The sequence below is a fragment of the Phyllobates terribilis genome, unplaced genomic scaffold, assembly GCF_046119375.1.
Source record: "Phyllobates terribilis strain yellow unplaced genomic scaffold, ASM4611937v1 Scaffold_182__1_contigs__length_3807330, whole genome shotgun sequence".
In the NCBI taxonomy this organism is placed as follows: Eukaryota; Metazoa; Chordata; class Amphibia; order Anura; family Dendrobatidae; genus Phyllobates; species Phyllobates terribilis.
In genome coordinates, this window is record NW_027362942.1 from 1,669,859 (window position 1) to 1,741,947 (window position 72,089).

Below are 72,089 nucleotides of genomic sequence, written 5' to 3' on the forward strand. Positions count from 1 at the left end.
CACACAGGATAGGATTAGATACACAACTCTTCAGGCAGTATCACACAGGATAGGATTAGATACACAACTCGTCAGGCAGTATCACACAGGATAGGATTACATACACAACTCGTCAGGCAGTATCACACAGGATAGGATTAGATACACAACTCGTCAGGCAGTATCACACAGGATAGGATTACATACACAACTCTTCAGGCAGTATCACACAGGATAGGATTACATACAAAACTCTTCAGGCAGTATCACACAGGATAGGATTAGATACACAACTCGTCAGGCAGTATCACACAGGATAGGATTACATACACAACTCGTCAGGCAGTATCACACAGGATAGGATTAGATACACAACTCTTCAGGCACTATCACACAGGATAGGATTAGATACACAACTCTTCAGGCAGTATCACACAGGATAGGATTAGATACACAACTCTTCAGGCAGTATCACACAGGATAGGATTAGATACACAACTCTTCAGGCAGTATCACACAGGATAGGATTAGATACACAACTCATCAGGCAGTATCACACAGGATAGGATTAGATACACAACTCATCAGGCAGTATCACACAGGATAGGATTAGATACACAACTCGTCAGGCAGTATCACACAGGATAGGATTAGATACACAACTCGTCAGGCAGTATCACACAGGATAGGATTAGATACACAACTCGTCAGGCAGTATCACACAGGATAGGATTACATACACAACTCTTCAGGCAGTATCACACAGGATAGGATTACATACACAACTCTTCAGGCAGTATCACACAGGATAGGATTACATACACAACTCTTCAGGCAGTATCACACAGGATAGGATTAGATACACAACTCGTCAGGTAGTATCACACAGGATAGGATTACATACACAACTCTTCAGGCAGTATCACACAGGATAGGATTAGATACACAACTCTTCAGGCAGTATCACACAGGATAGGATTAGATACACAACTCGTCAGGCAGTATCACACAGGATAGGATTAGATACACAACTCTTCAGGCAGTATCACACAGGATAGGATTAGATACACAACTCTTCAGGCAGTATCACACAGGATAGGATTAGATACACAACTCATCAGGCAGTATCACACAGGATAGGATTAGATACACAACTCATCAGGCAGTATCACACAGGATACGATTAGATACACAACTCGTCAGGCAGTATCACACAGGATAGGATTACATACACAACTCTTCAGGCAGTATCACACAGGATAGGATTACATACACAACTCTTCAGGCAGTATCACACAGGATAGGATTACATACACAACTCTTCAGGCAGTATCACACAGGATAGGATTAGATACACAACTCGTCAGGCAGTATCACACAGGATAGGATTACATACACAACTCTTCAGGCAGTATCACACAGGATAGGATTAGATACACAACTCGTCAGGCAGTATCACACAGGATAGGATTAGATACACAACTCTTCAGGCAGTATCATACAGGATAGGATTACATACACAACTCTTCAGGCAGTATCACACAGGATAGGATTAGATACACAACTCGTCAGGCAGTATCACACAGGATAGGATTACATACACAACTCTTCAGGCAGTATCACACAGGATAGGATTAGATACACAACTCGTCAGGCAGTATCACACAGGATAGGATTAGATACACAACAAAGTGTAGACAATAGTGGATATAAACTTTAACTTTTTTTTATAAAAATATAAAAAATATAACCAACCAAATAATATCAACTACATAACAAAAAAAAATTTATTGTCTGCCGTGACGCTCATGGGCTGCCACAAATCTTGCCAGCATCACTCCGTGCTGGTGGATCTCTTCACTCAGTCTCCGTTGTGACGCCAGGAGATCTTGTAGTGTTGGGATTTCTACGGAGGTAATAGTTAAACTTAAGTCCAATAATTCTGTACATTCATCAAATTAAGGCTATGTGCCCACGATGCACCACTCCCGGGTACCATCCGCACATTAGAACACGCTAATTACGCAAGTACAGATGCAGTATTGCGGAATTGGCGCATTATAATGCAAGTCAATGGCGGTGCAAAAAAAACCCCTTCTGCAAAATAATTGGTAGTGCTGCGTTTTTTTCCGCAATGATAATCTGCAGGGGAAATTTCTGCAGCATGTGCACAGCACATGCGGATTATCATTGGGGAACATGGCAGACCTTCTACCATGCGCTTTTAATGCGTTTCCACAGCAGCAAAAACGCTGCAGAAACGCCTTAAAAAACGCATCGTGGGCACACAGCCTATCAGGTACATGTTTGGTATTTAACACTTACGGTTTTCGGTTTGCTCGGATGATGACGAGCTAATGGACCACCCGGATCCCCTGGCATCACCGGCTAGAGAAAGACACAACACTTCATAGTACATGACAGCCCTATACTTTCCAAGTTGTATGGACTGTATTTCATGTGAAAGCATTACCGTAAGATGAAGCTGCACCTATATCACGGAGTGATGCTGGCGAGCCGGTAGATGAATGCTGCTGGGGCTCCAGGGCTGGAGATGACTCCCTTGGGGGCTCTGGGGCTGCAGGTGCTGGAAAACAAATAACATTAGATACCTAAGGTAATTGCAGTTGTAACTAATGTGGTGCCATATATTGTGCTAACATATTTTAAAACCACTCACCACGACGGGGCAGGGTCTGTGACCGGATGCTGACGATACGGTCGGCAGACCTATATTTCAGGTCCACCAGCTTTTTCCTGATTTGGGTAGCAGAGCGCTGCACCCCAAATCTCTGGACCAGGCCCCGACCGATCCTCTGCAGCACCGCCCGCTTATGGAGCACTGGATGCTCAGAGTGCACATGGCACTCATAATCCACTGCATCCAGCTGCTCCACAAGGTAGCGCACCTCAGCATCACCCCAAGGAGATGCTCTCACCCTGGATGCCATGATGTTGCTAATAGGCTAGGCCGCAACTACGTCGTTAGACCCGCCCACGACGCATCAACGTCGGTAACCACGCCCACGACGCATCAACGTCGCCCATAAACCCTGCCGGATTATTACAGAACGCTACTGCGACTTGAATTATTATTTATATAGGTATGCTTACTTCTGTGTCTGTGAGTATGTGTGTGTATATCTAGTTATCTGTATATAAGTGTGGATATGGGTGTAGATTTTTATGTATCTGAATATGTATGTGTATACGGATGTATATGTATACATATGAGTATACATATGAGTACAACAGTGCCGTACCGCCATTGGTGGCAGGCCACATAACTGCTATGGGGCCCGTGGCCGTAGGGGGCCCGTGAGCCAGCGGACCCCATAGCAGTCTCCCCCATTCTGTACCCCATGCTCCGCTGTTTGATTGCCGCCGCCGCCCACTGCCACTGTGTTCAGACATGGCCACGCCTTTAATTGTGCTTGAGTCGGCCCTGCTGCGGCATTACTACAAGACACAGCCGCACAACACACTACACGCAGCCATTACTGAGTACAGTGCCGGTGGGTGGCGGTTAATCAAACAGCGGCAACGCTGCTAATATGCACCACGCTGTGTCAGACAGTGGAGCTGCCAGCTGCTGTCGTGATGAGAGAGACGCGCTGCAGAGACTGAAGCAGCGGGGAATAAGGAGTGGTTAAGTATGTATTTATATATTTTTGTAAATCAGTCAGTACTGATAATACTGGAGGACTGGGGCTGCCTTTTACCCTATGGGGGCTGCATTATACTGTGTGCTCTCCCATCCTGGTATACAGGGCTGCGGAGTCGGTAAGCCAAACCGACTCCTCAATTTCCAGGACTCCGACTCCACGACTCCAACTCCCTCATACATGGCACATGTGATACATTAGGGTCATTACACTGTGCATGTGGAGGCTAAAAAGGAGGAATTCACCATCGGGGTATCATGCTGTGTTAAGGGGGAGACTTTTGTTGGCATCAAATTTTTATGGGGCTATGGAAGAGGAATCTAGGAGTTCAGAAAGTAAGAAAGGCTGGAAGGTTGTGAGATCTGCTCTTGTGTGTCCCCAACAGTTATTTACTTTTTTATTTTTTTTGTGGGGGGGTCCCAATTATAACTTCTGCTATGAGCTCTCATGATTCCTATGTCCGCCCCTGGAGTAGTACACGTATGTATATACGGGCCCTTACTACTGAAACAATGATAAACAAATCTTTTGCAAAGTTTAAACACAGTTTATTAAACACAGTTTATTACACAAATCAATACAAAACTGAAAGTAGTGTATAATTGTCAGTAGTTGCCCACTATAAGTTCTGATGTTGCCAAGTAACAGCACCAGGACCGTTAAAATACTGGCAGTAGTTGTCGCGGCTCGTCTTCGCATCATGGGTGTTTCTGCCATATCCCACTGGTTGAAGGCCTGCAATTGCAGGATCGTTTGAACGCCATTCTCCGAGCTCCACTTCCCCATTGGCTAGGTCCACAGAGTCCACGAAGCCAGGCGGACAGTACGTAATTGCATCACGTCGACGAAGAAAGTTGTGAAGTGTGCAACAGGCCAAATCAACAGAGTCTATTGATGTAAGCTTCATGTTAATTGGCGTGTGAAAAACTCTGAAGCGGTTGGCCATGATACCGAAGGCATTTTCGACAACACGACGTGCCCTTGACAAACGATAATTGAAAATTCTTCTTTCCTAGGTAAGACTTTTTTGGGGGAACGGTTTAATAAGATTGGGATGAAGTGGGAAGGCTTCATCGCCGACAAAAACAAAATTAAGGTTACCTGTAGTCTCTGAGTTGGGAGGCAAGTGTAGGTCACAGTTGTCCAATCGCTCTCCAAAAAGTGTGTGCTCTAAAACACCACCATCAGAAACCCTGCCGTTCATGCCAACATCTACATTTATAAATTTGTAATTGGCGTTAACAAGGGCCATCATGATGATGCTGAAATAGCCCTTATAATTATAAAAATAGGATCCGCTATTTGGTGGCTGAATGATTCGGACATGTTTCCCGTCCAAAGCCCCACCACAGTTAGGGAACTGCCACAGCTGCTCAAAATCAGAGGCAATCTTTTTCCATTCCTCCTCCGTGTTGGGAAACTGTATGTAACTACGTAGACTGTGGTAAATTGCATTACATGTCTCCGGGATTAGAACACTGAGCATGGGCCTTGAAATGGCTGCAGAAAAATGCAAGTCTTGGAGTGAGCGTCCGGTGGCCAGGAATCTCAGTGTGACTGCCAATCTTTCATCTGCCGGAATGGCAACACGCATCGCTGTATCCTTCCGTTGAATACGTGGCGTAACTCGTTCCAGTAACTCTTTAAAAGATTCCTCTGACATCCTCAGATAGTTAGTTTCCAACAAAAAGGTCATAAACATAAACTACCTCAATAAAGATTTCCAATCACCATAAAAAACTGCGTTTACGTAAACCAGATTTTTTTGGAAAAGAGGATGTGAAACGAATGAAGTTAAAAAATTATTTATTTTTATTACATCATTTTAAAACCTTCAATATAAAATCATAAAAAAGCAGTGGCCTATCGATCCCATACAAGGAGTCTTCCAATTGATAGATCGTAATAATAGTATATCATATATTGTATTATTGCACAAAAAGGAGGGGGGAAATTGATGTAAACATAAGACCCATAAATATGATGTTTATAATGTCAAATCCAATTGTAGAAAAGTCAAATATTGATCAAAAATTATTATAATGTATTATATTACCCTATTGCACAAGAAAACAAGAAGAAAGGGGAAGTAGTATTATATATCACAATTATGGGAGTATATGTATAAGTGCATGTATCTCCTGAAAGAAAGTTGTTTTTCCCCAAACCGTATTCTATCAATTATATAAATCTAGTATTAATTGCAAGTGTAGGAGTAGCCTTCCATTCAACAATGTGTTATTAATTGCATAGCTCTCAAAGGATTCACAATGGTGTGACTGGTGGAAGTATAAGTCTATTAGTTACAAGTGTAATGATAAACTTCCATCAGTCTCCCCATTCTAGTTATCAGAACAGTGCCCTGGAATAATCATGCACAATAATCAACATACAGGAGGTTCAAATAATACACTTACTGAGTGTTTCTAAGACATGGAGACAATCTCATTTGCGGATCCCTGTGAGATTTTGTGTTTTGTTTTTTTAAACTCTTTCTAGGTTAATAATGGGTGCGTCTTATAGACACCCTTCATTACTAACCTGGGCTTCATACCAGCTGCAGCTGACATGAACCCCAACCCCATTACACCACTGCCACCGCTACAGGGCAATGGGAAGAGTGAGGCTATGCGCCAGATTTGGCGCACAAAATTGAAGCGCCAAATCTGGGGCAGCTGAGAGCTGATATTATAGCCTGGGAGGGGGCCAATATCCATAGCCCCTTTATAGGCTATACCGGAGATTCTGACGTGTGAAAGAGACCTTAATGTGTGTGGGGGTGTGGGGGTGTGTGTATGTGCGCATCTACACACATGCCTATATATTTGCATAGCTTTTGGGGAACACTTAAACAACAGAATATAACTCTAAGTAAATCAAACTTCTGTGAAATCAATCTGTCCACTTAGGAAGCAACACTGATTGACAATCAATTTCACATGCTGTTGTGCAAATGGAATAGACAATAAATGGAAATCATTGGCAATTATCAAGACACACTCAATAAAGGAGTGGTTCTGCAGGTGGGGACCACAGACCACATCTCAGTACCAATGCTTTCTGGCTGATGTTTTGGTGACTTTTGAATGTTGGTTGTGTTTTCACACTTGTAGTAGCATGAGACGGACTCTACAGCCCACAGAAGTTGCTCAGGTAGTGCAGCTCATCCAGGATGGCACATCAATGCAAGCTGTGGCAAGAAGGTTTGCTGTGTCTGTCAGCGTAGTGTCCAGAGGTTGGAGGCGCTACCAGGAGACAGGCTAGTACACTAGGAGATGTGGAAGGGGCCGTAGGAGGGCAACAACCCAGCAGCAAGACCGCTACCTCCGCCTTTGTGCAAGGAGGAACAGGAAGAGCACTGCCAGAGCCCTGCAAAATTACCTCCAGCAGGCCACAAATGTGCATGAGTCTGCACAAACGGTTAGAAACCGACTCCATGAGGGTGGTATGAGGGCCCGACGTCCACAGATGAGGATTGTGCTCACAGCCCAACACCGTACAGGACGCTTGGCATTTGCTACAGAACACCAGGATTGGCAAAGTCGCCACTGGCGCCCTGTGCTCTTCACAGATGAAAGCAGGTTCACACTGAGCACATGTGACAGACGTGACAGAGTCTGGAGATGCCGTGGAGAGCGATCTGCTGCCTGCAACATCCTTCAGCATGACCGGTTTGGCAGTGGGTCAGTAATGTTGTGGGGTGGCATTTCTTTGGAGGGCCGCGCAGCCCTCCATGTGCTCGCCAGAGGAAGCCTGACTGCCATTAGGTACCAAGATGAGATCCTCCGACCCCTTGTGAGACCATATGCTGGTGCGGTTGGCCCTAGGTTCCTCCTAATGCAGGACAATGCCAGGCCTCATGTGGCTGGAGTGTGTCAGCAGTTCCTGCAAGATGAAGGCATTGAAGCTATGGACTGGCCCGCTCGTTCCCCAGACCTGAATCCGATTGAGCACATCTGGGACATCATGTCAGATATATAGATATATACAGTATATACATACACACGTGTATATATAATGTACGCACATTTTAGTAAAAATTATTTCAATGACGTTACGTTATACATTTTAGGTGGAGAAATATCCTGAGCTGTGGGATCGCGCTAGTCCCACATATAAGGACAAGCTTCGGCGTCATGATGCGTGGATTGCCGCTGTGAAAGAATTGTATCCGCTATGGGAGGACGCTGACAAACCAGCCAAGGAAGAAATTTGTAATTTTTTTTTTATTTAGTATATTTTTTTTATGTACTAAATGCAGTAAATAAACATTGTTTTTTTTGTATTGCAGTAACAGAAGGCAAAAAACGGTGGCAGTCAGTTACCAACCACTTAATGAAGACTAAGTCATGGAAAAGAGGCGCATCGCCATCCAAACGAAAAGTGCCGTTTGCTGACCTGCTGGGCTTTATTCTCACCAGCCGGACTTTAGGAGGTAATTTATCAATTTGGTATTTAACAATTTTTTTTAATGAATTTTTTTATTAACATGCCTTCTTTTTTTCACAGTACCGAAGGAAATATTCCTGCCACTGGTCCAGCTGAGAAAGAGGAGGGGACTATGGAGCAATGAGCAGCAAAGGAATCGGAGGACTTTTTTATTACTTCATCTCCGGATCCTGACTCAACTGGTTATACTTCAGCCGCTGCTGCTTCGACCACAGCTCCATATTTTGCCACTGCTTCTGACGCTGCTGGTACAGCTGCTGGTGTTGTGTCAAAGGCCACTGTGATGGGCACTGGCACTGCCTGTCCCGTGGCACAAAGAAGGGCCGCAATGAAACAATTATTTCAAAAATCAAAAGGACAACAGGGTGTGAGTGAGGTTCAAGCCCTCACGACTCGCACCCTGAGCCTTATCGACAGGGTAAACCGCGAGGATGATTTTGATAAATTTGCCTCAGTGGTTGCAGGGCGCCTTCGCACAATGCCATGGGACAGGCAGAACATCTACATGGCAGTGGCGACCACGATGCGAATGGCTCTGGCCAGTCCATGGCCTGCGGCCCAGGGACAGACTATAACAAATGGTCTGTTGAATGTAATTAATCAAAGTGGACCACCACCTGCAACACAGCATCATGGACAAGCTGCAGCATATCGGCCAGAAGCGAGCGAGGCGTCTGGCATTTATGGGCATCCGCCACGCCATGGAGTAGCAGTGTATCGTCCTGGCCCCCTCACCTAATGTGAGTTACTCCTAGGACATGTTCCCCCCGGTATGGGTATGACCCAGAATATCACCACTGTTAACAGTATTCCACTTGTCACCAGTTTTGGCCCATAAAAACTACGGCCAGCACCTGTAGGTCGTTATATCCACCATTTTTCATACTTGTAAAGACTGCGTAAAAAAACACCTTTTATAATAGTCACCTACACCAGGCAGATGTGTGTCACAGCTCTTGATCCGGCACCTCCCCTCTGCTTGTCATGTCCGTTTTCCATGTGGATGAGGCTTCTCAGTGCTGAGGAGGGTCGAAAGTGCGTCATATTTGAGAGGCATACAAGAAGCATCATCCACATGAAGAAGGACAGCCTCTGCGGGCCTGGAGGAGGTGTCAGACCAAGACTGGCGACACTCAAACTGGATTATGGCGTAGATGATTATAATAAAAGGTGTTTCGTTTTATATCCTATAAGCTGAAAGTGCCTACAGATGCTGCCCATACTTTTATGGACCAAAACTGTTGCCCAAAAATTGTTTTTCATGTTTGAAAAGATCAATGTGTTTATGACAATGTTTGTCATTACAAGTTTACATGAGTGCTTTATGTTTCATGACAATGTTTGTCAATTGTTTATTATGTTTTTACTAGTTCACGACAATGTTTGTATACTCCCGTTGTTTTATTTATTATAAAATAAATTTTTATCTAAAAATTTGTTTGGATTTTTCATAAAGAAATAAAAAGGGTATATGCTTGGCATGTATTCTCCAGTATAATAGATAAATTGGTCCCAACTACAGCTATTTCATGTTCTATGTGTTTGGTTGGTGGTATAAAAAATATAAAAAAAAAAAAAACAGTGGGCCCCTGACCTGCACTGACCTCAGCGTTGGTCAGGGGACCGCTACGTTTAGCAAGTGACTTACTCTGCTACTGTACGTGTGTGGTTGCCTCTATCCAGGTGATTGGAATTTAAGTCTTTTTTGGTCATTTTCACACTGTTTAAACAAAATGAGATGAATACTACTCTCAACATTGTTTCTTGCTAGTTCTGCTCATATTGCAAGCAAGTGACAATTGTTAGTGATGCCTTCAGCACCCAGTACTTGGGAAGAGCGCTATTGTACCGCCGATTCCCAGGCACCGGTACGTGTGAATGGTGATGCACACGTATGCAAAACAGTTCCACACAAGCACGGACATCTCAGGTACGTTTTTTGTGACGCACTGCAAAGCCATCTTGTGACCACTACTTCTGACTGAGCATAATCAGAGGTAGACATGGAGACAGGATTGAAAGTCAAAATTTTTTTTTTTATTATGGAAATAGTCATAAGTTACTTACCGGTATCGGGATTTTTCGGAGACAATGACAGCACCACGAGAGAGGGGATCTGCCCATCAAGGACAAGAAACCTACAGGATTAAAAGGGGCGGCCCTCTCTTCTCGCATCAGTTTGGATTACAGAGCATTGAGAGGACCACCAGGTTAGTAAACATAACAAAACATGATAAACCAACATTTTTATAAATCACCAACTTAAGAGTGAAAATTAATAAACAAGGAGTGCTCCCACCAATGTGAACTGATGGAATATAAGGGTGCTGTCATGGCCTCCGAAAAATCCTGTTACCGGTAAGTAACTTATGACTATCGAAAATGACAGCACCACAAGAGAATTACAGAGATGAAGAAGTTTAGGGAGAGACTACAGCTTGGAGCAGCCTTCTCCCGAAAGTAAGATCAGACAAAGCACCCGAATCCAGTCTATAGTTCCTATAGAAAGTAGACGGAGAAGACCAGGTAGCAGCCTTACATATGTCTTCTATCGAGACACTCGTCTTCTCCGCCCAGGAGTTCGCCACTGTCCGGGTGGAGTGAGCCTTCAACTCTTGGGGATTTCCTCACTGCTGGATGTATAAACTAGGATAATAGCTTCCTTGATCCATCTAGCTATTGTGGACTTTATGACCTTAGAGACTTTCCTAACACCTTGGTATGATATAAATAACGAACTATCCTTTCTAAATTCTTTGGTGACCAAGAGGTACCTAATTACACATCTCCTTACGTCTAGCAAATGAAACTCTTCTTTTTCCTGTTACCCGGATTAGGGCAGAAGGAGGGTAGGACTACTTCTTGGAGTCTGTAAAAATGGGAAGCTACTTTAGGGAGATAAGCGGGATCAGGTTTAAGAATTATTCTATCATCCAGGATCTGAGTGAAGGACAAGGCTGAAGACAGGGCATGAATATTACTAATTCTCCTAGCAGATGTTAAAGCTATCAGAAGTGCTGTTTTAAGGGAGAGGGACTTAAGAGTGGCTAACTCTATTGGTTCAAAGGGTGGACCAGTTAAGGCTTTAAGAACCAAATTTAGATCCCAGGGTACCAATTTGCTTTTGACAATGAGCCTAGACCTAAAGGCGGCTTTAATGAAACGAGAAATCCAATAATTACTCGCCAGATCACAGCTATATAAGGCGCCTAAGGTGGACACCTGAACCTTCAGGGTGCTAGTGGCTAACCCTAACTCAAGACCTTTTAGCAGAAATTCTAGAATTTTACCTATTGGAGCCTCCTCACTTACTCTGGAACCGGAAAAAGATAAAAACTTCTTCCAGGTCCTCACATAAATCCTGGTTGTAATTGGTTTATGGCTATGCATTAAGGTAGCTACTAGGCCTTGGGAGAACCCCTTTTTTCTTAATAGCTCCCACTCAAGTTTCATACCGTCAAGTGGAGGCCAGACACTTGAGGATGGACTATTGGATCCTGGAAGAGGAGATCCGGAACCTCTGGTAGAACCCAAGGATCTGACACAGACATGCTCCTGAGGCATGAGAACCAGGGCCTCCTGGGCCAAAAGGGTGCGATCAGCAGAACTTTCACCTTGTCCTCACTGATCTTCCTGATAATCATAGGAAGAAGTGTTAATGGAGGAAAGGCATAGCCGAGGCTGAACCCCCAAGGTATTTGGAGAGCGTCTACTGCCAGGGGTTTTTCTTCGGGATTCAGGGAACAGAAGAGCCAAGTTTTCCGATTTGACCTTGTAACAAACAAGTCCACTACTGGAGGCCCCCCTCTTTGGACAATTTGGGAGAAAATGCCCTGATTTAGTTCCCATTCCCCCTGTCTCAGGGTATAGCGGCTTAAGTAGTCTGCCCTTGAATTTTCTTTTCCCTTTATATGAAGGGCTGTTAGGCAACGAAGATTGCATTCCGAGACCTGAAAGAGATGATCCGCCACTCTCATCAGAGATCTTGATTGTGTACCCCCTTGGTGGTTCACGTAAGCTACTGAGATTCTATTATCAGAGAAAACCTTTACGTCACGTTTTTGAAGGAAGACTAGAAAATAATTGACTGCCCTGTCTATCGCTAGCAACTCTGGAACTGGCATTGGTAGTAATTGTTCTGTTTGTTCTAAAAACCCAGGGGACCCCTCTGGATAGTTCACTTCATTATCCCATCACTGTAAGGATTCAACTGACCGGGGGGACAAGGAAAACCGCCCCTTCAACATAACTTCATTATGCAGTACATCCCATTGTAAAACCCTGGAGTGATATTGTGCCCACAGAACCCCAGGAAGGCAAGATGTCAGGGTACCTAACAGGGACATCGCAGCTCTAAGGGACATGACTGGGTTTGACACTGCCTTTCTCACTTGATCCCTGATCTTTAGTTTTTTGGTTTCAGGGAGGTAACATGTCTGAAAATCTGAATCCAGCATAACTCCTAAGAATTGCTGAACGTTTGTGGCCGTTAACCTAGCTTTATTCAAATTGAGCACCCAGCCCAGAATCTCTAAGATGGAGATCACTATTTTTAGATGCTTACTACATTGAAGGGCCGAATTACCAACTATCAGGAAATTATCCAGATAATGGATAATTAATATGTCATGTTCTCTCACATGAGCCATTACTTCTGCCACAATTTTGGTAAATACCTGGGGGGCTATGGCTAAATCGAACGGCAGGGGCCTACATTGAAAATGCTTGATGACCCCATCTATAACCACGGCCACTAAGATATTTCTGGTAATCTGAATGGATACGTACATGGTAATAGGCGTCTTTCCAAAACTAATATGTAACAATCTGGAAACAGCAACTTTATTGCTGACTTTATCGATTCCATTTTGAAGGTGGGGATTATCAGGAATTTGTTCAGTGCTTTTAAATTTATAATACACCTGAAAGAACCATCCGGCTTAGAGACCACAAAGAGAGGGGAGTAAAATCCCAACCCTCTTTCGGACGCCGGGGCCTTCACCAGGACGGCATTATGAACAAGGTCCAGTACTTCTTTCTGAAGAGCGAACTGTTCTGATATAGAGGAAGGGTCCGGGGTCAAGATAAACCTTCCACGAGGAACTGCTTGGAACTGGAATCTCAGACCCGAACCTGGGCTACGAGTCATTGACTCGATTACCGGGGCTCCCGAGTGGAAGAAGACGTGCTGAACAAAAGACCTCTACCTTTTGGTTTTACAGTCATCCCATTTATCCTGGTCTCTCTGTGGCCTTTTACGTACAAATCTTCTCCTTCGAAAAGACCGCTTATAGGCAGGCATGGACAGGCTAGGGAAACCTTTCTTCCTGTCGCTTGTTTTGTCTAGGATTTCATCCAGAACTGGACCAAAGAGATGTTCCCCTTCGCAAGGTATAGAACAGAGTCTAGTTCTAGCCTGGATGTCACCTACCCAACACTTGATCCACAGAGCCCAACGGGGTGCATTAGACATGGCGGCCGATCTAGGAGCTAACTTAACAGAGTCCGCGGAAGCATCCGCTAGGAAGGCTGCTGCCCCCTGCATGAGTGGGATACTAGACAAGATCTCTTTCCTGGATGTATTGTTTTCTAAATGCGATTCCAGCTGATCTAGCCACATCATTAAAGACCTTGCAGTACAAGTCGCGGCAATTGCCGGCTTTAAAGACCCAGCAGTTGTCTCCCAGGTGCCTTTGAGAAACACATCCGCTTTTCTGTCCAGAGGATCTTTAAGGGCCCCCATATCATCAAAGGGGACAGATGACCTTTTAGAAGCTTTAGTTATAACTGTGTCTAGTTTGGAAGCCTTCTCCTAGAAGGAGGAGGCCGAGTCCACAAAGGGACCACCATCTGAAGATGACGATAGGGAATAATCAGGAGCTGGGGAGACCTCATAGTTAGCTTCCTTCCTCTTGGACTTTTTAGAGAGGACTTTGCTCACCTCTGACTTAACTAGGGATTTTAACCCTGAGGTGAAACTAGGGGTCTCATCCGTCAAAGTTTGGTTTATGCAGGACTAGCACAGCCTTTTGGAATATGAGTCCACCAATACGGCCTCGCATAATGCACCTTGCTTGTGTTTGGCTTTGGAGGTACACTTCTTCTCCTAAACGGATAATAAGAAGGGACACCTTATTACCTAAGTGAACTTTCTCGAAGATCACTTACCCAGAGCTCAAAAAGCCAGAGGACCTTTCTGAGCCGGGGGATCGTCCCTAGGGGCTGCAGATTCGTCCGTCCTGTTAGAGTCACGATGGCCGGACCGGGTTCGCCTACCCGAAGTCCGAGAATTACTGGTGACTCGAGGGGGGTCGTATCTCCTGGGGCTCCCCAGGCAACCACTGAGATGCAGAAAGCGGCGGCCGCTGGATTTGCTGCTGCTGCTGCTCTTCTTCAGAATCCATTAATAGAGACCTGGAGTAGCTGGGAAGGCTAGAGCAGCGATATCTGGACGCTTAAATAGGAGCGTCTACTTCCCCTTAATTCTCTTTTTTTTTGGTCACCATCTGCTGGTTGGAGGGAAGATTGCAGCGTTCACCCGGCGTCTGCATGCACGTGGACCGGACTTCCTGTCTGGACATCATCATGCCCCGCCCCCAGCCTAGAAAAAGACCGGAAGCATGTGGCGCCGCCGCATTCTGCGGCGCTGAACATAGAGGCGCCGCTCCAGAAATCGGCGACTCCTCTCTCCAGCTGCCTGCTCTAGACAGGGCCACAGCACCAGCGTTCACCTGCTACTAGGGGAGGCCCTACCCGGCCGGGGCGCCGCTCCCTCCAGCGTCCTGCGCGCAAGTTCGGGGCAGCCAACCCCAGACAGGGGTGCAGCCCCCTAATGCTGTACCCACCTCAAATTGGGGCTGCCGTCCCCCGATAGGAGCGCAGCCTCCGTCATCACGCTTCATCTGGCTGGAGCTGCCACCCCAGACAGGGGCGCAGCTCCCACAGCCCAGGGCACAGGACAGTACCGGAGTTGCTGATCCCAGACAGGGGCGCAGCTCGACAGCACGCTTCTTCCGGCAGTCTTCACTGGTAAGTCTGTCAGAGGTTCCCTCCATCAAGGACAGGAAACCAAACTGAGGGGAGAAGAGAGGGCCGCCCTTTTTAAGCCTGTAGGTTTCCTGTCCTTGGTGGGCGGATCCCCTCTCTTGTGGTGCTGTCATTGTCGACCGATAAAAACAATTTTTTTTTTCAAAAAATATTATAAACAATTTTCTTGCTGTTCTTTTTTCATTGGGCATCAGATCTTCTCTGCTGGTCAGGCTGCACACCACTGACATAGGAGTATTGCCATTGCACGGCATCTTCAGGACTCAAAGTAGTCAGCAAAGGTTTCTCGCACCCTGGCACCAGAGTTGGATTGCCTTCCCAGAGCCAAGTTGTCCACTGGAATTAATTCTGACAGCTGTGACTACTCATCTAGCTCAGTGCTGTATTCATGAGCATAGTTGTGGAGTACACAGCATGCCTTAATTACAGTGTCAACGGTCTCCGTAGCCAATGGGATGGCTGTGTGAAAGATCCTCTACTGACCACACTTGATTCTGAAGGTGTATTCCACATATCTGCGTGGACGACTCAGCCGAAAATTAAAAATCCTTCACCGGGCATTCAGTGCCCTTCGGGGGTATGGGCACAGCAGGTTGGTCATTAAGGGAAATGCCTCATCTGATACCATCACAAAGGGAACTGGATGTGAGGAACCCGGCAAAGATCTTGGGGCTGGGAGTGGTCCGACATCTCCAAGAATTTGCAGCTCAATCTGTGATGATCGCAACACCCGAGAGTCCCCAGTACTGCCATAAGCACCAACGTCAGTGGCAACAAATTTGTAATGTGCATTAGCTACCGCCATCAGGACCACAGAAAAATAATTCTTATAATTAAAGAAGCGTGATCCTGATCGTGGTGACTGCTGAACCCTCACATGTTTGCCATCAACAGCACCTATGCAGTTGTTGAAATTGGCCACAGTTTGAAAGCCTGCTACAACCTGCAGACAAGTCTCCTCGGTTGGGGAAGGCATCACGATGGGCTGCAACTTCTGCCAGGTGAAGGTACATGTGCACCTCACAATTTTGGAAATGGCGGATTTACCAACCCTAAATTGGAGGTGCAGTGATGTACAGCTCTCTCCTGTGGCCAGAAATCTGCAAAGGGAAATAAGATAATTAGAAAAGCAAGAAAAAAAAGGAATACAAGACAACATTATAAGGCCCCACTATCAGTATTTGCTAAGGAAACACCTGTCCACTTACTAAATGCTTTTCCAGCACTGAGCGCCCATTTTCGTCAGGCTATGTGCCCACGATGCAGAAATGCTGCATATTTTTTATGCTTCTCCCTGGCAGGAAAAACGCATGCGGATTTTACATGCATTTTTCCTGCCAGGTAGAAGCGTTTGTCAAGCATTTTTGCATGCATTTCTGCATGCGGGTTAGGAAGCGCTTTAACAAGCGATTTTAGAATCATGCAACCGGCATGGATTTATATAGTGTGACCAAGTTAGTAAAAAAAAAAAAAAAGAATAAGAATGGTAAAAAAAAAAAAAAAAAATTATACTTACCTTCCGGTGTTATCTCCGCCGCGTCCGGTGTCTTGCACTGCTCGCAGTGGTGTGAAGGACCTGCGGTGACGTCATTCAGTCATGTGTCAGGTCACATGACTCAGTGACGTCATGGCAGGTCCTTCACAACAGTGTAGGCAGTGCAAGAGACTGGACAAAACACCGGGAGGACATCGGAAGGGGAGTATAATCTTTATTTTTTATTTTAAATTCTTTTTTTTTACAGTTTCTATGGTACCCAGGTCTGGATGAGAGTCTCCTCTCCTCCAGACCTGGGTACCAAAAGCACATTGAACTGTGTGATATCCGCTTATCCACATGTAGTGATGCGGATGTCACGCGGTCCAATGCAAGTCAATGGCAGCGATTACGCTGCGTGTCCGCAAAATTAATGGACATGCTGCGGATTTTTGAGCGCAGCATAGATGCTGCGGAAAAATCCGCAGCATTGACATTGCGGCTTGTCATTGGGGACGGATTACCAAGCGTTTCCCAAGCGTTTACATTGCGTAAATTCCGCAGCATAAACGCTTGGAAAATGCTTCGTGGGCACGCAGCCTCAATCTTATTTTTTTGTTTGGTTTGAAAATTTCTAGCTGTGTTTTGTTACTCATTTGTTTGCTCTTCAGTCCAACAACAGATATCAATTCTATTCAGTGACCTTATCTCAGGTGCCTTGGCCCATTGTTAGATAATGCCCAAGGAACCCATATGTAGAAAGAGTAGACACAGAGGAGTCGTCACAACAGGGAGTCTGACATACAATCTCAGGTGATGGCTTGCACCTGAGAAAATACCTCCTTAATTAGCTGTTGGAAGGGAGAGGTGAGCTCTTCTGCCCATTCAGGGGTAGTGGAACTACTGATTCCAGTTTGGAAAATCAAGGACTAGATAATTGCCTGTAAGACATTCCTGGAATTGTTTTTTAACCAATGTCGGAAGGAATAAAACTAATTACATCATTAATCTCTCCATGTGAAAATTAAAATCCACAAGAGCACATCTTTACAGGCAGTATTCTGTCAATATTTTTTTCAGGAGTAGGAGTCAAAACCAGGAGTGGGTGATTGATGACTTGTTTCTATTATACCTTTTCTCTGTTCCTCACCTGGTTTTGGCTCCAACTCCAGAGAAAAAATAATGACCGAATACTGATAGTGGGGCCGTGGCGGCATACGTAGATTACATACTTTTTCAATTTAAAAAAATACAAATAAAATAAAAAAGGTAGCGATATATATATATATATATATATATATATATATATATATATATATATATATATTATATATATATATATATATATATTCTTTTTTTAACTTACCGCAAGGTGATTAGCAGCATTTCCTCAGCAGAGATGGCTCTTCTCATAACGGTGTCGCTGTAGTCCAGCTCGGTGAGAGAAGACTCAGCAGATGATTAAATGCATCAATGGGAAGACGACAGAATTGTTGGAATTTACCCAAATATCTGGAAAAAAAAATATTAGGTATACACGGAATATATTTTTTCCCCATAGGATAATAACTTAACTCATTAAAGAAAAAAAAAATAGGTACACCCGGATGACCATATACTTTTTTTCCCATATGTTAATAACTTACCTGCTTAAATCCTGATACAGCACATTGAAGTGCCCTTTATCCGACCGCTCCTACACTATAGGGCGCACACACAGTTTTTTCGGTTTTCTCCTCCTAGACCGCTTCTAAGGATCAATAATTGGTTAGTACACACAACAGAAAAAAAAATACATTCTACCTAAATTTATCTTGCCTGCTTGCGATGGAGATGCAGGAGATTTACCACAGTCATCAACAACAGGTTCATATACGGTGTGCTGAGAGGCAGGGGCTGCTCTTCGTGTGGCATTTTGTACCTTGCAAAAAGCAAAATGGAGAAGAGGGGTTGGGCAAGGAAATTACATCAGAAAATCCTTTTTTTTTCAACTATCTTTATTTCTGTTAAAAAACGCTTACAAAACACTTCAAAAACCGCATCTAAGACCGTGTCAAAAACACATGTAAAAACCGCATGCAGTTTTTCTGCCAGAGAGAGGCGAAAATGCTCAGGAAATTTCTGCTTCAAATCCGCATCGTGTGCACATATCCTTATTTTCTAAAGAGAGCTATCCCTAAATATTAGTTCCAAAGAGTATACAGAATTGTGTCTGAACCATCTCTGTGTGAACAGAGACTTACTTAAATGCAACATGATTTTATGACAAGAGGTTATCCATTCCACCATGTAGGGAAAGCTAAAAAGGATTCTCTGTCTGAAAAAAGATCTAGAATTTAATCATCACACAGGATACCTTTTGTCAGGGACTATCATCCAATTGATTTAAAATTTGATCAAATTGTTAAAAAGCATTGGCATATTTTACACCACGAATAACCTCAGATATCAGAGTTTGAAAATCTTCCATTGATTTGTAACAAAAAACTGACTAATATTAAAGATAAGTTCGTGCGTGCGGATCTAGGTAGTGAAAAGAAAGAATTTAAACAAACCTTTATTTCTAGTAAAAAAATGGTACAGATCCATGTTTGGGATGCTCCCAATGTAACAGTGTTATTAAAGGAGAATTTTTTTATCATCTTCAAACTGGACAACCACAAAAAAATATATATTTTTTTACTTGTCTCTCCAGTAATGTGATTTATATGATAAAATGTCCCTGTGGTTTAGCTTCGGGGAAAAAAAAACAGTATCGCACAATTAAAATACCAAGGCTTGGTCACTGGCTTTGTTGACCAATTCTTCACCTGGCTTCTTTACTTTCTCTCTGCTGACATTCCCACAATCATCATGATCATGGGCGATTTCAACATCTCCACTGACACTCGCCAGTCAGCAGCATCCAAACTCCTGTCGCTTACTTCATCCTTTGGACTTACTCAGTGGTCCTCCTCAGCCACCCACACAGACGGACAGACAATAGACCTCATCTTCACCCGAGTCTGCTCCCTATATAACCTCACAACCTCCCACTACCCGTATCTGACCACTTCTACTCACCTTCTCATCCCTGTCCTCCTCACCTGTCACCCATGTCCAGCAACTGGCACACCACCGCAGAAACCTTGCACATCTAGACACTCACACACTCTCTGACTCTGTTATACCACTGACATCCATATCTTCACTTCATGACACAGACAGCGCCACTGCTTTCTACAATGCCACTCTAGCATCAGCTATTGACTCGGTCACCCCTCTTATTCATGACGAGTCAACAGGCAACCCTGGCACAGCAACCACACTAAACAGCTTCGACAAGTGTCCAGGGTTGCGGAGCGGCGTTGCAAGAAAACACATTCTCAAGATGACTTCACTGCATTCAAACAAGCAACACTCGTATTCAAATCAGCACTCACCTCTGCTAAACAAGGCCTACTTCACAACTCTCATATCTTCCTTAACCCCCAAACAGCTATTCAACACTTTTAACTCTTTCCTCCACTGCCCCCTTTGACCTCCGTCATCTCCGCTGAGGAGTTTGCCACACAGTTCAAAAACAAAATTGACTAAACACGGCAAGTCTTCACTGTATGACCACCACAACCCCTTTGTTTTCCACACCATTGCCCTACCCCCATAACCTCCCTTCCCAACATCACGGAAAGAGACCTTACTCTTCTCCTCTCCAAATCACACCTCACCACATGTGCACTCTACCCCATCCCACCTCCTCCCCAACCTCACCCCCACACTCATCCCATCCTTAACCCATCTTTTCAACCTATCACTATCTTCTGGTACCTTCCCCGCTGACTTCAAAAATGCCACAATCACGCCCATCCTCAAAAAGCCATCCCTCGACCCAACCGCCTTGCCCAGCTATCGTCCCATATCACTGCTCCCAATTGCCTCCAAACTCCTTGAGCAACACGTTCATGCTGAACTTTCCTCCTACTTCTCATCTAACTCTCTCTTTGACAACCGACAATCCGGCTTCCGCCCCCACCATTCCACCGAAACTGCCCTTACCAAAATCAGAAATTACTTACAGCCAAAGCTAACAGACAATTATATGTACTCCTTCTTCTTGACCTGTCCTCTGTTTTCAATACAGTTGACCACTGCCTCCTACTACAGATCCTCTCTTCCTTTGGCGTATAAGACCTTGCCCTATCTTGCTATCTTGGATCTTCTCATACCTTTCTAACCGCACATTTAGCGTCTCCTACTCCCAACTACCTCCTCACCCTGCCCCCTCTCTGTTGGAGTCCCTCAAGGCTCTGTCCTAGGACCCCTACTTTACTCAATCTATACCCTTGGCCTGGGACAGCTCATAAAATCCCATGGTTTCCAGTACCATCTGTACGCTGATGACACCCAGATCTACCTCTCTGGCCTAGACGTCACCTCTCTGCTGTCCAGTATCCCAGCATGTCTAGCAGCCATATCCTCCTTCTTCTCCTCCCGCTACCTCAAGCTCAATGTGGACATAACTGAACTCATTATCTTTCCCACATCTCGCAAATCTTTCCCACCTGATCTTTCTATCACAATAAATGACATCACTCTTTCCCCTGTACCGACAATCTGCTGCCTCGAAGTAACCCTTGACTAGTGTTGAGCCACCCCCGTAGTGTTCGGGTTCGGTTCGTCGAACACCGGGATGTTCGTGGAACTGTTCGTTGAATACCTTAGAACACTGTCGAACACCGTTAAAACCAATGGCAGGCAAATAAAAACACATAGAAAACACCTTCAAAGGTGTCCAAAAGCTGACAAACTGCTCAGAAGACACTCTCTTTAAAAAAGCCGGCCGGCAATTCAGCATCGGTACCCGGCAATTTAGAACAGAAAGAATAGAGCATCACACATAGATTAGATAGATAGAAACATGTCAGTCACATATATAAGAAGTACAGTGACAGTATTGGTTACTGTACTTGTCATTTAGTGTACTTATTATATATGTGACTGACATGTTTCTATCTATCTAATCTATGTGTGATGCGCTATTCTTTCTGTTCTAAATTGTCGGGTACTGGTGTATGCCGCTGCTGAATTGCTGACTTTTCATGTTTCACTGTGAGCACTGTTTCCATCGATTTGGGCAACCACTGTAATGCCACAACCACCATGGCTGTGACATTACAGTGAGTGGCAGACAATCCCTGCATGATGTGAAAAAATCCAGTTACGCTTTGGTGCACAAACAGTTATCGAACATACCCTCGAACAGCCAAATTTTTTGCAAATCGTTCGCATTCTTCTAACGACTCGAACACCGCCCAACAGCTTGAATTTGAGATTGGCGAACAGTTCTAGTTGAACACCGCTCATCTCTACCCTTGACTCTGCCCTGTCCTTCAAACTCCACACCCAATCTCTCGCCACCTCTTGTCGCCTCCAGCTCAAAAATATTTCCAGAATCCGTCCTTTCCTCAACCCTCAATCTACTAAACTGCTTGTGCATGCCCTCATCATCTCCTGCCTTGACTACTGCAACATCCTTCTCTGTGGCCTACCTGCTAGCACTCTCGCACCCCTCCAGTCTATCCTTAACTCTGCTGTGTGACTGGTCCATCTCTCGCCTCGCTACTCCTCTGCTACCCCCCTTTGCAAATCCCTTCACTGGCTCCCATTTCCACAGCGTATCCAGTTCAAACTACTAACACTGACCTACAAAGCCATAACCTCTCTCCTCCATACATCTCTGAACTAATCTCCCAATATATTCCCTTACGTAATCTCCGGTCCTCCCAAGTCCTCCTTCTATCCTCCACACTTCTTCGTTCCTCACGCAATCATCTCCAAGATTTCTCCCGATTATCCCCCGTCCTATGGAATTCTGTGCCTCAACACGTCCGATTATCCGCCACACTTGGATCCTTCAGATGGAACTTGAAAACCCATCTCTTCAAACAAGCTTACAGCCTACCATGACCTTGCTGCCTCCTCAACAACACCGGAGCTACTGAAACCCCTCAACCTACTGTCTCCTTCCCCATTTCTGTAGAATGTAATCCCACAAGGGCAGGGTCCTCTTCCCTCCGTACCAGTCTATCATTGTTAATTTGTTTACTGTAAATGATATCCATATTTGGTATGTAACCCCTTCTTATGTACAGCGCCATGGAATCAATGGCGCTATATAAATTAATAATAATAATAATAATAATAAAGTGCTGGAACAGGTGATAATCCCTAGGAGGGGTGGTAACATTAAGACAATGCTCCTATAAAACGTTATCCCCGAATGGATTAAAGATTTTTAAATAAGTAGCATTATATGAAATTAGATTTTTTATTTTCTCTTTGAATTTGTTTGTGTTAATAAGATAATATATATATATATGTTTTTATATAGACAACACTGTTGCGCTGATTGAATATTGATGAATCACTACGTTATGAAATATCAATGATGATACCCGATATAGTTCAAGCGGAGGATATATTTATCTCAATGGAAAGGAAATGGAAAGATAAAAATATATATATTTTTTTTTATTAATTTTTTTTTTATAATTTACATATGATACAATATAATGGGGTAATCATATTTGAGCTTGATATTAGTAACTTGAATGAATAATAAATTTAATAGATAACTAATTTAAAAGAACTAATGGAATAAATTTGATATACTATAGTATTGTAATTTTTTTAATATAATATGTGATTCATAAATATAGTTTTTATAGTTCAGAATAATTATATTCAATACAATGATGTCTATATAATTGTGAATAATATATATTTTTTCGTATTTTTTGAATTGTTATATGGGATTTATGTATAAAGAATTATATTGGGTAGGCGTTTTTTTTTTGTGTGTTTTGCATATGATGTCACTTCCAAGGTGTAACCCTTTATAAACTAGTGATTGCATGTTGACTGCATTGTTGAAAAAATTGCTTCCTTTCTGCATATTTTACTCCACGTGCATCATGCTAACGGAGTGCTGATCCATTATTCCTGTGTCCAAAAAAAAAAAAAAGCTGTGTGCACTGTTTTTTGGTTTGTCAAAATGACGAGCCCCAGGGAGCATGGCCTGGCTATGGAGGAGTGAGGATGTGCAGCCTCTCAGCTTCTTCTTAGGAGATGTCTATGTGGCACCCCAGGGGTCTGGTTTCCACAGTAATGCAATATTATGTCTGAGAGCAGGTGGGAGGTCTCTTGGTCAGGGATCCTATGCATGCCACACCTCCTGCCCAGTCCTGGGAGGGGAAGAACTTCCCCTCTATAAACCTGGGGCTGAGGCAGGGTTAGTGAGTTCAGAGGGAGAGTTCGGCCAGGAGGGCTGACAGGGAGCTGTGGCTCCGGCTGGGCCCAGCTCCTGGGCCATGCCTGGAGTAGAGAAGAAGAAGAGACAGAGAAGCAGATATAGGAAAAGAACAACAGGAGCTCTGTGGGAGCAGTGCTACAAGGAGTCAGGGGCTGGCAGCTGCAGAGCTCGCCCTGACTGAGAAGTTATCACCGGACCCGGAGTCCGAGGCTGTGGGGACTAATCCTTACCCAGCAGCAGAAACCGTCCGGCAGGGGATTTCAGGTCCTCTGGCCCAGAAACCCGAAGGCACGGTCACACGCGTGGGACCAGCACCGCCGTCGTGGAGCGGAAGCCACTAGAAGGCCCCGAGTCACCGGCCATACGGGTGAGCACCACACGGTACACTCAGGGACGTGGGCTACTTTTACCCGCCTCTAGCAAGGTAGCCAGAAGAGTACAGTTAGTTGGGAAGGCCTACAACTCCACCTGGCCAGGGGAGATCCCATCTGCTCAAGGACTGACCAGGCCCCGATCGCTAGCAAGTACTCCGGGAGGGTCTATCTTTGTTACCAGTAAAGACCCTGAACTACACCGCATCGTCTCTGAGTGGTTCCTGCTACTCCCATCATCCACGTCGGCTGCCCTGAGGCCATACCCCTCCCGTTGGGGGTTATACCATCCACGCTGCACCATCCTTCCACCGGCCTCAGCGGTCTGCCCTGCAGCGGAAGCTCCATAGCTGCATTCAACGGGTGGCGTAGTCATCCAACATCTACTGCTAATACAGCGCCACTTAGTCTGACTCCCTGGGCACGGACCGGGTCACCGCCACGAGACTACAACCCTCAACAGATCCGGCTCCGGGTAAGCTCCCGCATGCGCAACGCAGCGCGACACAGGCCCAGGGGCGCGTCAACTTTTGGCGTAGTCGGCAGGATTTCGTGCCCGCAACCACCGGGTACTGCGTGCCTGAAAAAGAGACTTTTAAAACTTACCTGTGGTGAAGATTCCCGCCATCCGGCGCCATCTTCAGCCTTCTTCCCGCCATCCGTGAAGTTTTCCCGCCATCCGGCGCCATCTTCAGCCTTCTTCCCGCCATCTGTGGAGTTTTCCCGCGTTGGACGCCATCTTGAGGACGCCGCGCGGGAAGAAGAGGGGCGTGGACTCCGAAAGCGCGCGAGAACTGAAGCCCCGCCTCACGTCCGGACGTTGCGTAAGGTCCTGGAAGGAGCCCAGCAGACGCCGACGTCACAGGAGCGCGACGGAAGGTCCTCAACCCTGACGATCCACTGCGGAGCCGCGGCCTACGGAAGAGGATCATCGCCAGGTAGGCCACGGTCCACCAGGGGGGAGGATGATACCAGGAACGGACAGCAAGATGGCGGACCGGCAGCAGACTAAGCTGCCCAGCATCGGCAGCGCCCCAGCCGTCGCGGGCCCCGACCAGCACCAGGAGAAGACGCGTGACGCAGGAGCGGTCGCGGGAGCAGGTAAGAGGAGTCTCCCTGTCCCGGACGCTGCCAGCGTCAGCCTGCTCCCGGGCCCCCTGGTGGAGCCGCTGACCCCGGGCGCTGTAGACACCGATCTGCTCCAGCCCCCGCAACAAGCCCTGCGGCCGAGCCCTACAGTCCTGGGCACCACCACCACCAGCCCGCGCCCAGGCCCAAAGTCGCACCCTCTGACCCCGGGCGTCATCAACGGCGACCCTCTCCACGCCCGGTCGCAAGGCCTGAACTCCCCAGGTGCAAAAGGACAGTACACCCTCCACGTTCACCGGCTAACCGAGGAGGAGCTGCAGTACTACCAATACGAGGAAAGCCAAGAGGACCCGGACGGGTCTGAGGACTACCCTCAGGAGGGAGCACAAAGAGGACATAGCTACTGAAGGGAAGTAGCGTGAATAAAGAGCTGTACATAGTTACCCGTTAGGGTACAAGGACTGCTGCTAATTAAAATATGGTCCCCGTTGGGACTAGTGAACTGTTCCCTGTGTGCCCCCATCTCTAACCAGGCTGAGGACTGTGAGCAGGCATTCCTTATTCCCACAGGCTGAGGACTGTGAGCAGCCATCCCTTATCCCCACTGGCCGAGGACTGAGAGCGGCCACCCTGTACATAGTTGGAGCGTAACCCAGGACGGACTAAAAGACTGTTAAGGACTCGGGGCAGGACAGACCCCTACCTGGTTACGTCTCCCTGTTTTGGTGAAATGGACACCTTTGTTTTCTTCAAAGACTGCACCCGGTTGCGGACACGCCGTGACCATCTTTATGTGTTTCCTTATTGTATTGTTATTGCTTATACTTTGTTATGTTACAGAAATATGTTTAGTCCCGGAGTACTAAATTTCACTAGGGGGGAATGTGGCACCCCAGGGGTCTGGTTTCCACAGTAATGCAATATTATGTCTGAGAGCAGGTGGGAGGTCTCTTGGTCAGGGATCCTATGCATGCCACACCTCCTGCCCAGTCCTGGGAGGGGAAGAACTTCCCCTCTATAAACCTGGGGCTGAGGCAGGGTTAGTGAGTTCAGAGGGAGAGTTCGGCCAGGAGGGCTGACAGGGAGCTGTGGCTCCGGCTGGGTCCAGCTCCTGGGCCATGCCTGGAGTAGAGAAGAAGAAGAGACAGAGAAGCAGATATAGGAAAAGAACAACAGGAGCTCTGTGGGAGCAGTGCTACAAGGAGTCAGGGGCTGGCAGCTGCAGAACTCGCCCTGACTGAGAAGTTATCACCGGACCCGGAGTCTGAGGCTGTGGGGACTAATCCTTACCCAGCAGCAGAAACCGTCCGGCAGGGGATTTCAGGTCCTCTGGCCCAGAAACCCGAAGGCACGGTCACACGCGTGGGACCAGCACCGCCGTCGTGGAGCGGAAGCCACTAGAAGGCCCCGAGTCACCGGCCATACGGGTGAGCACCACACGGTACACTCAGGGACGTGGGCTACTTTTACCCGCCTCTAGCAAGGTAGCCAGAAGAGTACAGTTAGTTGGGAAGGCCTACAACTCCACCTGGCCAGGGGAGATCCCATCTGCTCAAGGACTGACCAGGCCCCGATCGCTAGCAAGTACTCCGGGAGGGTCTATCTTTGTCACCAGTAAAGACCCTGAACTACACCGCATCGTCTCTGAGTGGTTCCTGCTACTCCCATCATCCACGTCGGCTGCCCTGAGGCCATACCCCTCCCGTTGGGGGTTATACCATCCACGCTGCACCATCCTTCCACCGGCCTCAGCGGTCTGCCCTGCAGCGGCAGCTCCATAGCTGCATTCAACGGGTGGCGTAGTCATCCAACATCTACTGCTAATACAGCGCCACTTAGTCTGACTCCCTGGGCACGGACCGGGTCACCGCCACGAGACTACAACCCTCAACAGATCCGGCTCCGGGTAAGCTCCCGAGTGCGCAACGCAGCGCGACACAGGCCCAGGGGCGCGTCATCTATAGACCCATATTAAGGGCGATTCCTGCCCTCAAATACCAGCCAAGAAACGCGCAATTACTGGCCTAATATACAGACACCCTCCAGTGACCCAGGCGACGGATATAACCTATTATTTAAGAATCTCTGCAGGTCTTACCCTGGATCACCTAAGATGGTGGAGGCCCACACAGAACAGTGTGCTCTGGAAGATGGAGGTGAGGAGGAGCTCTCTGGGGATATACTCACCTTGTCGGCGGTGTCTCCGGAGGCCGCACTCACAGCGAAGCTCGGTAAGTAGAATGTGGTGGAGCGAGAAGCCACGGATGGCGGTGGAGCTACAGGGGCGGCAGAGAGAGGCGACTCTGAAAAAAGGATGGCAGATAAGGTACCTGCGCTTTCTTCATCAGAAAGAGTGAGCGGCAAAAACAACAACATGGGGGCTCACATTTTGCAAATCTCTATAGCAAACACCCAGGGAATGGGGGGGGACACCACGGCCTTCTTATTCAGCCATAGTGGGAAATCCCATGTGTATATTAAGAGATACATCATCTGAGGCTTCCAGGCAGCCAGAAAGCCTGAGATACTCAGCACAAGCAGACTCTGTTTGGGAAGATCTGAAAGCCCGCATTGGTGCTATTCCCACAAAGGAATGACATGGAAAACTATATATCTAGGCTGGAGGCCTCGTACAGAGCTGAAACCACAGCCATTAAAGGGGAATTACAGCAATCTCTGAAAGGGAGGCTGAAGATGAGGGCCGCACAGAATATATCTCACAGAAACTATATGTACAAGAGCAGACAACTGCAGCTCACTCACATCAAATTGACTGTTTGATTGACATGGTAGATGTTATAGAGAACAGAGCGAGACATAATATTATAAGGATCAGAGGACTCCCTGAATCAGTAGAACAAAATAAGCTAGAGGACTCTGACGCGCCCCCTGGGCCGAGTGTGGACGTGTGTGGGGTTACCCGGAGCCGGGTCTCTGGGGGTTGTAGTCTCCGTGGCGGCGACCCAGTCCCGTGGCTCAGGGTGGTCAAACCAGTGGCAGTCTTTATAGGTTTTTGATTAATTGTCCGACTACGCCACCCGTGGATTGCGGTCAGGGTGTACCGCCGCTGCGAGGCAGTCCGCTGAGGCTGGTGTGGTGTGCGCAGCAAAAGATGGGATAACTCCCCACGGGAAGAGTATAGCCTTAGGGCAGGGAATGTGGATGATGGGAGTGATGGTGCGCGGGCGTCCCAGTACTAGTAGTGCTGTATGTGGTGAGAAAGCAGGAACGACTCAGAGTCTTTGCAGTGCAGTTCAGGGTCTTTACTGATGATATTAAGGCAGACCCTCCCGGGAGTACTGGCTAGCATAAGGGGCCTGGTCAGTCTGCGAGCAAGCAGGAGTTCCCCTGGCCAGGTGGAGTTGTAGGCCTCCCCGTCTATCTGCACTCTTCCTGGCTACCTTGCTGTAAGCGAGTGGAAGTAGCCTACGTCCCTGAGTATACCGTGTGGTGCTCACCCGTATGGCTGGTGACTTGGGGCCTTCTGATAGCCTCCGCTCCTCGATGGCGGTGCTGGTCCCTTCCTTGTGACTGAGCCTCCGGGCTTCTATGGCCAGAGGACCTGGAATCCCCTGCCGGCTGGGTTCTGCTGCTGGACTTAAATATCCTTGCAGCCTCGGACTCCGTTGTCCGGTAGTAGTCTCTTCAGCCAGGACGAGCAATATATCTCCTTCCAGTCCCTGGCACTCAGCTCCGGCTCCTACAGAGCTCCTAGCTGTTTCTTGCCCTGTGTCTGGAACTTCACTCCAGGCTCTGACTGACTAATCCCGCCCCAGACCGAGTTTATAAGGACAGATTCCTCCCCTCCCATGTCTGGGCAGGAAGTGTTGCTTTGTTAAGGGCTCCTGACCAGAGAAACCTCCCACTTGATCTCAGACGTAATATTTCTATTACTGTGGTAACCAGACCCCTGGGGTGCCACATTCCCCCCTAGTAAATTTTAGTACTCCGGGACTAAACACATTTTTAAGAAAACACAAGTACAGGGTATAAACAATAATACAACAACATATGTACAAGAAGCTTTAGTCTTTAGAGGTCACGGCGTGTCCGTAACCGGGTGTCCATGTCACCCAACAAGGTGAAGTCTTGGAACAGAGTAGGGGACCTGTCCAAAGCAAACCCCAAACGTTGGCCCTGTGTGTGGCTGCAAGGCTGAAGCTAGCTAATTTGGGCCACAAGGAGGCCACGCCAGACAGGTTTTTCTCTTCCGCGGCCATCTTCGCTAGAGGCACCATGGTGCAACTATCTACAATGTAGTTCCGGTTACTCAGCGTCCATAACCTGTCAGCCCAAATAAACCTGAAGGGCAACTAGAGAAACATAATTAGTAACCAGGTAGCAAAAACATAAAGTTTTTTCAACATTGGCAATTTCCAAGGAAATTCACATTATATTTTAGATTCTCCAGCGAGTGGGCATCTGTCCTCTAGTGCTCCTGGTGGACCTACATAACCCACTATCTGGTTCTGCACTACAGGGTGTAGAAGGTGTTGCAGGTAGGCCTGGCAGCTTTCTGTGTACTCTTTGGCTTACTAGGGGCACGGCAGGATCACTACTAGCAGAGGGTTGATTCTCCTGGTCTGCTGGTATGGGTTCTTCTGCCTCCTGGGCTGGCTGCTCTCCCGACACTTCCTGTTCTTCTGTAGGCCCTTGAGGGGGTGGCTGGAGAAAGGTGAGGATGGGTACCACGACTGCGTTGTTGATTTGAGACCAGGACCGGGGAAAGTCTCCGAGTACGGTACTGATCATTTCTTCCCTTTCCTCTGCGTGTTGAGGGTTCTTTTGATCTTCATTAGGGCTTTGCAGCTGCTCGGGACACTTTTTCAGGTGGTCTCTGGAGACAATGGCTGTGGTCTCTCCTCCATCCTTACTGATTACGCAGACTTTTGGGTTCTCATGGCTTGAGGGCAGTACGGTGTACGGGTCCTTCTCCCACTGGTCATCCAACTTGTGGAGTCACCTCTTTCTCTTCAAGACCTGCTCTCCAGGTACCATGGGAACAGCGGGAGCATGCTGGTTATAAGCCTTCTCTTGCCTTTCTCTTGCTTGAGACAGACTTCGCTCGACGCTCTCCTGTACTTTTCGATACTGCTGCTGCCGTTCTGTATCCCAGTCTGCCTCTGGCGAGGTGTTCTCAGGTGTCAGGACTCCCATATCCAGGTCAATAAGCAGCTTACCAGGTATCGCTCTCATTAGGTAAGCCGGGGTACAGTTGGTGGAACCTACGGGGATGTGATTATACAAGTCCACCAGATCAGGCAGTTTTTCAGGCCACAGACTGCGTTCTTCCAGGGGCAAGGTTTTTAGCAAGTCTATCACCACCTGGTTCATTTTCTCACATAGTCCGTTGGTCTGAGGGTGATAGGGCGTTGTTCTTATCTTCCTGCAGCCATACAGATTGCAGAACTCTTGGAAGACCTCCGCTTCGAAGGCTGGCCCTTGGTCAGTCAACACTTGCTCCGGATACCCGTGTGGACGGCATAAGTGCTGCTGGAAGGCTCTAGCTGCTGTTTGAGCCGTTAGGTCCTTGACAGGGACCACCACCAGGAACCGGGAGTAGTGATCTACGATGGTGAGGGCGTAGACGTACCCAGATTTGCTTGGAGTCAGTTTCACAAGGTCCAGGGCTACCAGTTCCAGTGGCTGCCTGGTGATGATGGACAGAAGGGGAGTCTTCTGGCTGGCACGGTCCTTTCTCCTTAGGTTGCACAGGCCACAGTCTCTGCACCATCTCTCGATGGCTCCTCTCATGCCTACCCAGTAGAACCGTTCACGCAACAAGAACTCCAGCTTCTTCCATCCGAAGTGTCCTTCTCCGTTGTGGTATGCCTCCAGAACCATAGCCGTGTCTCATCTTGGGACCACTACCTGCCAGGTCAGCTCATGTGTTCTACAGTTGACCATTCTCCGGCACAGCTTCTCCTTGTAAAGAAACAGTTTACTTTTCTCCTTCCACAGTTGCTTGGTCTCCTCCGGAGCGTCTGGGTCAAGACAGGCATCAGCCTGTGTCAGCATTTCCTTCACAAGACGGACTGCGGGATCACTGTCTTGTGTCTCCGCCCAGCTGTAGTGGGGTAAGGGATTGAACGTAGCAGAGCGCCTGTCCCTTACACGGTGGGAATACAGGGTAATCCCATGACGGTGGAACGCAGGGAGTTCGACTTCTTCCAGTTCTTCTGGATCTTCCCCTACGTCTGGTAAGTTTGGCATTCTGGACAGGGCATCCGCATTGGCATTTGAGCGTCCCGCCCGGTATTTGATGATAAATTCATAGTTGGACAGGCGGGCCATCCATCTCTGCTCCAGGGCACCAAGTCTTGCAGTGTCCAGGTGTGTCAATGGGTTGTTATCCGTGTACACGGTGAACTTGGAAGAGGCAAGGTAATGCTTGAAACGTTCGGTCACAGCCCACACCACTGCCAGGAACTCTAGCTTGAATGAGCTATAATTCTCAGGGTTTCTCTCTGTGGGCCGTAGTTTTTGGCTGGCGTAAGCGATTACCCGTTCTTTCCCCTGCTGGATCTGGGACAGTACGGCTCCTAGCCCGATGTTGTTCGCGTCCGTGTGGAGGATAAAGGGCTGGCTGTAGTCAAGGTACGCCAGGATTTCATCCCCTGTGAGGGCCAAATTCAGCTGGCAGAAGGACTCCTCTTCCAGCTTTTCCCACCTGAAGGGCGGCTTCTGGTTTTTGGCCTTCTGGGATTGACCTATCAGGAGGTCCTGCATAGGGGCTGCCATTTTGGTGAAACCGGGAATGAATCTTCGATAGTAGCCTTCCAACCCGAGGAACTGCCGCACTTCTTTTATGCTGGAGGGTCTTGGCCAGTCTTTAATCACAGTGATCTTATCGGGGTCGGGAGCCACTCCGTCAGCACTCACCACATGTCCCAGGTACTGCACCTTTGGTTTCAGCAGGTGACACTTGGAGGGTTTCACCTTTAGGCCGTAGCTTGCCAGGGCATCAAACACTTCTGCCAGATGTTTCAGATGGTCCTCGTAGGTTTTGGAATAAACTATGACATCGTCCAGGTATAACAGGACCGTCTCGAAATTCCGGTGTCCCAGACAGCATTCCATCAAACGCTGGAAGGTTTCTGGTGCTTTGCAGAGCCCGAACGGCATACAGTTGAATTCGCTGAGACCCATCGGGGTGGTGAACGCAGTCTTCTCCTTGGCCGCCTCTGCTACAGAAACCTGCCCGTACCCGCTAGTAAGATCCAAAGTGGAGAAGAAGTTAGCAGATTTTAATGCAGCTAAAGATTCTTCTATTCTAGGTAACGGGTATGCATCCTTGTGTGTGATACGGTTGACCTTTCTGTAGTCCACACACATTCTCATGGTGTTTTCCTTCTTTTTCACTAGAACTAGTGGAGCGGCCCAGGGGCTACAGCTGTTCCTGATTACCCCAGCCTCCTTCATGTCCCGCAACATCCCTTTTGCATGCTGATAGTGTGCAGGGGGTACAGGTCGGTATCTTTCCTTTATGGGTGGACGGTCTCCTGTGGGGATGTGATGTTCTACCCCCTTTACTCGGGTGTTTACTAAAGACTCTTTCATACTCCTGAACCACCCGGTAGACTCCCTGTTTTTGGTGTGAGGGAGTGGAGTCAGTACCCAAATGCAGTTGCTGACACCAGTCCTCCATTTGTTTCTTAGAGCCATTACCTTCCTCTGGTTAAGATGGAGGCAAGGGTTCTACGGCCTTTACAGAATTTTGGTTTATGGTGAACTATTTGGCTAGCGTGGCATACCGGGGCAGGTGTACTTCTCTCTCCCCGATATTTACGATGCGGATGGGCACCCTCCCATGGCGTACATCGACCACTCCCCGTGCTGTCAAAATGGTGGGCCTACTGTCTGAGTAGACGGGCTCTACCATTGCTTGGTAGTCTCTACCTCTTAGACCAATAGCTGCCCGGCACCAGATCATCATCTCACTTTTCGGGGGCATGGCAATAGGGAACGGGTCACACATTCTCATGCTACCAATCTCACCACCAGATAATTCCACTTGTTGCCGTTTCATCAGCGCCCGGATCTCTTTTTGCAGGAACACGCTGCTGGCTGGAGCTGGCGTTCTTGGCAACCTGCTGTAAAATGAGAATTACCTCTGCAAGACAATTTTCAATCACGTTAGTTCCCAAGGTTATTCTAGGGTGACTCTCATGACGGTCAATGTCCACAATAATCAGTCCTTGTGCCGCTAGTTCGACTTTACCGATCTTAATGGTCACCTCTTTGAACCCCACATGCGGCACGGGCTGACCATTGCTGGCGATGATACTCAGGTCGTCATCTGGGTAGCAGGTTATGTCCGAGTCATTCCAGTACCGCTTAAAGAGCACATACGGGATGGTAGTCACCTGTGACCCAGTGTCTAGTAGGGCACTCATAGGAATGCCATCCAGTACCACAGGCAAGACAGGACGTCCCCCTACATATTTATCACGCCAGTTTGAGGGGCCTGATGATCTTATGCCTGGGGGTTGGCCCTCTGCCCCAGGTTGTGCCCGTTTAAATGACAGTACCTTGCCATATGTCCGGGTTGATTGCAGCGGCGGCAGATGGGTTGTCCGTCCTCGTTGTATCTGTCGCTGGGTCTTCCTCTGGACGATGGGATCCTCCTCTGTCGGTGAACGGGACGTCCTCCGGACTGGTGGCCAGCTTGATCCTTCCTGGAGGAGAGACCTGTAAAGACTGTACAGTTCGGGTTAGCGCGGCTACGCTTTTAGTTAGCTCTTGGACCTGATGGTGCAGGTCTGTAGCCGGGTTGTTGGGTTGTTGTCCAAAGCCTGCGCACCAGCTCCTACAGGCTCTGCAGACAACGGCACCGCCTCTTGATGATAGGTAATAGCAGGGCGCCGGTGGGTTACAGCGCTACCCGGTGCCGGTTCTCGGAGCACCCGGATGGCCCTGTCTTTGAACTTTGCAAAGTCTAAACCAGGGTTCTGCAAGGCCATTGCACGTAACTGGGTTCGGTGGGCGTTGGACAGCAAACCCTCAATGAATTGCTCAGTTAACAGTTCATCTGCATTCCGCACACTGTCAGGTTCTGCCTGTTTAATGGCTCCCAGGGCCTCTTGCAAACTCAAAGCATAGTCTCTTATACTGTCTTGGGCCCGCTGCTTGCACCCATAAAATCTCATTTTGATCTCAGCTGAGGTGCGGGTATCAAAAGTGTCCTTCAGCCGGGCTAAGATCTCCTTTACGGTCTCCTTGTCCCGGACTGACCAGGACTTTACTTCGCGTTGGGCTGCGCTGGTTAGCTGGCCTATCAATATGCTCACTTTCTGGCCTTCCATCAGGGGGTATACCTTAAATAGGCTGTACAGTCTCTCTTTAAAGCCGCTCCGGGGATGTAAGGCATTGTAAATGGCATTACTGCGGCAGTGGCCGTCATCTTCCTCCCCCCTAGCTAAGTGTGGCCTTCCTTCCGACGATCCTCTTCTGTAGGCCGCGGCTCCGCTGGTGCTACTCCGGACGAGGACCTTGCGTCGTGTCCTGATGACGTCAGCGTCGCTCTCTCTCCCTTCCAGGACCTTGCACAGCGTCGGTGCGTAGGGCGGAGCTTCAGGTCTCGCACGCTTTCTGCATCCACACCTCTCTTCTTCCCGCGCGGCGTCCCGAAGATGGTGGGAAAACGACTGCGGGTGGCGGGAAAACAGCTGAAGATGGCGGGAGACGGCTCTGGATGGCGGGAACCTGCACCACAGCAGGTATGACAGTCTTTTGAAGGCGCACAGTACCCGGTGGTTGCGGGCACGAAATCCTGCCGACTACGACAAAGTTGACGCGCCCCCTGGGCCGAGTGTGGACGTGTGTGGGGTTACCCGGAGCCGGGTCTCTGGGGGTTGTAGTCTCTGTGGCGGCGACCCGGTCCCGTGGCTCAGGGTGGTCAAACCAGTGGCAGTCTTTATAGGTTTTTGATTAATTGTCCGACTACGCCACCCGTGGATTGCGGTCAGGGTGTACCGCCGCTGCGAGGCAGTCCGCTGAGGCTGGTGTGGTGTGCGCAGCAAAAGATGGGATAACTCCCCACTGGAAGAGTATAGCCTCAGGGCAGGGAATGTGGATGATGGGAGTGATGGTGTCCCAGTACTAGTAGTGCTGTATGCGGTGAGAAAGCAGGAACGACTCAGAGTCTTTGCAGTGCAGTTCAGGGTCTTTACTGATGATATTAAGGCAGACCCTCCCGGGAGTACTGGCTAGCATAAGGGGCCTGGTCAGTCTGCGAGCAAGCAGGAGTTCCCCTGGTCAGGTGGAGTTGTAGGCCTCCCCGTCTATCTGCACTCTTCCTGGCTACCTTGCTGTAAGCGAGTGGAAGTAGCCTACGTCCCTGAGTATACCGTGTGGTGCTCACCCGTATGGCTGGTGACTTGGGGCCTTCTGATAGCCTCCGCTCCTCGATGGCGGTGCTGGTCCCTTCCTTGTGACTGAGCCTCCGGGCTTCTATGGCCAGAGGACCTGGAATCCCCCGCCGGCTGGGTTCTGCTGCTGGACTTAAAGATCCTTGCAGCCTCGGACTCCATTGTCCGGTAGTAGTCTCTTCAGCCAGGATGAGCAATATATCTGCTTCCAGTCTCTGGCACTCAGCTCCTGCTCCTACAGAGCTCCTAGCTGTTTCTTGCCCTGTGTCTGGAACTTCACTCCAGGCTCTGACTGACTAATCCCGCCCCAGACCCAGTTTATAAGGGCAGATTCCTCCCCTCCCAGGTCTGGGCAGGAAGTGTTGCATACTTAAGGGCTCCTGACCAGAGAAACCTCCCACTTGCTCTCAGACATAATATTTCTATTACTGTGGTAACCAGACCCCTGGGGTGCCACAACTCCATACGACACATCTTTAACTCTATCTTAAAGCTGCCTCAGGATTCTGACATAGAATTTGACAGAGCCCATAGGTCCTTAGGCCCAAATCCATGGATATAAACAGACCGAGAGATGTTATATGCAGGATCCATAGATAAAAGGTGAAAGAAGCCATTCTTATCAAGGCTCGTTTGATGGACTCTATTACATATAAAGAATCCACTATCCAAGTTATGCATGATTTGTCTTGGTGCACGCTGCAGAATAGGCGAGCTCTGAGACCACTATTGGTCATCTTGAGACAACACAAAATTCTCTACTCCTGGGGATTCCGTTTTTGGCTTCAAGTGAGTCAATCAGGTTCACTACATAGTCTATGTAATCTGGGAGATCTGCTGAGGTTCACTGAGGGTCTGGGGATCCAGTCAGCCTCAGTGTTCCCATCGGATTGGCCGGATGTGTCAGGAGTCTGGGGAAAGGGAGAAGTCCCTCGGACACAAAGTAGAAGGAAGCGGAATCCTGGCACAAAAACTGGGGGTCGCAGTATGGAGGAAGTGGATCCCCCCCCCCCCAGTCTGAGGGATTCCCTGTGAGACTCTTACTATATTATATGCTGTAATTAATGAGGAGAAAATGGAGTATTTGTAGATAAAATAAAATCAATTTTTTATTAGATATATACAGTATAAAACGGTGAATTTCTAGTGCACAGTTTAGACAAGAATAAATATAAAGACAGAATATGTATACAGCACAGGAATGTAAACATACAAGGATTAATGCACCAAATTAACTGCAACCCATGTTGTGGATTTTTGGTTACATGCCTAAACCACACATGGTGATAGACAATTTGCCACATGCAAAGTACAGGGTAGTGTGAACAGTACCAAGTCACACACATAAGCATGAACAAATCACATCATAACAGGATGGAAAAAAGGTGCAATGTGCAAGAGGCTGTTACAAACAGAACCCCCTAGAGACCCATACGCGCGTTTTGCTTTTCAAAGTGGTTGCTTCATCATGGGGGATAAGACTGGCAATCAGTCTAGGACCTTAAATTCACCCAGTAACAGATCACATGGTGTCAAAGTGGCCAATGATAGAACGCTGTGTAACACACGTGCCTTGTCCACTTAAACAGAAGGACCTGAAGTATAGGTCACGTGGGAACAGTTAGTCATGCCCTGCTTGATGACGCGCTGCCGGCGCATGCGCACCCGGAGACACGCTGTCAGACAGTCCACTGGAGGCGTCACCATCCGCGCGTTGCCCAAGCACCCGCACACGCGCGCAGCAGCACTAGACACCCCAGGGACCCCGTGCACGCGTGACCCGAACTGCGCATGTGCACCACGCCATCAAGCCATATTAAAGCGACAGTCCCAAATTATTGCCACATATAGAAATACCATTCATATAAATACAGAAAAAATGGATCAGATGGCATATACAAAGTAAATGAACAGTAATCATTGATGATAATGACTTGTATTGCCAGCTTTCATAGGATTGTCCATATAGTGTCCCAAAGAATGCAAAGATCCGTTTGGACCGAAAGGATATGATGAATAGAAAGTCCAAATCAAATCACCATGAGTGATAACTAATGTACAAAAATAGAACATAAAAACACAAATTAAGACACAATAAACCCATAATAAAAAATGAAAAAATACAAGGGAAAGGGAAAATATGTTTAAATAAAAAAGAGAATGGGGTTGATGTATGGTCTACAAGAATGATGTAAAATTAACAGTCTCATTGAGGCCATGCGGAATGATGGATCCCAGTACCGTTATCCACCTCACTTCCTTTTGTGCGAGCATTTTCTTTAAGTCTCCACCTCTGATACCCGCATGGACCACGTCAATACCTCTGACGGACAATGATTTGGCACTACAGTTATGGAATTTACGGAAGTGGCGTGGTAGAGTTTTAAGGGTAGACACATCAAAAGCAGCAGCCGCAGCCCCGATGTCCCGGACATGTTCCCTGGTCCTGACACGTAATTCCCTTGATGTGAGTCCTACACTTTCAGGCAATCACGTGTGGCATAATACACCACATGTGTAGTAATACATGTGATATAGTGCTTGATATTAAAAGTACGTGTCCCATCAACCGTGGAAAGTGTTGAAGATCGGATAATGTTGGTGCATGCCATACAGTGGCCGCAGGGAAAACAGCCCAAAAGGGGTTGTCGAGAGCCGAACAGTCCGGGCACCGGGGGAGTGTAGTGACTGCGTGTTAGTAAGTCTTTTAAATTTTTGCTACTCCTTGGGGTCATAGATGGCCCCTCACCCAGGCATTCTGCAAAACAGGGTTCAATCTTGAGCACCTACCAATGCTTCAACAGGGCCTGCCTCATTGTTTCCCACTCATGATCGAAAGTGGAAATGAATCTGATTGTCTGGTCAGACCCATTTCCCCTGTTCCTAGAGTGAAGTAACTGCCCGCGGGACACTTTTCTGGCCCTATTGTAGCCTGCCTTAACACTCCTCCTACTGTACCCCCTCTGAAGAAAACGGTCTCTTAAGTCATCCGTCTGCGTATGGCATCGTTCCTCCATAGAGCATATGCGCTTCATCTGGACGTACTGCAAATCGGGACGGCCCTGATCGTTGAGCCATGGTGGGCTGAAGTAGCATGGAGGAGAGAATTAACAGAAGTCGGCTTTCTAAAGACATCAGTCTGGAGTGACGCATCCGCGTCAACCTCCAGACTGATGTCCAAGAAATCAATACGATGTGTGTTGTGTTTGTAAGTCAACCTGATGTTCATCGAGTTCTGATTTAACTCCTCCATGAAGTGGTCAAGTTCCCCAACTGCGCCCCGCCAAAAAAACAAAACATGTATCTCAGCCAGCACTGCACATGGTCAACAGCGCGTATCCTGCCATCGCCAAAAACGAATCTCTCCCAGTATCCCAAGAAGAGATTGGCGTAGGCGGGCACGCAAGCCGCGCCCATAGCAGTGCCGTGTTGTTGTAAATAAAAACAATCCTTAAAAACAAAACATGTGTTCGATAGTTCCCCTTCTGGGATTATTTGTGTTAATCTATTTCTCTGTATTATTTACAGTATATCCCAGGGCCATTATGGACTTTAGGACACGCGATGAGGCGTGGGCCCTCCAATTAAACGATGTTTTTAAAGATTGTGATGACATAGAGCTTGGTGTTGATGATATTGGTGTACAAGAAAGATTAACCAGATATAAGGAACCGAGCTTTCCTCGACAAGTACATCTCTAAGTGTTTGGTACCTAGAGGCCTGAGAATTCAGGTGTTTCCCTCATTCCCTATTGATAGACCAGGATTTAAGGAGAAATGGGAGGAACTATCGAACACATGTTCTATTGGCTATAAGAGACTTATGTCTGAATTTAATTCCTCATCCCTAACTGAAATGGAGCTTGAAATGGATGATTTACAAAACTCCATTAAAAAAGAATTATCAGCTGAGGCCCTAAAGAGATTTAATAAGGGCTTAGATCAGGACTATCAGAAATGGTAAAAGGAAGTGAGGGAACAAAAAATTAAAAAATTCCAGAGGGATATGAACGACCTACAGATGGATAGAGTATATAAATGGCGTACTTCGAATGATCGATCCAGGGCTCTGTCACGGACGGGATCAAGCACTCGATTTCGTTCAACATCAATTAAGTCCAGTTCCTCAGTTGAAGATTCAAATATGGGGGCTGTATCTAAAACTAAGAATCTGGAGGTGGAATTGCCTGCGGCTGCTACAAGATATCGAGGGAAAATGAATACCTGAACTATGTCGAATGCTAAGAATAATAGAAATATGCTGCAGGTCATTAACCTTTCCAACCATGTATTATCTGATGCTCAGATTGATGCTCTGTCCAAGGGACTTACATTTGCCCCTACTAATTGTTTTAATTTTTTTGCAGCATTAAAAGATCTGCATATTTTTTCACGAAAATTGATTTTGAGGAGGTTGCAATTTAATAAACAGATGAATATACATGGTTTGGATACTCCAGCAGAAGTTGAGGCCCTTAGTGTTAGAACTCTCCTGTTAGGTTTTTTCTATCTTGCTGGTCACATGACCTTTTTTGCCTATTTAATCCAGCTCCGCCCTTCTGGCTTTGCTGGACTTCATTGTAATTTCTACTCTTGAGCTAGCTTGGTGCTCTGTTACCTTTCTCAGTCAGTTTTGCTAGGTCTTCGGACCTCTATGTTCTATGTTGTTTGTCTTATTTCTGCTACTATTTCTGCTAGGAGGTGTCCATCTTTCTCCCAGTCCCTAGTTCTTGTAGGGATCCCTTCCTTACATCTATAGGTCTTCGTTCAGACTAGCCGAGGACTTTAGCGGGTCTGATCGCAGGATCAGGTTCCCCGTTACATCGTAGGGATCCAGCTTAGTTCTATTGTAGGGACAGATCTCCTGTCTTTCCTTAGTGCTTGTAGCAGATCATAACACTTAGGGTCCTTGAGGACCTTCTCAGGGAACAGATGACTGATTCAGAAGGTACGTTCCCCACTAGTGTTCTGCCTAGATCTACTAGGACCCCCCCCTGTCCTTATATGCCCCCGTAGAGATTTTCACAAGATTGGTTACTGAGAAATTTAAAAAGATATTGACAAAAAGGCGTTATGACAATTTGACACATCGCCAGAGGTAGGCCTTGATAGAACTCCAATCGCTTGACGATGTAGTTATTAAGGCGGCAGACAAGGGGGGGAACATAGTGATCTGGCCGAACACTTTATACGAGAAGGAAGCGTTCCGTCAATTACGGGACAAAACAACATATGTTAAGCTTTCTCATAATCCCCTTCCATTGTTTTCCCGTACCTTGCAGGAAATTCTATCTAGAGCAGTAGATGATGGGGTTATCACCAAAAAAGTCTTTGAGGGCCTAATGATATCTTTTCCAAAAGTTCCAACTTTCTATCTTTTGCCAAAAGTCCACAAGGACCCCATCGCCCGTCCGGGGCGTCCGATCGTGTCTGGGATAGATGGTCTATGTGACCCTATCTGCAGATTAATTGACTACTATTTAAAACCGTTGGTGGAGACTATGTAAAAGACACGACGGATGCCCTGAACAGGGTGAACGGGGTCTTTGTAGACCCAGACTGGATCATTGTCACTGCAGACATTGAATCACTTTATACCTGCATTAACCATAAGGATGGACTTGAGGCAGTCCGCTTCTTCCTGAGGGGGACTGATCGGGATGGCTCTTTGTGTGAACTTGTGGTCGAGCTTCTCCAGTTTGTGCTCACGCATAATTTTTTTGTTTTTAAGGATTGTTTTTATTTACAACAATGCGGCACTGTCATGGCTGAGATACATGTTTTGTTTTTTTGGCGGGGCGCAGTTGGGGAACTTGACCACTTCATGGAGGAGTTAAATCAGAACTCGATGAACATCAGGTTGACTTACAAACACAACACACATCGTATTGATTTCTTGGACATAAGTCTGGAGGTTGACGCGGATGCGTCACTCCAGACTGATGTCTTTAGAAAGCCGACTTCTGTTAATTCTCTCCTCCATGCTACTTCAGCCCACCATGGCTCAATGATTAGGGCCGTCCCGATTGGTCAGCACCTCCGGATGAATCGGATATGCTCTACGGAGGAATGATTCCAGACGCAGGCGGATGACTTAAGAGACCGTTTTCTTCACAGGGGGTACAGTAGGAGGAGTGTTAAGGCAAGCTACAATAGGGCCAGAAAAGTGTCCCGCAGGCAGTTACTTCAATCTAGGAACAGGGGAAATGGGTCTGACCAGACAATCAGATTCATTTCCACTTTCGATCATAAGTGGGAAACAATGAGGCAGGCCCTGTTGAAGCATTGGTAGGTGCTCAAGATTGAACCCTGTTTTGCAGAATGCCTGGGTGAGGGGCCATCTATGACCCCAAGGAGTAGTAAAAATTTAAAAGACTTACTAACACGCAGTCACTACACTCCCCCGGTGCCCGGACTGTTCGGCTCTCGACAACCCCTTTTGGGCTGTTTTCCCTGCGGCCACTGTATGGCATGCACCAACATTAGCCGATCTTCAACATTTTCCATGGTTGATGGGACACGTACTTTTAATATCAAGCACTATATCACATGTAGTACTACATATGTGGTGTATTACGCCACATGTGATTGCCCGAAAGTGTATATAGGACTCACATCAAGGGAATTACGTGTCAGGACCAGGGAACATGTCAGGGACATCGGTGTTATGTTCTGCTACCAGAGCTAAGGAAAGAGAGGAGATCTGTCCCTAAGATAGAACTCAGCTTAATCCCTACGATGTAACAGGGAACCTGATCCTGCGATCAGACCTGCTAAAGTCCTAAGCTAGTCTGTACGGAGACCTATAGATATGGGGAAGGAATCCCTACAAGTACTAAGGACTGGGAGGAAAATGGGACACCTCCTAACAGAAATAGTAGCAGACAGACGAACAAACAAAATATATAGAACATAGAGGTCCGTAGACCAAGCAAACTAACAGAGTTAGATACAGAGCACAGGCTAGCTAGAAAGTAGTTATACAATGAAGTCCAGCAAAGCCAGAAGGGCGGAGCAGGATTAAATAGGCCAACAAGGTCATGTGACCAGCAAAGGAAAAAAACTAAGAGCAAGGTTCTAACAGTACCCCCCCTTCTAAGAGGATCCTCCGGATCCCCTAGGACCAGGCTTATCAGGAAATCTCCTGTGAAACGCTCTGATAAGTCTGGACGCGGAAACATCATCCGACCTCACCCAAGAGTTATCCTCGGGTCCGAAACCTTTCCAGGCCACAAGATACTGCAAACTACCTCTATACCGTCTAGAGTTAAGGATGCGAGAAATTTCATATTCCCCGTCCTCCACCACCGGAGGAACAGAGGCAGAGGCGTCACAATCCGATACAAAAGCTTTTTTCAACAGAGAGACATGAAATACCGGATTAATTCTCCAGGAGGTAGGAACCTCCAACCTAAGAGCAGATTGGTTGACAACCTGAAGCACCTTAAAGGGCCCTACAAACTTGGGACCCAATTTCTTAGAAGGAATCCTCAACCGCAGATTCCTAGAGGACAACCAAACCATGTCACCAACAGCGAACAAAACCTCCTGTCGTTTCCTATCAAAGTAGTCTTTAGATTTTCTGTTGGCCTCCTGAAGATTACCACGCACATCCGTCCAAACTCTCTCCAAATCACCGGAAAAATTCTCCTCCTCAGGCACGGCAGATCCCAACTTGGAGAACGACCCAAACGACGGATGTCTCCCAGAACAACAAAAAAAAGGCGAACAACCAGCAGAAGAAGATGTATGATTGTTCAGAGCAAATTCAGCAAGTGGCAGAAACTCAGACCACCCCTCTTGATTGTCTGCCACAAAACAACGCAAGAACTGCTCAACATCCTGGTTTTTCCTTTCTGTCTGGCCATTAGATTCAGGATGATATCCGGACGAGAACGACAAATGAACTCCCAACCTGTCACAAAAGGCACGCCAAAAACGAGCCACGAACTGAGGACCCCTATTAGAAACAATGTCAGTAGGAACGCCATGAAGTCTGACAATTTCCTTGACAAAGGCCTTAGCGAGAGTTTTAGCGCAGGGCAGTTTGATGAAGGGAACCAAGTGACACATCTTGCTAAAACGGTCCACGACCACCCAGATGACAGTAAAACCCTCAGAGGGGGGAAGGTCAGTTATAAAGTCCATAGCCAAATGTGTCCAAGGAGCACTGGGAACCTCCAAAGGACAAAGCAACCCCGCAGCAGGAGTATGTGAGGACTTAGATCTAGCACATATAGTACATTGACGCACCCACTTAATGACTTCCTTCTGCCATCCAGGCCACCAAAAACTGCGACCCACCAGTCTCTTGGTCTCAGAGATTCCGGGATGACCTGCCAACCGAGATTCGTGACACTCAACAAACAAATCTCTACTAAAGGTCCCAGGCACAAACAACCTCCCATGAGGAGTGTTAGATGGGGCATTCTCCTGTGCTTTAAGAATCTCATCTTCCAAAACGGAGTCCAAAGCAGCTATCACAACACCTTCTTGTAAAATGTTCTCCTCTTTCTCAGCACCGACTATGGGAGAAAAACTGCGAGACAAGGCATCCGCCTTAACATTCTTAGTACCAGGGATGTAAGTAACGGAGAAATTAAACCGCGAGAAAAACAGTGCCCACCTAGCCTGACGGGCATTCAGGCGCTTGGCAGCATCAAGATATATAAGATTTTTATGATCCGTAAGAACCTGAACGGGAAATTCCGCACCTTCCAAGAAGTGGCGCCAGTGTTCAAATGCGAGTTTAATAGCCAATAATTCCCGATTACCAATATTGTAATTCAGTTCAGTCTCCGAAAAATTTTTTGAAAAAAAGGCACAGGGATGTAATCCATCCCCGTTATCCTGAGACAATACTGCGCCAACCCCCACAGAGGAAGCATCAACCTCAACCAAAAACGGCTTAGTCACATCAGGCTGCATAAGGATGGGAGCAGAGGTGAACCTCTCCTTGAGATACACAAAAGCTTCAATGGCCTCAGCAGACCACTGAACCGCATCAGCACCTTTCCTGGTGAGATCGGTCAGAGGTTTGACAATACTAGAAAATTTTTTTATGAATTTTCTGTAATAATTGGCGAAACCTAAAAACCTCTGTATCGATTTCAAACCAATAAGCCTAGGCCATTCCTGTACAGCTTGAACTTTAACCGGGTCCATCTCAAAACCTTCGCTGGAGATAATGTAACCCAAAAAACTAATTCTCTGTACAGCGAATTCACATTTCTCCAGCTTAGCAAAAAGCGAATTGTCCATTAATAACTGTAATACCTCACGTACGCTCCGCCAATGAGACTCCAGATCCGGCGAATAAATCAAAATGTCATCCAAATACACAACCACATTTTTGCCGATCAAAGGTCTAAGGATGTCATTAATAAGATTCTGAAAAAATGCAGGAGCATTAGTAAGACCAAAAGGCATAACCAGATTCTCAAAATGACCCACAGGAGTGTTAAAAGCAGTCTTCCATTCGTCACCCTCCTTCATGCGCAACAGATTGTATGCCCCCTTAAGGTCAATTTTAGAGAACCACTTGGCCCCCATTAACTGGTTAAACAGATCAGGAATCAATGGCAGTGGGTAAGGATTGCGTACAGTAATTTTGTTAATCTCACGAAAATCCAGACAAGGACGTAAACCGCCGTCCTTTTTTTTTACAAAAAAAAATCCAACCGCCACAGGAGACTTAGAGGGCCTAATGTGACCGGCGGCCAAACTTGTCTGTATGTATTCCTCCAAAGCCTTCCTCTCAGGAATAGTAAGGTTAAATAAACGACTTTTAGGAAGAGTCGCTCCAGGGACAAATTCAATAGAACAATCATAGTCTCTATGGGGAGGCAAAACCTGCGATTCCTTCTCAGAAAAAACTCTCCAAAAATCCTGAATAGGAACAGGCAATTCTCCCCTATCCACAGCTGCAATACGCCCGTTACAACACTTGTCATAACATTTATGGCTCCAGGATTTAATTTCACTGGTAGACCAATCCAGTACAGGATTGTGAAATTTTAACCAGGGCAATCCCAATATTACTGGAGAAGGCAAGTTATTCAAAACTACCAAATCCAATTTCTCATGGTGAACACCATTAATAGTGAGAGGAAATTCACAGACCTTGAGAGTAATATTCTTCAAAGGGGAACCATCCACAGAAACCACAGCAATGGGGGATGATAAAGGTTCGGGTTTTAAATTGAGTCTTTCCAAGAATCCCCCATCAATTACATTCAGAGTAGACCCACAATCAACAAACACCCGAAATTCCATAAATTTTTTCTGAGCAATAGTGGAAGCAGCTAAAAATACACCCTTGGAATTTAAACAGGCAATATGGGCATGACTGACCATTTTTTTTTCTTTCTTCATACGAAGCTCACAGCCTTTAATCAAATGACCAGATTTTCCGCAATAGAAACACAAGCCTTCAGAAAATCTACGGTCTTTTTCTTGAGAGCGAGGTGCCACCGATCCAATCTCCATCGGTTCACCACGGTTAGTACACACATTCTCATAACCAGAAACTGACATAGCAGAGGATTTGCTCTCATTAACCCTTGCACGCAGTCTCCTATCCACCCGTATAGCTAATTGCATAGCCTGTTGCAAATATTCAGGTGTGGGATAAGCAATTAGCAGGTCTTTAACCCTTTCATTGAGCCCAGCAAGAAATAGACTTTTCAGAGCAGAATCGTTCCATCCTGTTTGAGTAGACCAACGACGGAAATGAGTACAATATTTTTCCACATTACCTGATCCCTGTCTCAAACGTCTCAACTCAGTCTCAGCAGATGAGATACGGTCAGAATCATCATATAATAGCCCCAAAGCAGAAAAAAAACTATCCACTGATCTAAAGCATGTATCACTAGGTTGCAAAGAAAAGGCCCACTCCTGAGGCTCTTTGCGCAAAAGTGACATTATGAACCCTATGCGCTGGGATTCATCCCCAGAAGACCTGGGTCTCAAACGAAAATACAATAAGCAAGCATTTTTAAATGAAAAAAATTCTTGGTGTTCACCAAAAAATAAATCAGGCAAACGTACCTTAGGCTCCAAGAAATGTGCTCCAGGACAGTTACTCACGTGCTGACGGAGCTCAGTCACCTCCAGAGAGAGTCCCTGCAGGCGTTTAGCCAAATCCAGAACCGACACCATGATGGAACAGAAAAATCTTTCCTTAGAGAATTTGCAGGCTGGACTTACTGTTATGTTCTGCTACCAGAGCTAAGGAAAGAGAGGAGATCTGTCCCTAAGATAGAACTCAGCTTAATCCCTACGATGTAACAGGGAACCTGATCCTGCGATCAGACCTGCTAAAGTCCTAAGCTAGTCTGTACGGAGACCTATAGATATGGGGAAGGAATCCCTACAAGTACTAAGGACTGGGAGGAAAATGGGACACCTCCTAACAGAAATAGTAGCAGACAGACGAACAAACAAAATATATAGAACATAGAGGTCCGTAGACCAAGCAAACTAACAGAGTTAGATACAGAGCACAGGCTAGCTAGAAAGTAGTTATACAATGAAGTCCAGCAAAGCCAGAAGGGCGGAGCAGGATTAAATAGGCCAACAAGGTCATGTGACCAGCAAAGGAAAAAAACTAAGAGCAAGGTTCTAACAATCGGGGCTGCGGCTGCTGCTTTTGATGTGTCTACCCTTAAAACTCTACCACGCCACTTCCGTAAATTCCATAACTGTAGTGCCAAATCATTGTCCGTCAGAGGTATTGACGTGGTCCATGCGGGTATCAGAGGTGGAGACTTAAAGAAAATGCTCGCACAAAAGGAAGCCAGGTGGATAACGGTACTGGGATCCATCATTCCGCATGGTCTCAATGAGACTGTTAATTTTGCATCATTCTTGTAGACCATACATCAACCCCATTCTCTTTTTTACTTAAACATATTTTCCCTTTCCCTTGTATGTTTCATTTTCTGTTGTGTTTATTGTGTCTTAATTTGTGTTTTTATGTGGCTTGATGGCGTGGTGCGCATGTGCAGTTCGGGTCACGCATGCACGGGGTTCCTGGGACGTCTAGTGCTGCTGCGCGCATGCGCGGGTGCCTGGGCAACGCGTCCTGGCTCCCGCGCACGCGCGCGGATGGTGACGCCTCCAGTGGACTGTCTGACAGCGTTTCTCCGGGTGCGCATGTGCCGGCAGCGCGTCATCAAGCGAGGCGTGACTAACTGTTCCCACGTGACCTATACTTCAGGTCCTTCTGTTTAAGTGGACAAGGTACGTGTGTTACACAGCGTTCTATCATTGGCCACTTTGACACCATGTGATCTGTTACTGGGTGAATTTAAGGTCCTAGACTGATTGCCAGTCTTATCCCCCATGATGAAGCAACCACTTTGAAAAGCAAAACGCGCGTATGGGTCTCTAGGGGGTTCTGTTTGTAACAGCCTCTTGCACATTGCACCTTTTTTCCATCAGGGTAAGCCATGGACATTTACTTGTTGGTATTTTACTGTTATGATGTGATTTGTTCATGCTTATGTGTGTGACTTGGTACTGTTCACACTACCCTGTACTTTGCATGTGGCAAATTGTCTATCACCATGTGTGGTTTAGGCATGTAACCAAAAATCCACAACATGGGTTGCAGTTAATTTGGTGCATTAATCCTTGTATGTTTACATTCCTGTGCTGTATACATATTCTGTCTTTATATTTATTCTTGTCTAAACTGTCTGTGCACTAGAAATTCACTTTTTTATATATATCTAATAAAAAATTGATTTTATTTTATATACAAATACTCAATTTTCTCCTCATTAATTATGTCATGTTCGCAGTGTGATGTGGTTGCAAAGCCGTAACTTTACGGCAGTGCTCCAATGTATATATGTATTATGCCCCTTCTGGGATTATTTGTGTTATATTATATGATGTCCTGCTCTTTAACTGGGGCTTGTGAGCCTTCATAGAAATTGACAGTATCCATGATAATAGGGCTCAAAAGAGTCTGCGGGTGCAGCTGTGCTGGGGGAGAAAATGGCTAGAAGGTTGGAGGAGTGTTTAAACTAGGGATTGGGGGGGAGGGTATTTATTTTATAGGTGGGGAAGATAGTGCAGATAGTGACCTGGGCACAAAAAAAGTAATTGGGAGTGGGGTTAGAACAGTCAATATAGTAAGAAGGAATAGAGGTACAGAGAGATACATAAAATGCATGTGACTCGCCCCCTGGGCCGTGGGGCACTCGGATCCAGGCAATAGGGAAACGGTGAGAGTAGTAGTGGCAACCCGGATCCGTGGCTCAGGGTGGTCAGGCCAGTGGTAGTCCGTTATGTGCTGATGTTTATGTCCGACTACGCCACCCGTGGATTGCGGTTGTTAGGAACTGCCGCTGCATGCAGACCGCTGGGGCTGATGAGGTGTGCAGCTAGGGTAGTGTGACTCCCCACGGGAAGAGTGCGGCCCCAGGGCAGTATAGTGGATGGTGGGAGTGATGGTAGTGAGAGTCCCAGTGCTGGTAGTGCTGGAGGAGCAAGGAGCACACAGACAACAGGTTGCAGTCCAGGGTCTTTACTAGAACAGGTAAACTGACCCACAAACAGTCCCGGCTAGGAGGGGACCTGGATGTCTGAGAGCAACGGGGAAATTGGCCCTGGTCAGGGTGAGGGTGTAGGCCTACCGTGCTTTCTGCGCTCCTTCTGGCTATCTCCTCCTGATAGGGTAACAGCCCACGTTTCAGAGCTTTCCGTGTATTCTCGCCTGTATGGCCTGCGACGTGGGTTCCTTTCTGCTCCCAGCCTTGTACGGCTTTACTGGTCCCTTCGGTTGTGCCAGGACCTCCAGGCTTCTTAGGCCAAGGAATATACAGTCCCTTGCGGACTGGTTCTCTGCTGGGGGATGTGGAATCCTTCCAGCCTCAGACACCAAAGTCTGGAAAAGTCAGTCTCTGATTTGCCAAGACAGGCCTGCTTCGCCTCTTGTCTCTGGCTTGTGGCTCTCCTACTGCCACACTTCCTCTTAGGTGCAATCAACTTTCTGTCCCTGCTCCACTCTGGGACACGTCTCAGTGCTGAGACAGGCCATCCAGTTCTCTCTAACCCTGCCCCCAGTACCAGCTTTTATAGGGGCAGCCAGCTCCCCCTACTGGCCTGAGACAGGAGGCATTGCATGCTAATGTTCCCCTGACTAGAGAACCTCCCCCTTGCTCTCAGACACAGCTTTAATTACACTTGTGGCATCCAGGCCAGGGTGACACATTCCCCCCTAGTGAAATTTAGTACTCCGGGACTAAACAGTAAACAAAGACAATATGCATAACAATAAAACATTAATAGACAGATGACGCACAAATTGAGTTCTTTAGGTCACAGTGTGGTCTGTGACCGGGTGTCCATATCACCAGAACAACGGGAGCCTTAACCAGGTGGGGGTCTGTCCTACCCCAAGTGCTTTACAGTCTTAGTTCATTCCTGGGTTAGGTTCCGAACGCAGTCCATGCAAAGTCCCGGTTATAAAAAGTCCATAACCTTTGAGTCCTTACGGTAGCTGCAAGAAACTGAAACACGCTATTAATAATCAGGCAGGCAACTTGGCAAACATTTCAACATTTTGCAACAGGGTTATTTACAATTTTAGTACACTCTAGATTCTCCAGCGAGCGGGTATCTGTCCCTTTGTGCTCCTGGTTGACCTACGTAGCCCACTGTCTGGTGGTGGACCAACCTGGCTTTCCCCACTAGCGTTAGGGGTACAGCTACCAGCTGGGTGTACAGGTAAGGCAGGCAGCTGTCTGCGGGTCCTTTGGCTTACCGCAGGCATAGCAGGCTCACTGTCAGCAGAGGGTTGACTCTCCTGGGCTGCTGGAACAGGCTCTTCTGCCTCTGGAACCGCTTGCTCCTCTTCACCTTCCGACTCTGGTGTTGGTTGTTGCTGTGCCGGTTGCAGGAAATGCAGGACGGGTACCACTATGGCATCATTTATGCGAGTCCAGGACTGAGGGAACTCTCCGAGAACGGTGCTAATCATTTCTTCCTTGTCCTCTGCGGGTTCAAGGTCACTCTGATCCTCTTCTGCACTACGGAGTTGCTCGGGGCATCTTTTGAGATGGTCTCTGGAGACGGTACTAGTGGTTTCTCCTCCGTCCTTGGTGATCACGCACACCTTCGGGTTGTCGTGATCAGACTGCAGTACTGTGTAGGGTTCCCTTTCCCACTGGTCGTCCAACTTATGTAGCCTTCTTTTTCGCTTTAGGACTTGCTCACCAGGTTCTAGGGGACCAGCAGGGGCGTGTTGGTTGAAGAGTTTTTATTGCCTCTCTCTCACCTGGGCCAGGCTCTTCTCCACACTCTCCTGTACCTTCTTGTACTGCAGTTGCCTTTCCGTATCCCAGTCCGCATCCGGGGAGGTGTCCTCAGGTATTAGGACTCCCATCTCCAGGTCTACGGGCAGCTTACCCGGTCTGGCTCGCATCAGGTAAGCCGGGGTGCAGTTTGTAGCATTCACCGGGATATTGTTGTATAGGTCTATCAGGTCCGGCAGTTTTTCTGGCCACAGGCTGCGTTCCTCCAGGGGCAACGTCTTCAGGAGATCAATGACTATATTGTTCATCTTCTCACACATCCCGTTGGTTTGGGGGTGGTAAGGCGTTGTACGAATCTTCTTACAGCCATAGAGGTTGCAGAACTCCTGGAAGATTTCAGCCTCGAACGCTGGACCCTGGTCTGTCAGGACCTGTTCCGGATACCCGTGTGGACGGCAGAAGTATTGCTGGAAGGCTCTGGCCGCTGTTTGGGCTGTCAAGTCTTTTACCGGGACCACCACGAGAAAACGGGAATAGTGGTCCACAATTGTCAGGGCATAGATGTATCCAGACCGGCTTGGAGCCAATTTGATGTGGTCCAGAGCTACCAGCTCAAGAGGCTGCGTGGTGACGATGGGCCTCAAGGGTGTCTTCTGGCTGGTGCGGTCCTTCCTCCTCAGATGACAAGGGCCACAGTCTCTGCACCATTTTTCTACAGCTCCTCTCATGCCGACCCAAAAGAACCTTCCTCTTAGCAGGAACTCCAGTTTCTTCCAACCGAAGTGCCCCGCTCTGTCATGGTAAGCCCCCAGGACCATAGCTGCATCCCGCCTTGGAACCACGACTTGCCAGGTCAGCTCGTGCGTCCGGTGGTTGACAATCCTTCTGCACAACTTGCCTTCGTAGAGGAGCTTGCTCTTCTCCTTCCATAGCTGCTTGGCTTCCTCTGGGGCATCTGGATCTAGGCGGGCGTCTTCCCGGGTCAGCAGATCTTTCACCAGGCGGACTGCAGGGTCACTATCTTGGGTCTCGGCCCAGCTATGGTGAGGTAGGGGATTGATCATCACAGTTGTTAGATCCTCCTCCTTCACGCGGTGAGAGTGTTGAGCGGCTCCATACCGGTGAAACGCGGGGAGTTCTACCTCCTCCAGCTCTTCTGGGTCTTCGTCACCTTCAGGTAAGTGAGGCATCCCTGATAGGGCGTCCGCGTTGGCGTTGGTTTTGCCTGCCCGGTACTTGATCACGAAGTCATAGTTGGAGAGACGGGCCATCCACCGCTGTTCTAGGGCACCCAGTCTTGCATTATCCAGGTGTGTCAACGGGTTGTTGTCCGTGTACACGGTGAACTTTGCGGAGGCCAGGTAATGCTTGAAGCGTTCCGTCACGGCCCACACCACCGCCAAGAATTCTAGCTTGAAGGAGCTGTAATTCTTCGGTTTCCTCTCAGTGGGCCTCAGCTTCCGGCTGGCGTATGCGATCACCCGTTCTCTGCCCTGTTGGTTTTGGGACAGTACGGCTCCCAGTCCCACATTACTGGCATCTGTGTGGAGAATGAAAGGCTGGCCATAATCAGGGTAGGCCAGGATCTCATCCCCTGTGAGGGCCATCTTTAACTGGCGGAAGGACTCCTCTTCCGGTTTATCCCACTTGAAGTGTGGCTTTTGACTCCTGGACTTAGACTGTCCAATTAGTAGGTCCTGCATAGGAGCTGCCATCTTAGTGAACCTGGGGATGAACCTTCGGTAGTAGCCTACCAACCCAAGAAACTGTCTCACCTTTTTGATGTTCGAGGGGCTTGGCCAGCTCTTGATTGCCGTGACCTTGTCAGGGTCGGGGGCCACTCCTTCCGCGCTTACCACGTGCCCTAGGTACTGGACCTTTGGTTTCAGCAGGTGACACTTTGATGGTTTCACCTTCAGGGCATAGCCTGCCAGGGCTTCGAACACCTCGGCCAGGTGCTTGAGATGGTCCTCGTAGGTCTTCGAATAGACTATCACATCGTCCAGGTAAAGGAGGACCGTCTCGAAGTTTCGGTGCATTAGACAGCATTCCATCAGCCGCTGGAAGGTCCCTGGTGCGTTGCAGAGCCCGAAAGGCATGCAGCTGAATTCGCTCAGTCCCATCGGGGTGGTGAAGGCGGTCTTCTCCTTGTCAGCCTCTGCCACAGGAATCTGCCAGTACCCGCTAGTAAGGTCCAAAGTAGAAAAGAAGTTAGCTGATTTTAGTGGGGCTAAAGACTCTTCTATTCTAGGCAGCGGATATGCGTCTTTGTGGGTGATACGGTTGATTTGTCTATAGTCCACACACATTCTCATGGTGCCGTCTTTCTTTTTGACCAGAACCAAGGGGGCTGCCCAGGGGCTACAGCTGTCTCTAATGACCCCAGCTTCCTTCATTTCTCTTAGCATGCCCTTGGCGTTCTGATAGTGTGCAGGGGATACAGGTCTGTGCCTCTCTTTTATTGGTGGGTGGTTCCCTGTGGGGATGTGGTGTTCTATCCCTTTTACTCTGCCGAAGTCTAGCGGGTGCTTACTAGACTCTTTCGTACTCCTGTACCACCCGGTAGACTCCTTGTTTTTGGTGCAGGGGAGTGGAGTCAGCACCCACATGGAGTTTATGGCACCAGTCCTCCTTTTGTTTCTGGGAGCCATTACCCTCCGCCTGAGGAGATGGAGGCAAGGGTTCCACGGCCCTGATAGCTTTGTGTTCGACAACAAACAGTTTGGAGAGTGTAGCGTACCTGGGTAAGTGTACTTCCCTCTCCCCAATGTTGAGGATGCGGACGGGCACCCTCCCATGACGGACATCAACCACCCCCCGGGCTGTCATAATGGTGGGCCTGCTGTCTGAGTACACGGGTTCTACCATGGCTTGGTAGTCTCTACCTCTCAACCCGATTGCAGTCCGACACCAGATCATCATTTCACTTTTGGGAGGCATGCAAATGGGGAATGGGTCACTCAGTCTTACGCTACCGATCTCACCACCAGACAGTTCTACCTGCTGCCGTCTCATCAGGGCTTTTATCTCCTTGTTGAGGACTCTCTGTTGGCTGGAACTAGCATTCACCGCCACCTGTAGAATTACAATTACTTCTGAAAGACAATTTTCAATTACGTTAGTACCCCCACAGTCATTTTACGGTGACTTTCACGTCGGTAAATGTCCACAATAATCACTCCCTGTGCCGGCAGTTCAACTTTACCAATTTTAATGGTCATCTCCTTGAACCCCATCTGCAGCACGGGTAAGCCATTACTGGCGATGATGCTCAAGTTACTGTCTGGATACCGTGTGATATCAGTATCAGTCCAATACTGCTTAAAAAGTACATAAGGGATAGTGGTTACTTGCGACCCAGTATCCAGCAAGGCGCTCATGGGGATACCGTCCAGCACCACGGGTAAAACCGGGCGCCCCCCAACGTACTTATCACGCCAATTATAAGGGCCTGGTGATCTTATGCCTGGGGGTTGGCCCTCTGCCCCACGTTGGACCCGTTTAAATTACAGTACCTGGAAATGTGTCCGGGCTGGTTACATCGACGGCAAATGGGCTGTCCATCCTCTGCGTAGCGGTCTGTGGGCCTCCCTCGGAACGACGGGATCCTCCTCTGTCGACGCCACAGGACATCCTCCGGACTTGAAGCCAGCTCGATGGGTCTTGACGGGTCCACTTGCAACGCCTGGATGGTCCTGGTCAACGCCGCGACGCTCCTGGTCAGCTCCTGGACTTGGTGGTGCAGATCTTTCGACGGGGCTTGGTTCAGGGCCTGTGCATCAGCCCCCACGGGGTCTATAGAGGAGGGCGCCGCCTCCTGGTGGTAGGTGAGAGCAGGGCGCCGGGGGTTTATAGCGCCACTGGTTGCAGATTCACGGAGCACCCTTATGGCCCTGTCCTTAAATTGGGCAAAGGTCAGGTCGGGGTTCTGAAAGAACATGAGGCGCAGTTGGGCCCTGTGGGCGCTAGACAGCAGACCTTCTATGAATTGTTCTGTTAGCAGCTTATCCGTTTCCTGCACACTGCCAGGGTCAGTTTGTTGAATAGCCCTCAAGGCTTCCTGCAGATTTAGGGCATAGTCTCTGATGCTGTCCTGTGCCCGCTGCTTACATCCATAGAACCTCATTTTAATCTCAGCGGAGGTACGGGTATCAAAGGTACATCGCAGCCGGGCCAGAATACCCTTCACAGTCCTTTTCTCCTCAGTGGGCCATGATTTTACCTCCCTTTGGGCTGCGCCAGTTAACTGCCCTGTTAGTATGCTGACCTTCTGTTCCTCTGTCAGGGGGTAAACCTGGAACAAACTGTACAGCCTTTCCTTAAAGTCAGTTAGGGCATGGGGCCCCCCTGAGTACTTCTGCAGCCAGGCCGCTCCAGGGATGTAGGGCAGGGAAAAGGGCATCGCCGCTGCTGCAGCTGCGTTGGTGGTAGTGGGTGCCTCTGTGTCCGACATCTTCCTCCCCCCTAGTTAAGCGTGGCCTACCTTCCGACGATCCTCTTCTGTAGGCCGCGGCTCCGCTGCTGCTGCTATGGACGAGGACCTGGCGTCACGTCCTGATGACGTCAGCGTCGCTCTCTCTCCCTTCCAGGACCTTGCGCAGCGTCGGTGCGTGGGGCGGAGCTTCGGATCTCGCGCGGTTTTGACGTCCACGCCCCTCTTCTTCCCGCGCGGCGTCCTGAAGATGGCGTCCGATGGCGGGAAGCAGCTGCGGATGGCGGGAAGACGGCAGAAGACGGCGGGAAACGGTCCAAGATGGCGTCTGATGGCGGGAATCAGCTCCGGATGGCGGGAAACGACTCCGGACGGCGGGAATCTTCGCCACAGGTAAGTTACAAAAGTCTTTTTCAGGCACGCAGTACCCGGTAGTTGCGGGCACGAAATCCTGCCAAAGCTGACTCGCCCCCTGGGCCGTGGGGCACTCGGATCCAGGCAATAGGGAAACGGTGGGAGTAGTAGTGGCAACCCGGATCCGTGGCTCAGGGTGGTCAGGCCAGTGGTAGTCCGTTATGTGCTGATGTTTATGTCCGACTACGCCACCCGTGGATTGCGGTTGTTAGGAACTGCCGCTGCATGCAGACCGCTGGGGCTGATGAGGTGTGCAGCTAGGGTAGTGTGACTCCCCACGGGAAGAGTGCGGACCCAGGGCAGTATAGTGGATGGTGGAAGTGATGGTAGTGAGAGTCCCAGTGCTGGTAGTGCTGGAGGAGCAAGGAGCACACAGACAACAGGTTGCAGTCCAGGGTCTTTACTAGAACAGGTAAACTGACCCACAAACAGTCCCGGCTAGGAGGGGACCTGGATGTCTGAGAGCAACGGGGAAATTGGCCCTGGTCAGGGTGAGGGTGTAGGCCTACCGTGCTTTCTGCGCTCCTTCTGGCTATCTCCTCCTGATAGGGTAACAGCCCACGTTTCCAAGCTTTCCGTGTATTCTCGCCTGTATGGCCTGCGACGTGGGTTCCTTTCTGCTCCCAGCCTTGTACGGCTTTACTGGTCCCTTCGGTTGTGGCAGGGCCTCCAGGCTTCTTAGGCCAAGGAATATACAGTCCCTTGCGGACTGGTTCTCTGCTGGGGGATGTGGAATCCTTCCAGCCTCAGACACCAAAGTCTGGAAAAGTCAGTCTCTGATTTGCCAAGACAGGCCTGCTTCGCCTCTTGTCTCTGGCTTGTGGCTCTCCTACTGCCACACTTCCTCTTAGGTGCAATCAACTTTCTGTCCCTGCTCCACTCTGGGGCACGTCTCAGTGCTGAGACAGGCCATCCAGTTCTCTCTAACCCTGCCCCCAGTACCAGCTTTTATAGGGGCAGCCAGCTCCCCCTACTGGCCTGAGACAGGAGGCATTGCATGCTAATGTTCCCCTGACTAGAGAACCTCCCCCTTGTTCTCAGACACAGCTTTAATTACACTTGTGGCATCCAGGCCAGGGTGACACACATGTACACTAATGCCAGAAGCCTCACCAACAAAATGGAGGAATTAGAATTGATTTTGTTGGAAAATAAGTATGACATGGTGGGGATATCTGAGACGTGGCTGGACGAGAGCCATAACTGGGCAGTTAATTTACAGGGCTATAGTCTGTTCAGAAATGACCGTACAAACAAGCGACGTGGGGGGGGGGGGTATGTAAAATCATCCTTAAAACCCATCTTGTGTGAAAATATATGTGAATCTAATGAAAATGTAGAGTCCCTGTGGGTGGAGATAAGGGGAGGGGGAAAGAATAATAAATTTGTGATAGGGGTTTGTTATAAGTCTCCAAAAATAATGGAAGCAGCAGAGAATATCCTCATAAAGCAAATAGATGAAGCAGTGACTCAAGGAGAAGTCATTATTATGGGGGACTTCAACTACCCTGAAATACATTGGGGAACAGAAACCTGTAGTTCAAGCAAAGGTAATAGGCTTTTGACAACTATGAGAGACAATTACCTTTCACAACTGGTTCAGGACCCAACAAGAAGGGGGGCACTTCTAGACCTAATATTAACCAACAGGCCAGACTGCATATCAAATATACGAGTTGGGGGTCACTTGGGTAATAGTGATCACAAAATAATAAGTTTTCATGTATCCTTTAATAAGATGTGTAGTAGAGGGGTTACAAGGACACTAAACTTCAGGAGGGCGAATTTCTAATGGTTGAGAGATGATCTTAGTGCAATAAACTGGGACGATATCCTGAGACATAAAACTACACAAAGCAAATGGGAGACATTTATTAGCATCCTAAATAGGACCTGTGCACAATATATACCCTATGGGAATAAACATGCTAGAAATAGGAGGAAACCACTATGGCTAAATAGAGCTTTAAGGGGCGCAATAAGAGACAAAAAGAAAGCATTTAGAGAACTAAAGCAAGTAGGTAGTGATGAGGCATTAAATAAATATAGAAAATTAAATAAATTATGTAAAAACAAATCAAGGCAGCAAAGATTGAGACAGAGAGATTCATTGCCAGAGAAAGTAAAAATAACCCCAAAATATTCTTTAACTACATAAATAGTAAAAAACTAAAATATGATAGTGTTGGCCCCCTTAAAAATAGTCTGGGTGAAATGGTGGATGAGGATGAGGAAAAAGCCAATATGCTAAATGATTTTTTTTCAACAGTATTTACACAAGAAAATCGCATGACAGAAAACATGATTAGTGATAACAAAAATTATCCATTAAATGTCACTTGCATAACCCAGCAGGTAGTACGGCGGCGTCTAAAAATCACTAAAGTTGACAAATCCTCGGGCCCGGATGGGATACACCCGCGAGTACTGCAGGAATTAAGTAACGTCATAGATAGACCATTATTTTTAATCTTTAAAGATTCCATAATAACAGGGTCTGTACCACAGGACTGGCGTATAGCAAATGTGGTGCCAATATTCAAAAAGGGGACAAAAACCAAACTTGGAAATTATAGGCCAGTAAGCTTAACCTCTACTGTGGGTAAAATCCTGGAGGGTTTCCTAAGAGATGCTATACTAGAGTATCTGAAGAAGAATAACCTCATGACCCAATATCAACATGGGTTTAAGAGGGACCGTTCCTGTCAAACTAATCTGATCAGTTTTTATGAGGAGGCAAGTTCTGGACTGGACCAAGGAAATGCAGTGGATGTTGTATACAGTATATGGACTTTTCTAAAGCTTGACACAAAAGGTTGATACATAAAATGAGAACTATGGGGATAGGGGAAAATATATGTATGTGGGTTAAGAACTAGCTCAGTGATAGGAAACAAAGGATGGTTATTAATGGAACACACTCAGACTGGGTCTCAGTTAACAGTGGGGTACCACAGGGGTCAGTATTGGGCCCGCTTCTTTTGAACATACCGTGTTTCCCCGAAAGTAAGACCCCCCCGAAAGTAAGGCAGGGTGGGGGGTTTCGGAGGGGTCCGCCAATGTAGGGCACCCCCCGATTGTAAGGCAGGGTAGCGGGGGGGGGCCGGGGAATGTAAGGCTGATTCGTCACAGGCTCCCTAGCCGGCTCGCAGCTGATTGGCCGATCAGCCTGTTCGTCACAGGCTCCCTAGCCGGCTCGCAGCTGATTGGCCGATCAGCCTGTTCGTCACAGGCTCCCTAGCCGGCTCGCAGCTGATTGGCCGATCAGCCTGTTCGTCACAGGCTCCCTAGCCGGCTCGCAGCTGATTGGCCGATCAGCCTGTTCGTCACAGGCTCCCTAGCCGGCTCGCAGCTGATTGGCCGATCAGCCTGTTCGTCACAGGCTCCCTAGCCGGCTCGCAGCTGATTGGCCGATCAGCCTGTTCGTCACAGGCTCCCTAGTCCCTGCTGGCCATCAGCTCGAGTGTGATTGGCCAGTCAGCCGGCTCGCAGCTGATTGGCCGAATCAGCTGCGACGTCACCGCCTGCAGGCTCGCTCCGATTGGTCCAGCTTCCCCGGCATCCGAATCGTCAGCCCGGCACCGCAGAGGAGATCGAAACAGAAGGAAAGTAACGGTAAGTTCCGAAACTCTCTCTGTGTGTGTGTGTGTGTGTGTGTGTGTGTGTGTGTGTGTGTGTACGGTATGTGTACGGGTGCCGTATGGGGCTGTGTGTGTGTGTGTATACGATATGTGTACGGTATGTGTATGGGTGCCGTATGGGGCTGTGTGTGTGTGTGTGTGTATACGATATGTGTACGGTATGTGTATGGGTGCCGTATGGGGCTGTATGTGTCAGTGTGTGTGGTGGCAGAGTGGGGGGCAGAACCACTGTATGGGGAGGCTGCATACTGTTCAGCCTGTTTTTTTTCCCAATGTAAGGCCTCCCCCGAAAGTAAGGCAGGGTGGGACTTTTGGGGGTAAAATTAATGTAAGACAGGGCCTTACTTTCGGGGAAACACGGTATTTATTAATGACCTTGTAGGGGGCATACAGAGTAGTATTTCAATATTTGCAGATGACACTAAACTCTGCAGGGTAATCAATACAGAGGAGTACAACTTTATATTACAGGAGGATCTATGTAAACTAGAAGCTTGGGCTGATAAATGGTAAATGAGCTTTAATGGGGATAAATGTAAGGTAATGCATTTGGGCAGAGGAAATAAAATGTATAATTATATGCTTAATTGTAAAACACTGGGCAAAACTGTCAAAAACTGAAAAAGACATGGGTGTATTGGTGGATGACAAGCTCACGTTTGATGGCCAGTGTCAGGCAGCTGCTGCAAAGGCAAATAAAATAATGGGATGCATTAAAAGAGGCATAGATGCTCATGAGGAGAACATAATTTTACCTCTATACAAGTCACTAGTGCGACCACACTTAGAATACTGTGTACAGTTCTGGTCTCCGGTGTATAAGAAGGACATAGCGGAACTAGAGCGGGTGCAGAGAAGAGCGACCAAGGTTATTAGAGGACTGGGGGGTCTGCAATACCAAGACAGGTTATTACACTTGGGGTTATTTACTTTGGAAAAACGAAGGCTTAGTGGTGATCTTATTACCATGTACAAATATATGAGGGGACAGTACAAAGACCTGTCTACTGATCTTTTTACTCTGAGGCCTGAGACGGGGACAAGGGGGCATCTTCTACGTCTAGAGGAAAGGTTTAATCATAATCACAGGCGCGGATTCTTTACTGTAAGAGCAGTGAGACTATGGAACTCTTTGCCGCATGATGTTGTAATGAGTGATTCACTACTAAAATTTAAGAATGGCATGGATGCCTATCTTGAAAAGTATAATATTACAGGATATATATACTAGATTCCTTGATAGGGCGTTGATCCAGGGAACTAGTCTGATTGTCGTATGGAGTCGGGAAGGAATTTTTTCCCCAATGTGGAGCTTAGTGTTTGCCACATGTTTTTTTTTGCCTTCCTCTGGATCAACATGTTAGGCTATGGGTTGAACTAGATGGACTTAGTCTTCCTTCAACCTTAAAAACGATGTTACTATGATAGACTTAAAGAAGATGGAAGGTGGGTGATACCTAATGCCTGACAATTTCACATAAACGGGTTCAGTTGTTGAAACATAAGATATATTTGGTTGGGATATTCATGTTCAAGGTAGGAGCTGTAAAATGTACAGTTCAAATTAATACATTATGTTACAAAGGGTCTGTGGTCTGATCCCAGGGAGAAGCTGCCCTCTTTAGAAAGTGCGTTCCCGCTAAGGGGATCTACACCTCTCTGGTCGGGTGTGGAATTGTATGTTGTATACTTCCCCCTATCAGTCCAACTTTTAGTGGACTCCCCTGGTGGTGGAAAGGGCCTTACTTACTCTTCTTTCCATTCCACCCCCTTCCTTTTTTCTCTCCTTTTTTTTCAGGGGGGGAAGCCTTCGCCACCTAACTAGGAGCACTGATTCTTTATTAAGATTTTTCTCTGTCTTTTTCTCCTTTTCTAACCCCTTCCACAACCCTACCCCTAGTCCTTAGAATGTCCTCAGCTAAGCTCTGTTCATTAAATGCTAGAGGTCTTAATATCCCTCAGAAGCGCTCTCAGATTCTACTGTATACTCTATGTATAAAAAAGTACATATCCTCATGTTACAAGAAACACACTTTACGTCCGAACATATTCTCAAAATTAAAGATTGGAATTATAATCATTGGTTTCATAGCACAAATCCTGAATCGAAATCCAATGGTGTCTCTATTGCAATTCATAAGTCTCTAGCATTCTCCCTCATTGATATGCTCAATAGATACATCTTTCTCAAATTAAAAATAGCAGAATCCATTTACACGATAGCTAATTGGTATCTCCCTAATAGAGACCAGGTTCGGTATGCCATTCTTTTCTAAACTCACTCTGTAACTTTGCAGAAGGTACATTGATTGCAGGTGGAGATTTCAACTTCACATTCAATCCAAAGGTGGATTCATCCTCGGGGAGAGGAACCGTTTCTATAAGGCAATTGCACTCTTAGAAGCTCCTCCATGCCCTCCAACTAACTGACATATGGCGGATAATGAATCCTCAGGTGTTATGCCAAGTTTTTAGCAATAAGGTTCGGATACGGCTTTAAAGAAGGCAACCCTTTGCGATATAACGCAATTTTATTTATAATAGTTGATTTAAAAGGTAAAATACATAATTAAAGGAATAGTATGATATGATTATATTGCATACACTTTTGTATATGTTATAATACAAAGGTTAAGTACATATATATATATATATATATATATATATGTATATATATATATATATATATATATATATATATACTCACTTCGTCACCAAGGAGCTTTTAAACATCATCCGTCTGGAACATCAGAGAAGCAATTTCACCAAGACAGAGAGACCCCTGGAAGTCTTCACAACACTGCATGGGCAGGTACATACAACACTACACATCAGTGCAGGTACAACTTATGGCTTCTATCTGTATCATGATTCCAGTGTCTTTTATAAAGTTTAGACAATGGAAGCATAAAGCTGGTTAATGTTTATAAGTATGAGTCGTCGATAATACAGAATTGGCCAGGTTCTGTAATCTCGCTGGGGGCTGAGTTCCATGTGAACAGAGCCCTGTCCTGTCTGCATGCACCTGCGGTTCCACTCTGCTCCGCTTGTCCTGCGCACCTGCGGTTCCGCCCTGCTCTGCTTTGCTTGTCCTCCCCACCTGCGGTTCCGCTCTGCTCTGCTCCACTTGTCCTCCACGCCTGCGGTTCTGCTCTACTCCGTTTGTCCACCGTGCCTGCGGTTCTGCTCTGCTCAACTTGTCCTCCGCGTCTGCGGTTCTGCTCTGCTTGTCCTCTGCGCCTGCAGTTCTGCTCTGCTCCGCTTGTCCTCATCGCCTGCGGTTCTGCTCTGCTTCGCTTGTCCTCCGTGCCTGTGGTTCTCCTCTGCTCTGCTTCGCTTGTCCTCCACACCTGCGATTCTGCTCTGCTCCGCTTGTCCTCCGCACCTGCGGTTCTGCTCTGCTTGTCCTCCACACCTGCGGCTCTGCTCTACTTGTCCACCGCACCTGCGTCTCTGTTCCTGTATCCCAGTCTGTACTGGTCCCTATCCAGCCTGTATTCCTACCTGCCAGTACCCGCCTGTCTGCATACCAGCCGTGCCTGCCAGTACCCGCCTGTCTGCATACCAGCCGTGCCTGCCATTACCCACCTGTCTGCATACCAGCCGTGCCTGCCAGTACCCACCTGTCTGCATACCAGCCGTGCCTGCCAGTGCCCGCCTGTCTGCATACCAGCCTAACCTGCCCGTTCCTGCATTCCCCGGTGTGGGTCAACAGCTGGAGTAGCACCTGGGCCACCTCCCACGTCCCTACTCGGATCATGGAGTCGATTAAGCCGCTGTATGTTCGTGGTCGGATCTGGCGAGGCCCCAAGTCACGCCCCTCCAGGCACTCCTCGGTTCGTGGCCCAGTGGGACCACTAACCACGCTCACGCCAGTCAGTCCGGGCGTGAGCGTAACAGTTTGCTCAGGTCATGGTCCCCGTTGAGTCCCATGGCCCTTCACTCTCGGAAACATTTGAATCCTTGTCTGGCGAATACGTGCACCAAGAATTTTTTTTTCTCAAGCTGAGGTCCAGGCGATTTACGCACCAGCCCAAATGGAGCTATCAGCACTTGTTCCTGCGGATACACCACGGTACTATGGGGATCCAAAACAAAGCCGTGCGTTTGTGGAGCAATGCATGCTACATTTCAAATTCTATGCTCGCTATTTTCCCACCGATCAGGTTAAAGTTGCATTTCTGATGTCCTACCTAGCGGGTGATGCCTTGAATGGGAAGCAAGGGATCCTATCGTCTCTATCCTGCAGGCTTTCCTGGTGGCCTTTGTAATGGTCTTCGATGACCCTAACCTTGAAGCTGCTGCTAAAGCTTCCCTTCCCAATATCCTTGAGCAGTCCAGATGGGTGATGCGTGTAGGTAACCCACCAGTTCCCCACCCTGAAGAGGCTGCTGCCCACGCAGAATCTACACAGGATGACAATGCTCTGCAGAATACTTCCCTTCCCAATGTCAAGAGGCAGTCCAGATGTGCAAGGCGTAGAGGTAAACCGTCACGTCAGGTTCTGTCCTCCCAAAGACCTCCTGTTCACCTGCCAGTAGAGGCAGCTACCCGCACAGAATCCATGAAGGTTGACCATGTTCGTCAGGCAAAGCAGAGGCCGGAACTCAGTCATAAAATTGGATTGCGGACCTGCTGCGGTTGTTTGGGACACCCTGATGGTCTTTGTTCAGCGAAGGTTGGAGAGTCCCAAGACATTAGGTCTGTAGGAGAGGCTGCCCTTGGCGATAGTGCTTCCTCTCCACAAATGACCGTGACTGTCTCCGTGGCAAGCAAAGGCCTCGGATTAACCAGAAGTTTCGGGCTGAAAGCCATGAAGAGTCGGTGTCTGATCCCTGTCCGACAACTCCAGAATCCGGTTTGGGCATTGTAAGGTATAGGACGAGCCCTATTCAGAAACAGTCAAAATATGTCTGTACAAATTAAGCTCCAGATTGGAGCATTACACATGAAGAAGTTCACATTCCAGATGCTGTCTGGTTTACCCACAGGTCGTCCAGAGAAGAGAGATCTAGTGCCCACTCAGGTCTGGAGATCCAGCATGGTGTTTCCTGGGGGACTGCTGAGGCACAAGGGGAAACAAGTCCCCATACCTTCAGGGCAGTCAGCAATGTCTTCTTCTTCACCAGATCTGCTAGTCGCTGACTCGCTGTGTGCTGAAGTCTCCAAAGGAAGGGAAGCGGAGGCAATGTCCCCACACAGTCTCGACGATTGTACCAATGATCTGGCTTCAGGTACCGCCCCGCCTTGCAGACTTGTCATCTCAGAAACCAAACTGAAGATGGTTCCGAAGTAAGGATCTTCCATCTCTAATAAATCTGGCAATAAGTCCATCAAGGCGGTGGCTACCTCCAAGTCTCTGCACCACTCCAACCAGGCGGAGGACCTCCAGTTGTCTCTTGAATCCTCTGGGGTGCTACCTGATAACAAATGGAGGGAGACTTTCCTACACCCTGTTCCTGGTACTTCGTCCACTTCATCTGATGCTGAGGATGGCTCTATGGGACGAAGCATCCTAGTCACCAGGATGGTGAGACCAGTCTCATTCCCTCTAGTGGACAGAGGAGGTAGTCTTCTTGAAGAGAAGCCTTGGGAATCCATTGTGAAGGATCGGTCTCCAACTACTCTGCAGAAAATCCTTGAAAACGTGAAGAGGGGGCATAAAGGGGGGGTACTATAACATCCCTGGCGGCGTGCTGGCATGGCTTGCTATCTCCCACCATGCAAGACCGCCAACTTACCTATCAGTCCAGGCTGTGCACTATACTCCTTTACTTGCTGTGTGCATGTCTCTTGTCTGCTGGCTTAGGGCGGCGGCGCTGTTTCTTCCTGATTCTTAAAGCTACAGTGTGAACAGTCCAAATGCATCCCCAGCCTATTGCTGTGAGTCACTGGATACTTAAACCTCCCCCACCCTGTGGGATGTGCCTGAGTAACACTTTCTTTCAGTGTGTTCTGTGCAACTGAGTTGCCAGGGCCTGTCCTGTATCTTGTCTGTTTCCGCCACCCTGGGGGCTGAATACCCTGGCCCGTTACCTGTATCTGTGACTTCTAGTCTATTCCTGCCACCCTGGGGGCTGAGTACCCAGGCTCGTTCCTGTATCTCGTTGCAGTGTCAGTTCCGGTCTGAACTGTGTCCTAGTCCGTTATCTGTTTGTCTCTATGGTCGATCCTTCCCTTTTCCTGCAGTGTCTGAACCAGTACCTAACTCCAACTCGTTGTCTCTGTACTTCTGTTTGTGAGTTTTGTGTCCACTCGCTACTTCATTGCAAGTACCTTGTGTGTATCCGGTTCTGCTTATGCCGTTTCCCTGCCTCCGTATCTACCTCCTGTGTTCTAGCTATCTTCCTGTGTTTCCCAGTATGTTCCATGTGAATAGAGCCCTGTCCTGTCTGCCTGCAGCTACGGTTCTGCTCTGCTCCGCTTGTCCTCCGCGCCTGCGGTTCTGCTCTGCTTGTCCTCCGCACCTGCGGTTCAGCTCTGCTTGTCCTCCGTGCCTGCGGCTCTGCTCCGCTTGTCCACCGCACCTGCGGCTCTGTTCCTGTATTCAGTCTGTACTGGTCCCTATCCAGCCTGTTTTCCTACCTGCCAGTGCCCACCTGTCTGCACACCATCCTAACCTGCCCGTTCCTGCATTCCCCGGTGTGGGTCAACAGCTGTGACTGGGGTCTGACCTGGAGTAGCACCTGGGTCACCTCCCACGTCCCTCCTCAGACCACGGAGTCGATTAAGTCGCCGTGTGTTCGTGGTCGGATCTGGCGAGGCCCCTAGTCACGCCCCTCCAGGTACTCCTCGGTTCGTGGCCCAGCGGGACCACTATCCATGCTCACGCCAGTCAGTCCTGGCATGAGCGTAACAATATGTCCCCTCTAGATGTCTCTGAAAAGATTAAAGAGTACATACAAGAAACTTCTCTACCCATGCTCAATAACTTGGTCTTGGAGGCATTAGAGGAGGAGATCTGTTTAGAGAACGACTAAGAGATCGATTCCATAATTCGGTCTATTCCATAATGACCAGATGGTTTCACACCGGCATTCTATAAAAAATTCAGGGAACAGCTCTCTCCAATATTGGCAAAGACCTTTAACTCAATAGATGATAACGTGGGCTTTGTTCCTCAATCTTTAGAGGCGCATATTAGTGTTCTTCCTTAACCAGGTAAAGCCCCTTCGATTATAGCTAACTTTAGACCAATTACTCTACTTAATGTCGATATTAAACTATTCTCAAAAATTCTGGCCGATAGGTTGACTCCATTGCTTCCTTCCGTGATCAACAACGATCAGGTGGGCTTTGTCAAGGGCCGAGAGGCTAGAGATAATACTATAAAAAACTTTCTAATTATCTCAAAGGCAAAACTTAACTCTATTAGGTCTCCTTTCTGTAGATGTAGAAAAGGCCTTTGACAGAGTCCACTGGAGGTTTATGGAGGAAGCTCTTAAACAGAAAGGCCTAGGTCCCCGTTGTTTACAAAAAATTTTGGCCCTATATAATGGCCCAACATCATGAGTCAGAGTGAATGGGTTACTGTCTACACCATTTACAATCAATAATGGAACTAGAAAGGCTGCCCCCTTTCTCCATTGCTGTACGTAAAAGTAATGGAGCATTTAGCTAACGCCATAAGGAACAATAGGGATATCCATGGATATACAATAGGTTCTAAGTCATACAAAACGTGTCTTTACACAGACGATTTACTTCTTTATATATCACAACCACAGATTTCTTTCCCTGTAGTTCTGAAAGAATTTGATAGATTTGGATCACTCAGTAATTTCAAAGTAAACTACTCTAAATCTGAAGCCTTAAATATTTTGTTCCCTCAAAATGAGATACTTCAAATTATGATTAAGTTTCCATTTAAATGGAAAGGAAAATAGCTAAAATAGCTGGGGGTTCTTCATCCCATCAGACCCTAATAAATTATTCAAGCTTAACTACCAATCCTTACAACACAAAACGGGTAAAGACCTAATGGCATATAGTAAGTTAAAACTATCCTGGTTGGGGAAAATCAACGCTATCAAAATGGACATTCTACCACGTTTCTCATTTATCTTCCAGACAGTCCCGATCTCTCCTCTTCATAATTTCTTTTGCAAGTTGAGAATGGCCTTAACTAGATTCATATGGGGTAAATTAAAACTACGTATCAGTACTCAAACCCTCTCCCAACCTAAATTGTTAGGTGGTACTGGTCACCAGGAATGTATTTCCAAGCTGCTTCTTTAGCAAGGATTCTAGATTGGCATTTTCATCCAAACAATAAACAATGGGTAGGCATAGACGAGGGCTCGGATATACCATTGAGAAACCTTCCGTTGGTGCTCAGGAGATTTGATAGACCTAGTCAGATGTAGTATTATTAAAAATACACTTAGAACGTGGCTAGCCTTAAAGGGGTTGTCAAGTACTTTTAAAAATATGCCAATGTGTTTTAATGATAAATAGAAGCTTCTTTCTCATTACCTCCTGGTGCTGTTTCTGCCTGTCATTGGCGCTGTCTGTGGCCACTCACAGGCAGCACGTGACTCCCGGCTGCAGCCGGCTCTGACATCCGCTGATGTCACGATAAGTGCAGGCTGCAGCCTAGGGTCCCTCTTCCGCGTTCCACGGTGGATGCTGGGCTGTGGGCGGGGTTACCCCGTGCATCACACCCAGCATCCACCGCGCGCTCTCCCTGTCCCGATTCATTGGGAAAGCGCACGGTGGATGCTGGGTGTGACGTGGGGAATAACCCCACCCACAGCTCAGCAGATACCGCTGGGACCCCAGCGCTGAGTCATGCCTCATTTGACGTAACATCAGTGGGGGTCACATGCTGCCTGTGAGCGGCCACCGATAGCGCCGCTCACAGGCAGAAACAGCACCAGGAGGTAATTAGAAAGAAGCTTCTATTTATCATTAAAACACATTGGCATATTGTTAAAAGTACTGGACAACCTCTTTAAAGGAGAAGATAAATTAGTCAACTCACATCACTTTTTTTTAATCTTTCACACCTGGATGCATGTGCAGTTCTTTCCTTGGTTGGGGGGCAGTGGAGGACATTCGATTATATCAGAATCTAGAAAATGGGAAGTTGCCCTCTTTTGTTTATTTACTGGATATCTACAATATCTGCAGTTGAATATCTATAGTTGAATATCTACAACTGCAATCCTTTTTAGTAGTGCACAAATTTGATAATTTATCAATTTCAAATTTCACCTTCTATGAGAAATTATTTCTACAAGAAACTGGGCCAGAACACATCATATGAGTGATCTATGGGGGTTTAAGTAGGGAGGGAGGCGTGGGAAAACTGAAATTTCAACAGGCATGGGAAAGAGATATAGGGGCAGAAATATCTCATATAGATTGGGCAATTTTTCTCTTTACTCATAAACTCTCTAGTGCTCACTCAGGAGAAAAATTACAAGATACTCACAAGGTGCTATCACTATCCCTCTAAACTACACGTAATATATCCCACCACCTCAGAAATATGTTGGAGATGCGAAAGGGAAATAGGCTCTCTGATCTATATTTGGTGGGAATGTCCCAAGATCAAATCATTTTGGGAAAAGGTGTTTGATAATTATCAACGTATTTCAGGAAATAGAATAGAGAAATCACCACGAATAGCCCTGCTATCGATACTGGCTTCCTCAATAGGATCCCAAAAAGAAAGATATCCTTAGGTTTTGCCCAACTGCTGCAAGGATGGTGATCCCGCACTTTTGGAAATTAACTGACCCCTGCTAATATAATGGATTAGTATAAATAGATGATTAAATATGTAGAATGGAGGAATTATCAGCAGATCATAACGATACAATGATAAGTTTTGGAGAATCTGGAGCGTATGGATTTTATTTCAAGACTCATCTGACTTTAAAAGTTTGTTCTGTCAACTCATAGAAGGACATAGGACCATATGTAACAAGATGCATGAGGTTTTAGGGACCCCCTTCTCCATAACCCCCACTTCCCTTCCCTCCCTTTTTTTTCTCTCTTCTCCCTCTATCTTTTGTTTTTACCTCGCTCTTCTCTTTCAACTTTTCTCTCTACTTTGTATTTATATTACGATTAGATGCCTTCGATTGAAGACCTCACTTCTTAAAGTTCATTCTAGCTGTTTGAAGGCTTTATGGTTATCTTTATATTGTATATGTTTCATATTTTCTACTAAAGTGTTAATTCATCCAAATTCTTGCTTTTGTACAGATATACAATTGTTCAAGTATCTTAATACCAAATGCCAAAACAAGAAGCGATGTTATTTTGTTCGTAAAACACCTTAATAAAATCAGATTTTACATAAAATGACGAGCCCCAGACGGAATAGTCCACCATCACTATGCTAGTAAGTATATAAATCCTACAATAACACTGGAGCAATAAGCTATACGTTAAAAATTATTTTAATTTTATCAAATAGACTTACACATATTAAAAGGTGAGTATACAAGCAACAACCGTGTGCTAACAGATCATCTGTGGGAGGTAGATCATATATCAGCTAAATAGCTACCTCATCTCTCCCATAGGAGTTTATGAAAATCACTAAAAAAAATACAAAGTCTTCTGTATATTTATTCATCATTGCACCTATGTTGTCACTTCTATTTGGGTTTATATTCACCCTCATAGGGCATGTGCACACACGTTGTGTTTTGCTGCATATTTGCAGCAGATTTTTATGTCAATTTTCAGCTGCGTCTGGCAGTACCAGCAAAGTGTATGTGAAACCAGAATTCACTGTTCTCACATGTTGCTTTTTTGTTTGCTGCGTATTTTCAGTGATTAGAAAAACGCTGACGTGTCACTTCTTTTAGCGTTTTTTCACCCATAGGAAGTAATGGGGGGATGAAAATACGCTACAAATAAGCAGCAAAAATGCACCTGCGTATTTTGCTGCGTTTTTGATGGCAAAATAGAATGGGAGTCTTTTTTTTCACAGAACTTTATGTGCATTACTAAATAAGACAGAAGGACAGTGAAAAGAACGCTGCAAATATGCAGCAAAAATGCAACAAGCGCAGCTAAACCTGTGTTTTTGACGCAGCTAATCTCCTGCCAGAGAAAAGTTTACAGCAGATTTTGTGCAGATTTTGGTGCAGAAAAAACACAATGTGTGTGCACATTGACAGGTTAGTTTTTTACACTGTTCACACGGTGTCATGTTCAATGTGTCTATGTCATCCTTGTGTCTTATCACCTACCTTTTTTGGGTCTTCCAATTATTGTGTGTACGTTATTTATTTTGTCTTCTGTGTCACTTTTATTTGGTCCCCATCAGTATTTCCTGTGATCAACAGTATAGTGGTATATACATTAATTCATTTTTGCACCATCTCTCCTATTTTTAGGTACTTGTGCGGCATCTAGTGAATTAGCATCCATCGTGTGGCTACAGTTTGGCTGCATCAGATGCCTCTATCGTGTGGAGACATTGAGTGAAGTCACATCTTGCATTCATTTTTACTTTTTATGTTTTCTTTTTTTATTCACATTCGGTATTATTTTTCTTCCTCATTATGTCTGCTTGTTTTTTAATATTATGGTTATATTTATTTCTTTTTCATAACTGCATTGGATATCCTTGATATGAATGCCCCCTTAGTATTGATCCACCGAGAGAGTGGTTGTCATTTGATTGAGATTGGGCTGTTTTCTGCATTTCCCTGCCCTTATATATTTATTCCTTTGCACATTATACTTATCTGCCACGTTCCAAGCGGTGAGCGCTCTCTGTGTCCTGGTCTTGCCTCTGGTTTCTGTGGCAACGCGTCCTGCTGGCCACGCTTCCTCCCGCCCACACCATGACGCGTCTGGTGTGGCCGGCAGGAAGTGATGTCGGACACCGAGCCGGGGAACTTCCGGTCGCGGCCGGGACGAGGGGAGCACCAATACCATCTCGTTTCTCAAAGATGAGTGACCATATAAAAGCCCTAACCTCCACCCTAGAGTCACCCCTCGGAGGAAGCTGATGTGAAATACGCATCAGGGGTGGTCCTAGGTGCACTTCCAGATTGGTATGTTCTCTCAATCATTCTATAGCCATCTGTTCTGCTGACCCGGCTTGTGTATTCCACTTCCCATAATATGTCAAAAATGATATGTATACCACCAGGATATTAAACACTTGGTTGGACACTTGACACCTCTCTCTAGTGAGTTAGTTTAACATTTATTATATTTTTTTGAACCATATACACAGTCTGAACTTTTTCTATATGCTTTATTTTGATTGATTATAGTTACTGTGGGAACTGGCTGTCATCCACCTGATGTTAGGCTGAGTTCACACGATGCGTTTTTCATGCGTTTCCATGGCGTTTTTGCAGTTGCGGAAACGCATTAAAAACGCATGGTAGAAGGGCAGCAATGTTTCCCAATTGAAATCCACATGTGCTGTGCCCATGATGCGGATTTTTCTGCAGCGTAAACGCTGTGCCCAGAAATCCGCAGCATGTCAATTAATTTTGCGGAAACGCTGCTCTTTTGCTGCCATTGACTTGTGACGCGCCCCCTGGGCCGTGTTCAGGGGATACCCGGAGCCGGATCTGGATAGGGGTAGTAGTCCTTGTGGCGGTGACCCGGTCCGT